Source organism: Schistocerca cancellata, chromosome 8 (assembly GCF_023864275.1).
Source record: "Schistocerca cancellata isolate TAMUIC-IGC-003103 chromosome 8, iqSchCanc2.1, whole genome shotgun sequence".
NCBI classification, from domain to species: domain Eukaryota; kingdom Metazoa; phylum Arthropoda; class Insecta; order Orthoptera; family Acrididae; genus Schistocerca; species Schistocerca cancellata.
Genome location: NC_064633.1, coordinates 330,412,212 through 330,473,159, shown reverse-complemented (window position 1 = coordinate 330,473,159; position 60,948 = coordinate 330,412,212). Strand labels below are relative to the sequence as shown.

Here is a 60,948-nt window from a genome sequence, read left to right as displayed (position 1 = left end):
GGTATGCAACTTTCAGAAGTGGTAGTACCGACGAAGTCAAGAAAAAATGGGGCTCCAAAATGCATACATTAAGAGCTAGGAACACTTGTTCAACAGTGGAGATGCTCATAACTCGTCAGCTATGCGTTTTAGAGTGTATGTTCAATAAACATTTTTCCCTTGTCTTGGTTCATACCACCAGCTCTAAAAGTTGCGTATCCTACATGCTTAGCAACAACTGTACTGGTAGATGCATTCCACTGTCTGAGATACTAGAATGATTTTCGCTTGTAACGTTCAACTCGTTCGTTTCCGGACCAAGGAAACTTACCTCAAATTGATACATTTAATCTCTATCATCTTTGAAAGTTTGTAACGTCGTCACGGAATCACCCTATATGTACATACATTTACAGGGTCTGGTGCCTATAACTTTGATTCTTCTTAGCTTCGGTGAATGACATTTGCAGACATGGGTTTTTATGTAAAACTTCTACTAAGTGCCTCTACAACCTCTAGAAGTGTGTAACATCAATTGTGAAACACCCTGTGCAGTATAATAACGTGATGTTGTTACAAAATTTGAAGGATGACGAAGTACGATATATGTATCAATTTGAGGTAAGGGACCCTGGCCCGGAAACAAACGAGTCATAAGATATAACGAAAACCGTTCTGATGCCTCTTACAGTGGAATACATGTACTCCTGCAGCTAAGACTGTGGGGTAGGAAATTTTCAGTAGCGGTAGAATGGACTAAAATAAGAAAAAAGGCCAGTAAACATGGACTCTAAAATGAATATCTGTATCAGTCCCGTGTGTGACTAATATTGCATGTGTTACGAGGTACACAGCTTTATCATATTTTGCAGCGCGATCCTTTACTGGCGATAAGATATAGACATTATTTATGATGCAATGTGTTTCTTTGAACCAGTCGAGGGATACTTGAACTGTAGTTAATTATCGCCTTTCTTTCATTACAGATCAAATGATAAATACCTCCGCTCCGATCTGTGGGTATATATATTGCCGGGACGGCTGCTGCCGCTCAGAGCCTAACATGCATTCTGCTGCATTGCTGGTAGTCGCTGCTGCCTTCTACACGAAGGTAGTGGCTGTCCCACGCCTTCCCATCGTTCAGGAGGTACGGTAATCGACATCGAAGGAAGCAAAGTTAAAATTGCAGGTAGCTAATTGATAAGAGACATAGCTGCAGTTCAGACTGTTACCTTACTCTCCGAATGCGAAGAGCACTAAATATTTTCCAGATATTACGCAGCTTTTGTAGAATTATCCAATGATGAAATCAGTCTTCTGGTTTACAGACTCGCATAGATTTGATATGTATGGGACTCTAGATTTGTCTGCAATCGCAAATGGTGTTGTCATTGTAATTCCGTTTCACCATGGTGTTCCTGCAGTCCTCAACCTATTGAGGTGTACTTCCACCCCTTCAGCTGAGTTGTCACCACGTCTGACAGCCGCGCAGCGGACTCGGCTTCTATTCTTGGCTAGGTCGGAGATGTTCTTCACACGAGGACTGGGTATTGTGTTGTCATCATATCATTTCATCATCACCGACGCGCAAGTCGCCCAATATGGCATCAAAAGAGAAAATTTAAGGCAGAACTTCCCTATGAAGGGACTCTCGGTCAGTGATGCCAGACGATTATTTCATTTCGTTTCACCAAGTGTATGGTAAATGGCGAAAGTCGCCCGTTATTTTTTTTTTCCTTAGGTGACAAAATCTATATTCCAGCAACATCGAATATGTGTCAGGATTGAATATCGTGGGTGTGATTCTACACGTGAAACTCTTCCTTACATAGGGAGCTTTGAAGTGGTGGCTGTGTGTGAGTTCAGTAGGATTGGACATCTGGCTCTTCCACCCTTCCCAGAGGGAGCTTTTCAACATTTAATGGAAAAATGTCAGTAATGTGATAGTGTCATTGAAGTAAGTTTCAAACAGATTGTCACAGTTCTTTCAGTTTCACTGAATGCGACACTGACATGCTTTTCGTGGGCTTATGCTTTCGAAAATAGTTTTTCATGTTCGTTCAACAGCAGCAAAACTTAGGTTCACTGCAGTTATCTGCAAATGAACTGAATTGACTACCCACATAGCAGTTCCAAAGACAACAACGCCTTATTAAATCACTAAGTAAACCGTTCTAGGTGTCTCTTGACGTAGTTGGGAGAAACCTAAAATTATTTTACGTCAGGCATGAAGTCTGCTCCGCTCTAAATGCAGGATGCACTTAATCTACGCTCTATCCATACTCAGCCATTACTCCCTTCCCTGAACAGTTAGTTCCCTAAATTTCATTAAAATAACATAACGTTCCCTTTCTGAGGGATAACGTTCCATTTCTCAGAGAATTTTCTATTTTTTGTAGATGGTGTACAGAATCATATAAGCGTCTCGTGAATTTCCTTTCTTCCCTCCCCAGGAGATTTAATAATGATAGTGCTAGAAACCGTCACCGACAGTGGGATATGAAATGATGCCGATTAATTTCTGGGATTAATTTTTAACCTCTCCCCACACCAGATGCTGATTACTCCCTTAATATTATTTAGCCACAGTTGGTGCTACATGTGACTCTCGTCGATGCTTTCTTCAAATGCGTAATGTCTGTGTGTGTGTGTGTGTATGTGTAGATGGTAATTTGAGAACTTGTTTTAGGGAGATGACGTATTCGTGACTGTAGAAAACGGTGCCTTGAGGGGTGTGGTGGCCACATCACTGAATGGCGCTCTCTACAACCAGTTCCGGGGCATACCCTATGCCACGCCGCCTCTGGGAGATCTTCGATTCCGTGTGAGTACCACAAATGAAACCCTTGAAACGTGTTATCATCCTATACTTGTAATCATTTTATTTAAGTAATAACGTAACCTGTTCCAAACCCATATGACACATAGCGAGGTCATACTGCCTTATAAGAATAATTTATCTTAGGCTTGAAACTGAGAATGTAAATAGTCGTAGCGGGGATATCAATGCTACTTGTTATAACTATTTTTAACAATGTGTTACCACTGTTTAAAAACTTTAAATCGGTCATCTTATTTCTATATTTACGTATGAATGTGTAACAAAAATGTAAACTGGCTTGTTCCAAATCATTGCGATTAGTTGTACAAATTATCCATGAATCATAAAACCAACAAACACATTTCTTTCCTTAATTTGATAGGTTTCTGTCGTTTGAGGTTATTTTCGTAGATACGAGGGTAGTCCCAAAAGTAAGGTCTCCTGTTTTTTAATAAGTACAGAAGTCTGTTTGTGTGGCTGTTGGTCACACTTTTATGAAGTGTACTTCACGCGCTGTGTGTAAACACGTGCACGCCGCGCTGAGGCGCCGAGTCTTGTCTTGGCAGCCGTTGAGAATGGATCTCCCGTTGGATGTTACCACCAAGTGCGGATTGAGCGCAGTTATTCGGTTTTTGAACGCAAAGGGCACTGTGCCGATTGAAATCCATCGCCAGATGACGGAAATGTATGGTGAGTCGTGCATGGATGTCAAAAATGTTCGTAAGTGATGTAGAGAGTTTGCAGCTGGTCGGACCGAAATTCACGACGAACAAAGGAGCGGGAGACCGTTAATTTCTGAGGAGATAGTGTTGAAGGTTGATCAAAGCATGAGTGAAGATCGGTGGATCACACTGGATGATCTCTGCACGTTGGTTCCTGAGGTTTCCCGAAGTACCACTCACAGAATTTTAACGGAAACATTGAACTACCGGAAGGTGTTTGATGGGTGCCGTGCGAGCTGACTGAGGACGACATGCGGCAACGAGTTGATGCTTCCCTCGCATTTCTTCACCGCCTTGCAGCCGAACAGGACAACTTTCTGGACTCAATTGTCGCGTGTGACGAAACCTGGGCATACCACTTTATATCTGCTCGCGAGCGTTATACTGTGTATTTAAAGCAAACCTGATATGTGTCCTCATAGTGGCACTATTGGCACCACTCTTATGCGACTGGCGCGAAATTTGAATAGTGCAACCGATCGTGTTGTACGGGTATCTGCATGTGGTGTGGACGACGAAATAAAATACAATCTCTCTCATCAACCCGCCGAAAATCAAAGTTCTAAATGGTTCACAAGTGCTAGATCAGCTCGGAGACCCCACGTGCTGCTGCACGAAAAGGGTTACCCATACATTACATAGCACAATCACTTCAATGGGCCCCCTTGAATGTGGGTGGACTACAAGTTTGGCTACGTTTCGTCTATGGCGCGCCAATCGCATTCCTCGCAATGTACCCAATGTTCCACAAAAGTATTTAATATAAATTCAGGCAGGATTTGCTACGCAAAAATCATGTGCAAACCCCCGTATTTTTTAAAGTTTCATAAATTTGAATTTGTTTCCAATAAGAACATAGAATAATTGAAAGTCACACTTCACAATAAATTAATTTGAGAGCCTGACTCAATCTCTTAAGATCTTGGAGGCGGTTTAACAAACTACTATTAATTGCTGGTGTTATCTTTAGAAAACTATTAAATTTCCGCCGTATCTCAACCATAAATTCCACAACGGCTACATACTGAAGCCCTACAAGCGCGGCTTGTTCACACGCAACCCGAAAAACACCAAGCCCATCAAATGCGAAAAAATTTCTATGTCTGAAAGTAGGAACTCTGAATAATTCACACACGCGAACCAGCAGCTATTTCACAGCTTATCTGATAAAACGTCCTCCTAACACAGTCTGACCGCCTGCAGAGGCGACCGATCCTGGACTCCTAAAACGGCGCTGTTCACCCAGGAACATGGGGTGAGGCGCCACTGAAGTCAGTTAAAACACTAAATATGAAAGTTGCTGAAACTCTTAACTTAACCTTTTATACACATATGATACATCAAATCACAGGGAAATTTTCCGAGATACATTATCAGTTTTCTGTTATCTGTCATAGTTTATTTATCAACAACAATTTCTATAGTTTTCTTCTATTTCCGGTTTTATAAGTGTAAGTATTCAGAAACAATTTAAATTAAACATTAATTAATCTGGTATATATGTCAAGTTTACGGCATCACCACTAGTTTTAATGTTTCTCTGTTTATTTAGTAAGAAAAGCTGTTTTCAATTGCGCGAAATCCACTTTTCAGTCTTTCACTTAAATGTGTTAATAATTTCAGTGAATCGACTATCACAGTCCAATACAGTTCTACGTGATGTAACCATAGACTCCTCGTTTGTCGCAATTGCATAATGCGTTGCCGAGACATTCACTTTTACATTTCAGGAATTATTTATAACATTTAACTTGCCATATCTTATAAACTAATGCGGCTATCGATGGAGGATTCTCACACGCGTAATTTTCCACTTCAAATGAGGCTATTGGCACATCAGTGATAGATATGGCTCAGCCTTTATTAATTCTGGGGTAAGCTTTAATTCTGCACTCGACGCGAAACACAGTCATGAGAAACGAGGAGCCATTGTGGTGCACTTCGGACGGCTGTTCCGATTCACGTGGTCGCCCTAGCGGCCAGTGGAAATGCTGAGATAACCCCAACCGTGCAGCATAGTGTGAAACTGACCCTCCACGTGCTCCTGATGAGCTAATTCCAGTTGTCAACACGGATTTGACCCGATCCCAACCGCCGCCTGTGCGTCTGCGGTCGCGTGTTTGTGACTGAATAAAGTCTCTCTTCCCTTTAAAATACACTGTCGTGTTAAAATACACACCAACTTTCAGATGTAGAAACACGTCTACCAACTTTCGTCTATGTCGCATAACTTCTTCTTGGTGTTATTTTTTTCTGTCAGTGTTCTAGCAGGTGGTCGTACCGTTTTGGCTCATCGGTATGTCTTACTTCGCCACTATCGCTTGAAAATAAATATATCTTTACCGTAATATGTAAGCTGTGTGATCTGATTTAAGCGACGGCCTGGAGTCCACGATTCAAAGCTTGAAAAAAATCAAGTGAATAAACCTTGAAATTTTTCTTGCTTTTCGATATTTTAGTCAATTAATACTGCAATTTTTGCAAAAACACATCTTCCATTAAACAGACACTGGTAATTTGAGCCACTCCTTGCCTCTGTGTTGACGTCCGCAGGCGCCGCAGCCTGCGACCTCCTGGTCCGGAGTTCGAGACGCGCTGTCCTTCGCGAAGAAGTGTGCCCAGCCATCGGCTCTCGGCTTGCGACCAGCTGCCGGCTCCGAAGACTGCCTCTACCTCAATGTGTACGCGCCGGCTACGGGGAGCGGCCCTTTCCCCGTCATGGTTTACATCCATGGCGGTGCCTTCATTACTGGGTCGTCTTCCAGCGGCACTCCAGACTATTTTGTGGAGAAGGGCGTTGTATTGGTGACAACCACCTATCGTCTCGGTGCTCTTGGTGAGTTAATCCTTTCGTTTACGCTTTTAAGGAGTGAAGTCACGATTTAGGCGTTAAATTTTGATGGTATTAACATAAATCATTTAGCAATTTATTGCCTGGTTTGATCCCGAATCAAATCATATCGCTATCAAAATTTAAATATTAGAATCTATTTGTAAAAAAAAAGCTATTACTGTTTGGAAGAACGGAATTATTGGAATATTGCCGAACCATCAGTTTGATAATCCATGGCGGTAAAACACTGACACAAACGTTTTTAGAGAAGAATGGAGTTATTGTAAATATCTGCCCTCATGGAAGATCAGTTTGGATTCTGGAAAAAATGTAAGGAAACGCGAAGCAGTACTGTCGGACTTACCTAGAACACAAGTGAAAGGCAAACCTACGCTTACAGCATAGATTTGGCTAAAGATTCGGGAACTGTTGACTGGAACGCATCCTTTGAAACTGCGAAGGCAGCAGCGATAGAATACAGGGAGGGAAATGATGCCTACAATTTATATAGAAGTAAAACTGCAGTTATCAGAGTAGGAGGACATGAAAGAGAATCAATCGTTGATAATGCAGGGGGCCAGGGTTTTGGCCAATTCTAGTTGTTATGCAGTCTGTACATTGAATAAGAGGTAAAATAATTCGAGGACGGATTCGGAAAGGAATTTCACCCTAGACAGAAGAAATTACAACTTTTGGATTTACCGACTGCATTGTGGTTCTATCAGAAACGGCAAAAGACTTTAAGAATAGTTGAGAGGAAGGGAATCTTGAAAAGAGATTGTAAGATGAATACCAACAAAGGTAAAAAAAAAAGGGATTGAATGTACTCGTATTAAATCAGGCGACGGGGAAGGACTTAGATTTAACGAGTTTTGCCCTTTGGGCAGCAAAATAATTGACTCAGGCCAAGGTAGCGACTGCATAAAATGCAGACTGGCAGTATTTAGAGACTCGTACGGAAAAGAGAAATTTGTTAACAGCAAATGTAAGTTTAAGTATTTGGAACAATTTTATGAAGGTATTTAGATGTATTGTTGTCTCCTGCAACGTGAAACGTGGACGGCGACAGTTCACACAAGAAGAGAACGTAAGTTTTTAACATTTGGTTCTAATAAAAAATGCTGAATATTAGATGGTTCAAAATGGCTCTGAGCACTATGGGACTTAACATCTGAGGTCATCAGTCACCTAGAACTTAGAACTACTTAAACCTAACTAACCTAAGGACATCACACACATCCGTGCCTGAGGAAGGATTCGAACCTGCGACCGTAGTGGTCGCGCGGTTCCAGACTGAAGCGCCTAGAACCGCTCGGCCACACCGGCGGGCGAATATTAGATGTGTGATCGAATAACTAGTAAGGAGTTAGAGGATAGAATTGGGAACAAAAGCCTTCACTGACTATGAGCGCGGTTGATACGGTGCATCCTGGGGCTGATGCCGAATTATCAATTTAGTAATGAAAGGCAGCACGAGAGGTAAAGATTATAGAAGGAACCTAAGACTTTACTGCAGTAACCAGGTTGGAATAGATGTAGGTTGCACTTGTTATGTAGGGACAAAGAAAGTTCCACACCGTTAACTAGTTGGTTCAAAAGGCTCTGAGCACTATGGGACTTAACATCTGTGGTCATCAGTCCCCTAGAACTTAGAACTACTTAAACCTAACTAACCTAAGGAAATCACACACATCCATGCCCGAGGCAGGATTCGAACCTACGACCGTAGCGGTCACGTGGTTCCAGACTAAAGCGCCTAGAACCGCACGGCCACACCGGCCGGCTTATAAACTGGTGTCGAGAGCTACGTCAACCCGGTATTTGGACTGAAGACCACAACGAAACAAAACCATTGACACTGGAGATTGCATTGTGCTATCACCGTTTGGTAAGAAAACCATTTCTCCATATATTTCGCATGTACTTGTACCCTGACATATAACACGCATTCGTACCTAGACTTTGGGGTTCACCAGTCTACACCGGAACTTATCAGTCAAAGCAACATTTCCTAATTTTCGACAGTCCAGTGGCGGTGTCTGCTCTAATGGCGAACTCTGTGCTCCGTGGCTTGTGTGCCGGGCATTGAAGGCCAGGTCCCGAAAAGAAAGGCGATGTCACTCGTCTATCCTACGCGACACGCGTCAGTCACGGTGACTACCGCTTAAATTGTGAAGCACATACAGAACTATTATATTTCCTGTGCAGAATTCTCACTGTCTCTCTCTGTCTCTCACTCTCGTTCACTCACTCACTCCAACAATACAGCTATGTCTAATTCAGTTGCTCATGAGTGCGTGCTATTGAATTACACTTCTATAGCTTACATGTACGACATAAAAATCAAGTGACATGAGATAATCGCAGCGTACGCCTATTTATAAGAGAGATAATATATGAACGCATCTGTAAAGTTGAACATTATCGTTAACGTTCTTCTTTAGTAGGATATATTCTGAGTTCCAGTAGACTGCTGCGCCAACATGAAAGCCAGTTCATAACAATAAATCAAACACTTATAGGATCATTTAAGGTTGGTTCACTATAGCGCCATTTTCGGATTTGCGTGAGACAACGGCTTAAATACAAAAACTGAAAACAATGGTGGATTAAAACAAAGAACTTAGTATCATTCATTAATTAGCTAATTAGGAGATATCATTCATGTGAAACATCTAACAAGTAATGCCTTACAAAGCATGCCTATGCCTCACATGCATAGCGGTCACTTGCGGTGATGTCCTGAAGTCTCCACACCAGAAACTGCTAAATTGTCAGCCTCTGTATCAGCAAATTTCTTTGTTAAGATTGGCTATAATTTTATTAGGATTTATTAATATTATACGTAAGAATGCGTATCGACGTCTACTTACCGTGATACAAATCTTTCGAAATACCGAGCCTCACTAATGTGGCTAATATGTACTGCATATTATATTGCGTTGCAATGGCACACATTTTCTCAGAGTCGCTCTAAAGATATGTTTACTGTGTTATTAACTATCTACACTTAAGTGTAACAGGGACTGAACGTAATTGTAATGCATTTGTGAAGAACAAGAAACGAAATAATAACCACAGAGCACAAACGCTGGCAAAGTCAGGTTACATAACCGTATTTCGCACAGTAGCGTAACGTCATATCCGGCAGAATGCAGCAAACAAGATACAAAAAAAAAAAAATCGTTTGCTCATGAGCGTCAAAAACATACAGGCTTCATGTACACTTTCATAGCCACTTAAATCTAATTACTAAGCACAGTAATAGGAATGAAGAATGCAGACTACGCGAAAGCAATGCAGATGCACAACACAGTTTTTCAGATTCAAGTAAAAGCTGCTAGGAGCGATACTCTGTGCGAAATAGTATGCGGATATGACTATGTTACTACACTCTTCAGTTCAACAGTTTCAGTTCTTAGAATAGCCCATATACCTCATTATGAGGGTCCTTCAATAAGTATTGCCCCACTTTTTTTCCTCAGAACATATTTATTGTTAAGAGTCAGAATTTGATCACAATATACATGAACATTTCTGGTCCATGTACTAACTGCCTACGTAGTCTCCATCACGTTCTATGGCCGTAAGCCAACGTTGTGGAAGAACATGTATTCCCTGCTGGAAAAAGCTCTTGTCCTGTACGCGTAGCCATGTTTTCACTGCACGACTGACACTCTCGTCATCTTCAAAGCATGTTCCCCGTAGAGAATGTTTAAGCGGCGGTCGGCACGAGTAATGGCATGCGCACGGCTCAGCATGTCTGGAGCAGTGGCTGTGACAGGACGTCCCGAGCGGGGCTGATCGTGGAGCTTTGTTTCTGCATTTCCTGAGGCTGTAACTTTCCTTACCCATCACCCAACTGTACTATCAACTGCAGCATCGCCATACACTGCACACAAATGTTTAAGCATGTTCACGACTATTTCTTTTTCTGCACACTAGAATTCAATAACAACATGTTGCTTGTAAAATGAGTCTTATGTAGACCTCATTTTTTTGACGCTGTACTACGGCTCTGACATCTGCCAGAACGGTTCGAAACTTCACCGGCACCCAGAACAAACATCAAATGTGAAGCACCAACAAGGACATTTGTCTATGTATATTAATGGCTTCTTTTTTAAAAAAAAAGTGGGGTATTGCTTATTGAACGACCCTTGTATTATCCTGCACAGAGGAACTGGCTGCAGGCATAGTTAAAACAGCGTGCACTGAATTGCAACGTTAATTTTGAAAGTTTGTTATGTTCTTGGATTATCTATATTTGAAATCCTGTGCTGAGAGTAGCCCTAGTCGTAGCTTTAGCTCACCGTCGACCTATGCTCTCCTCATTCGTGTATTGCACCCATTGTTTCTCTCGTATACAATTAGTATTTCGAAACTTCGACAATGCCTATTTGAATCTTAGACAAAATTTAAGATGTTCACAATATTTTTAGATAGAAAATATTTCGTCCAAGATAGTTTGTTCAGCAAACACTCTTCAACTGGCCCCTTACTCACAGTGAACATTGCCAAATTAACCAAAAACAAATGCGAAACAAATATGATAACAATTTATCCGCGGGACCCTCAGCGGTAGTGACCAAATGGAAACGAAGCCTGATATTGTGGAATGTGATAAAATTGAAAACGCAAATACAAATGCAAAAGGATTATTTTGCGTATCCTTTGTTCACTGCAAATGCTCACTGTTTTCCTTTTTCTTCATTCCGTGGAAATACAAGCCTACAAAATCCACCTTGACTTCTACGAGTATCTGCACAAGTAAAAGCAGAACAGCATGACATTCTGCAGAACGAATGACAAATGTCAAAACACATCCATACCAATGTTACCGTGTTTACTTCAGAACGGTACTGGCTTCGCGCAGAATACTTCCTTACATGGACTTCGATGACATCGTTCTCAGAAGGAGACATCACGGACTGTTCTGTCCTCCTACATTTTCTTCATAATGTTGTAATCGTGCATTTACTGGTTTAGTTCTAGTTAGTAGCAACATTTTTACTTTCATTTTTATGCCGGCCGGAATGGCCGTGCGGTTCTGGGCGCTACAGTCTGGAACCGAGTGACCGCTACGGTCGTAGGTTCGAATCCTGCCTCGGGCATGGATGTGTGTGATGTCGTTAGGTTAGTTAGGTTTAATTAGTTCTAAGTTCTAGGCGACTGATGACCTCAGAAGTTAAGTCGCATAGTGCTCAGAGCCATTTGAACCATTTCATTTACATTCCATGTTTATTAGAAATGGAAGTGTTAGTCAACATACACTTAATCACAATTTTTTTCATGAAAATAGCAGCTTTTATTTTTAATTACTGGTCATATGAGAATGTGAATTTTCAGGTCAGATTAAAGCTTGATGCTAGAGTGCGAAACGTCAAATACAAGAAAAGAACTACAGTTTTTTATTTCTTAAGATTGTTTAGTATTATTGATGTACATTTTTTGTTTTTCTTTTAATTTATAACAAAGTATTAATAAGATATTTCTTTTGTCTGTATCAGATTTTAATTTATTCTATTAGGAGCAGTAATGAAAAAGATATAGCTATTTTTAAAAGAAAGTATTTGCTTATTATCGTTTCTATTTGATAATGTATATAGAATTGTATTAAAAGTGAAAAACGAGAACTGAACCAGATACTTCCGTCACATGACGTTGACACTAAGCATTCAACTACCGATGTTATGATCGTATTTTTTTTAAATATTTTAAGTATCAAAGGCGGTTTTTAGGCTTTTTAGAGTTGCGGCGTTCTGCGTTTGGAAACTCACCACCGGGCACTAACTTTCAAACGTTTCGATAGCCGTAGCCCATATATGCTAGACACTTTTTCTCATAACAAAAAAATTAGAAACTGAATGTTAAGGCGTTTGTATGTACGATAAACGAGGCGATTACGTCTAACAGTCCACATGTTTCAAGAAATGGTGTTTGGTAATTTTGTGTCGGCGTGTGGCAGGTTTCCTGAGCCTGCAGAACACCGACATCCCAGGCAACGCGGGGCTCAAAGACCAGGTGCTGTCGTTGCAATGGGTGCAGAGGAACATCGCGGCCTTCGGCGGGGACCCCAGCAAGGTCGTCATCTTCGGGGAGAGCGCGGGTGGCGGTTCCACCTCACACCTCTTCCTCTCGCCGGCGACTGGGGGTGAGCACTCTTAAGCTGCCAAGTGCTAAAACTACGTGTATTCATTTAGGAATTAGAAGACCGGTAATCGGATATATTTGCATGTTTGAGAAATTAATGAACATCTTTCAGGTTCTTGCAACCCCTTTGGAGCATTACATTAAAACCTTCTAGACGTACTGACGTCACCTCTTATGAAATACATAAAACAATGAAATACTAAATTGGCTGACCTTCGGTCATTTTGCAGCAGCCTTCTTTAGGTATAGACGAGCTATGAATGGATGCTTCAATATATCGCATTTTTGAACGTTTCATAACACCACTGACGTCACATTTCTTAAAAATTTATTGGGCCTGAAATACTGCTGGTCTGTGTTAGGAGAGAGTGACGGGATACATGCTAGACTATTCATAGATAACACAATTTGCTACTAATTGGTAGCCAACTAGGAATCAGCGTCGAGCTTCCGTGGGTGGGGGGACCATGCGGTGTTCTTCCCCAAGAATTAGTTACGAAGAAAAGAATTGTAAGCAGTGTGTCCCTTTTCCGTTAGGACTGCTTGTGTGAAATTCCAGACTTCAATGCTACCTAGTGGAGAGTTGTGGCATTACGATCCTTGAAGTTTCAACAACAGCCGTGTAGAACTTCTTCTAGCTTCATTGCAGCCGGACTACTGCCACGAATCTAATAGCACGTGTCCGACATCTGTCGGAAAACGGCAATGGAGCAGTGAGCCAGCATCAAGTTTTTTGGGTCCTCCATCCTTTTTGGGGAAGGATTCAACGAATTTGACCCTAATACTGAGATTCAGCTTCCTGGTTGCACCTCCACGACAACGCTGTGGACCGCGAAGTGAACCACTGGGAGCTGTTCTATTATTTCATTTTCTGTACCTGGCTTCCCTTGAACCTTGTTGATCTTATTGTTTTACTGTCGTATCCGTTGCCTTTTTCAGTTCTTGTTTGTTACTATTTTTCTCACTGATCCGGTGGGTTCTGGGGTTGGCGTGTGTAAAATATCAGTCGGATGATGGTGGGATTTAGCGTACAAGTACTGCTTGCTAGGTGGTTTTCCGGCAGGCGTTTGGTCCCTATTTGCCGTTACGAATTCTATGGATTTCCATGGGCCGAGTAGCACCGTTACTTTCTTGTTCTAGCTTGAACTGCACTGTTTTTATGCAGTCTGTTAATATGCTCATGGAACTCCGATTCTCCATGGCCAACCGACGAATGCGTCCAGGTATGTCGGTTATTTTAATGTTACAGATTTCCTAGTTTTATAACATGGCATGGTAGTACAGTGTGTTTATTTTAACTGAATACTTTGAAATATCTCGAAAACTCTGCATCGGATCAAAAATAAGTTTTAATTCCAATTTGTTTGTCTCGGAGAAGGACATCCAATGATACTATACTCGAACCCCCACCCCATACCATGCGTTGGTGGCGGGGGGCAACTTTGAGTATTTTAGTGGGAGCTCCCGATTTTTAATGCAGATTACGATTCCACGGCGAAATCTACAACCGTTTTGTTTGAAGCATTTTCTCCGTTTCGTCACAGATGGCGCCATGATCGGAGTAATAGATATGGGTATGTTGTTGTTGTGGTCTTCGGTCCTGAGACTGGTTTGATGCAGCTCTCCATGCTACTCTTTCCTGTGCAAGCTTCTTCATCTCCCAGTATCTACTGCAACCTACATCCTTCTGAATCTGCTTAGTGTATTCATCTCTTGGTCTCCCTCTACGACTTTTACCCTCCACACTGCCCTCCAATGCTAAATTTGTGATCCCTTGATGCCTCAAAACATGTCCTACCAACCGATCCCTTCTTCTAGTCAAGTTGTGCCACAAACTTCTCTTCTCCCCAATCCTATTCAATACCTCCTCATTAGTTACGTGATCTACCCATCTTATCTTCAGCATTCTTCTGTAGCACCACATTTCGAAAGATTCTATTCTCTTCTTGTCCAAACTAGTTATCGTCCATGTTTCACTTCCATACATGGCTACACTCCATACAAATACTTTCAGAAACGACTTCCTGACATTTAAATCTATACTCGATGTTAACAAATTCCTCTTCTTGAGAAACGCTTTCCTTGCCTCTCTACTTCGACCATCGTCGGTTATTTTACTCCCTAAATAGCAAAACTCCTTTACTACTTTAAGTGTCTCATTTCCTAATCTAATTCCCTCAGCATCATCCGACTTAATTTGACTACATTCCATTATCCTCGTTTTACTTTTGTTGATGTTCATCTTATATCCTCCTTTCAAGACACTGTCCATTCCGTTCAACTGCTCTTCCAAGTCCTTTGCTGTCTCTGACAGAATTACAATGTCATCGGCGAACCTCAACGTTTTTATTTCTGCTCCATGAATTTTAATACCTACACCGAATTTTTCTTTTGTTTCCTTTACTGCTTGCTCAATATACAGATTGAATAACATCGGGGAGAGGCTACAACCCTGTCTTACTCCTTTCCCAACCACTGCTTCCCTTTCATGCCCCTCGACTCTTATAACTGCCATCTGCTTTCTGTACAAACTGTAAATAGCCTTTCGCTCCCTGTATTTTACCCCTGCCACCTTCAGAATTTGAAAGAGAGTATTCCAGTTAACATTGTCAAAAGCTTTCTCTAAGTCTACAAATGCTAGAAACGTAGGTTTGCCTTTTCTTAATCTTTCTTCTAAGATAAGTCGTAAGGTCAGTATTGCCTCACGTATTCCAACATTTCTACGGAATCCAAACTGATCTTCCCCGAGGTCGGCTTCTACCAGTTTTTCCATTCGTCTGTAAAGAATTCGCGTTAGTATTTTGCAGCTGTGACTTATTAAACTGATAGTTCGGTAATTTTCACATCTGTCAACACCTGCTTTCTTTGGGATTGGAATTATTATATTCTTCTTGAAGTCTGAGGGTATTTCGCCTGTCTCATACATCGTGCTCACCAGATGGTAAAGTTTTGTCATGACTGGCTCTCCCGAGGCCATCAGTAGTTCAAATGGAATGTTGTCTACTCCCGGGGCCTTGTTTCGACTCAGGTCTTTCAGTGCTCTGTCAAACTCTTCACGCAGTATCTTATCTCCCATTTCGTCTTCATCTACATCCTCTTCCATTTCCATAACATTGTCCTCAAGTACATCGCCCTTGTATAAACCCTCTATATACTCCTTCCACCTTTCTGCCTTCCCTTCTTTGCTTAGAACTGGGTTGCCATCTGAGCTCTTGATATTCATACAAGTGGTTCTCTTCTCTCCAAAGGTCTCTTTAATTTTCCTGTAGGCAGTATCTATCTTACTCCTAGTGAGATAAGCCTCTACATCCTTACATTTGTCCTCTAGCCATCCCTGCTTAGCCATTTTGCACTCCCTGTCGATCTCATTTTTGAGACGTTTGTATTCCTTTTTGCCTGCTTCATTTACTGCATTTTTATATTTTCTCCTTTCATCAATTAAATTCAATATTTCTTCTGTTACCCAAGGATTTCTATTAGCCCTCGTCTTTTTACCTGCTTGATCCTCTGCTGCCTTCACTACTTCATCCCTCAGAGCTACCCATTCTTCTTCTACTGTATTTCTTTCCCCCATTCCTGTCAATTGTTCCCTTATGCTCTCCCTGAAACTCTCTACAACCTCTGGTTCTTTCAGTTTATCCAGGTCCCATCTCCTTAAATTCCCACCTTTTTGCAGTTTCTTCAGTTTCAATCTGCAGTTCATAACCAATAGATTGTGGTCAGAATCCACATCTGCCCCAGGAAATGTCTTACAATTTAAAACCTGGTTCCTAAATCTCTGTCTTACCATTATATAATCTATCTGATACCTTTTAGTATCTCCAGGATTCTTCCAGGTATACAACCTTCTTTTGTGATTCTTGAACCAAGTGTTGGCTATGATTAAGTTATGCTCTGTGCAAAATTCTACAAGGCGGCTTCCTCTTTCATTCCTTCCCCCCAATCCATATTCACCTACTATGTTTCCTTCTCTCCCTTTTCCTACTGACGAATTCCAGTCACCCATGACTATTAAATTTTCGTCTCCCTTCACTACCTGAATAATTTCTTTTATCTCGTCATACATTTCATCTATTTCTTCATCATCTGCAGAGGTAGTTGGCATATAAACTTGTACTACTGTAGTAGGCATGGGCTTTGTGTCTATCTTGGCCACAATAATGCGTTCACTATGTTGTTTGTAGTAGCTAACCCGCACTCCTATTTTTTTATTCATTATTAAACCTACTCCTGCATTACCCCTATTTGATTTTGTATTTATAACCCTGTAATCACCTGACCAAAAGTCTTGTTCCTCCTGCCACCGAACTTCACTAATTCCCACTATATCTAACTTTAACCTATCCATTTCCCTTTTTAAATTTTCTAACCTACCTGCCCGATTAAGGGATCTGACATTCCACGCTCCGATCCGTAGAACGCCAGTTTTCTTTCTCCTGATAACGACGTGCTCCTGAGTAGTCCCCGCCCGGAGATCCGAATGGGGGACTATTTTACCTCCGGAATATTTTACCCAAGAGGACGCCATCATCATTTAATCATACAGTAGAGCTGCATGTCCTCGGGAAAAATTACGGCTGTAGTTTCCCCTTGCTTTCAGCCGTTCGCAGTACCAGCATAGCAAGGCCGTTTTGGTTAATGTTACAAGGCCAGATCAATCAATCATCCAGACTGTTGCCCCTGCAACTACTGAAAAGGCTGCTGCCCCTCTTCAGGAACCACATGTTTGTCTGGCCTCTCAACAGATACCCCTCCGTTGTTGTTGCACCTACGGTACGGCCATCTGTATCGCTGAGGCACGCAAGCCTCCCCACCAACGGCAAGGTCCATGGTTCATGGGGGGAGATATGGGTACACAATCGTAATTTATGACATGCTACTCAATGGCCCTTCAATACTCAATGATACGTGGGACCCCACCTCCTTGTTGCAAGGTTATGACAGGCCAGAATTTCATAACTACTACTAATTGCCAGCCCCATTAGCAACGTTGTATTCCTCCGACGTATCGAACAGGGAACTAATCAACTCTCCACTGTGATCGTGGCTCGAGGCGAACGCTATTTCACTTTTCCAGTTAGAGTAAGTGTACAAACGTAGTATCGCCAACTTCAATACACTTAGTGATCCGCTTTTCAAATGACAGTACACAGGACTGAAGCATATCTGCGGGAATGTCAGCACAGGCGTTTCTGATGTTCTCCACCATGTCTTCACGGCCCGTTGGCACTTGTTGGTAGGCCATACCTTTTAAACATCCGCACAGAAAGAAATAAAACCCGGCCACCCTTTGGGATATCTAATAGGGCTACACCTGCCGATCCATTGACCAACGTAAACACGGTCTAATACCTAACGTTCTTCAGTTGCGTAATGCGCCGGGAAATCGTCAAGCTGAAATCATATACGCTGTCGAACGTCCAGGGTGATATCCTTCCGTAGTGCCGATAGTTCCTGCTACAAAAAAAAAATTTCGATATTTTTGTGCAGTCAACAGGTTATGGTTCCGTGAGTTTGTTCCCCATGGTGTCACGATACGTTAACCGACCAAGGCTGTTGCTGGCCAACTTGCCGTAACCACTGGGAATCGTTTACATTCCAGTTATGCCGGTTAACGCTACCATGGTTTGTGAATGTAGACTCATCGGAAACTAGTACCCCAACAAAGAAAGCGGGAGTCGTTTGCATTTGTTGACATGCCCGTTCGCAAAACACTACCCGGTTATGGAAATCGTCGCCGTGAAGATATTGACGCAGTGACACGGAGTGTTCTGGCGTAACCAAAAACGCCGGAACGAAGATGCGAAACGAAAGACCAGGGAAGGCAGTGAAGAGTCGGCGCCAGGCGAGCCTCCTACAACAGCTGCATATAAACGCAGCTACTGTTAGCCTCGGCCGCACAAGATCAGCACGAGTCTGCAACGTGATTAGTGCTACGCTGTCAGTATCGAGTGTTTCTTTAGTCTCTGTGTGTAGCAAGAAATGTTCTGTTTTCACGTCACCTCTCGCTAGCAACATTTGCTGTAAAGAAAGATAAATATTGTCAGTTCGCTTTCTGGAAATAAAACTACTAATGTTATTTGTTTGAAATTGTTGAATAGCATTCCGAGAACGCAGCGTCCCGTCGGCAATCCTATTAGCGACGAGTGGGAAAGACCCCACTCTGGGTATAGATGGTTCCTACCTACGGACATACCGGAATCGCGGTGTAATTTCCGGGCTCTTGTCTGACAGTTGTGAAGCACTGCAGTTATTTCATTAGCTTCTCCTGTAACACGTTTCCTTCGTTTCCTTCTGCTGGTCTGTACGCTGCCATCAGACACAAAGGCGTTCAAAAAATGGTTCAAATGGCTCTGAGCACTATGGGACTCAACTTCTGTGGTCATCAGTCCCCTAGAACTTGAACTACTAAAACCTAACTAACCTAAGGACATCACACGCACCCATGCCCGAGGCAGGATTCGAACCTGCGACCGTAGCAGTCCCGCGGTTCCGGACTGCGCGCCTAGAGCCGCGAGACCACCGCGGCCGGCAAAAGGCGTTCACAACCTTGTAAGAGAACTAACGAGAGACTGCTTTCTCTGGAAAACGTTCGGCCTGATTTCCATAAATCAGAATCATTGCTATTTTTTCTTGTTTGGTTGCAACATTCATAGTCCACTTGCTCCACTGTTCTGCAAATGATAGGTAGGTGTGCAGGTACTAAACAATGTGGAAGTATTATAATGTTTAGAACCGCGCTCTGCTCCAGTCTGCATGACACGCGAGCTCCGGTCCCAGTGTACTGCCGTAGTTCGCTGCACGACCACGGTGGAGCGCCGAGTAATCACGTGTTCGATATCTGGAAGGAATACAATGTTGGAATGCGGTTTTCAATTAAAAGCTGTGAAATACTGGCCTGTCCTACTCTCGCTGCATGGAGGTAGTGTCCCACGTGACACTGGATACTCAAGGCCCATTGAGTAGCATGTCGTAAATTATAAATTATCTCTTTTATCCACAATTATTGGTTGATGATTGTAGTTTTATCTTCTCGTACTCGCCAGTCCTTGGTTTCCCCTTTGAAGGTGCATCTGAAAGCTCACTCCTTGGACAGATTAACCTTAAGCTTATGAAAACTTCTGAAGTAAACTATGCAAACTCCGGTGCCTTTCACAGTTTCTTACTCTTTTCTGTCGTAGAGCGTCCAAGTTGTTTTCACTGTAACCAGTCTCGAGCGCGTCACACTTAACAAATGCGATGTTAATTCACCACTACCATACATCACTTTCATAACATCACTCTGTAATCTTCACAGTATTACTTTTGCTTGTATCGTGCCAAGGCCATTGAAAAGAAATCAGTAACTTTAAGACTTTCCTAGCCAGGTACTACAATGTTGAATATCTTCATTGTGTTGTTGTGCTTCGGCTCTCTTGGACGCCTCCTGCCACAAAGCACACCACCTTCCAGGCTCGAGCTGTACCACGCCATTCGTAACCTATCCAAACCACCTCTTGGTGGTACAATCTGAGGACATTATCTCTCGAAATGAAACGAGCTGTTATACTGAGTGAAACAGGCATCATATGTTCTCGTATGCGCGTGTATTGGGACCACGGAATCATTTCACGTCTAGTTACTCTAGTTTACGATTTGCATAATTGCCCTAGATCATTTATAGTGAATGCTGAGGGGAGGGGTTTAAGGTACATCCTTATTTTAGTTGATGTGGAAGCTTACTACTCGCAAAATGTAGGTATTGCTGCCTCGATACTAATTTCATTTTAAAGCGTTATCTCATGTAGTCAGTCTGGAACATGTTATATAAATCGAAGAGGGAGGAGGCTGAAAGGAAAGGAAATGGAAGGAAATAATGTGGTCAGGGCTTTGTGCGGAATCAGCGGCAACGAGTAAAAGCACATGTTAGACCAGGACTCGAACCCTGGATCTCCTACTTACTAGGCAGCCGCGTTAAGCACTGCGCTACACAGACACAGTATTTGTCACAAATGCTCCGACTACCTCGGCACGCTCCCCGGCCGAATCTCACTCCCAACCTGCCCCACCTACCGCAGTCCCCGTATATGTCCTCCATGCTCGCTAGTTTGAGATCTCGCAGGAGGTTTAACGTAACTGTGCATCCGCACTGCAGGTGGAAGATTCCTGCCCATCGAGGCGAATCATTTATATGAATGCGTGGTGTCAGTTCTTTTGGACGTGTTCGAAAGAACAGACACCACCACCCATTCTTACAATCTGGAAGAGTGTCGTTCACGAAATGTCGGAATGTGTGTGAAAATAATGGCTTGAAACTTTATTTTCTTTTTACGAATGTGCTCACAATCAGTATATCACTGTAGATAAATAATTATATTCGGAATTCGGACATTGTGGGAGCTGTTTAGCTATAATGTTAAAGGTTAACTTTCTCGGCAGGTCTCTTCAGCGGGGTGATCATGGAGAGTGGGGTGGCGACGACCCCCTGGGCACTGACAGAGAAACCCCGCGAGAGGGCGTACCGGATGGCGGAGGCGCTCGGCTTCCAGGCGCAGAGCGGTAACCACACTGACGACGACGACGCGCGGCTGGCTGCCTTCCTTCGCGCCGCCAACTACTCAGACCTCGCCGGTGACTCCAATATCGCTCTCTCTGATTTCGTAAGTGCTCCAGTTATTAGTGCATAACATATTTTCTGTGTAATTTCATCACCTAATTAGACCTGAAATATCGATTCAGGTAAAAACAAATTCCTGACATCCACAATATCGGAAACAATGCCATAATCGTCGCATAAATTCGGAAGAAAGTAGTACCTGCAGCGTAGAGATATCAGGTGTATGAAGTTTTAACCATGCCCTTCGCTGAATTTCCCAGAAGTAGGCAGTCGTGCAATGATCAGTCCTAACAGTAACTGCGAGCATAGTATTCAGAGTGACGTGTGTCTGCTGCGTTGCCCGTGTTTGGTAACATGGTGACTATTTCTCGAGTCGTCCGTCGAGGACGGGGCTATTGGCGTTGACGTCATTATTCGGCAACTACACCAGCATGCTGCGCTATCTCCATACTTCCTACGTTGAAATCGATTTCTACAGCTACGGAAACCACAAATCAGAATAGCTGAACCCGCACCTCATACGGCTCTGTTTTAGCTGACAAAGTGTTTGAAGATGTTCTGCCTGGATTCTCATTGACAGGAGTAGAATTGTCATCGGCGATCAGTCCCGCATCGAACTAAGCTCCGATGACCATCGTAGACGATCTAACACGCCAGTTGGAAAGAATGTGGCACGATATCCCTCAGGAGGACATCCAACAAGTCAGTCAATCAATGCCAGACCGAGTATCTACCAACGCTTTATTGACTTCCTCAGTTCGTGAAGCCTCTTCTGTTGAATGTATCATCCAATTTTTTTCTGAAATTATAACAATTTGTTCATCTGTGCATGTACCTCAGTACTTGTACATCACATATACCTATCTACGTCCCATCAGTATAATTCCTTTGTTGTGTGTCGTTAGCGTGTATATGACATTCGATAGTGTTAAAGGATAAGCAGATGCTCAAAATTATACAGTTATTTTCCTCTTTGGTCCTGTCTTAGTCAGAAATTTTTTTATAGCATCTCATATTTTGTATGTAATATGCCTAACCTACCTAACTAAAACGTATAAATGAAATGAAAGTGTAAATGGAATTATTGGTATACTCTCAAGGATATATTTTAGCCATTTGTGAGCAATAAAAGTGATAACCAAGAGGAAGCTTATTCTGTAAAGACTCTAATAGGAAAGTCCTGTGGTCTATGGAACACAAGGTGTAATTACATTTGAAGTGTATTTATGTGTTCATTGCTATTTACGCTTGACGATCCTGCTAAGAATTGATTGGTTTTAATTACATTTGTTAACTATAAAAATTACATATGAATAAAATATTTGAAATCAGTATCAAATAACAGGATTAAATGTATCAGTTAAACGTTTTAATTATAGTAAATCTAAATCTTAATTGTTTTAATTCCCACAAAACGTTAATTAATTGCGAAACTGATTTAGTAGCTCTTTAGAAAAACTATTCTTAGACAGTTAACCTCTTTCTATAAAGAATCTAAGCTTGATCAAGAAACATATTAAAATCATTGTAGTAATAACAGCCTCAGGTCGTGGGTTGCAGTTATTACTTTGAACCGGATATAACGGTTCCAGGTAGATATTTATGCGAACGCTTTGGTGAATCTCATTAACAGGTGCTGTGCAGGTCGTGTGTTGTCAGAATCAACTGTTGGGCAACATTCATACTGCTCGTGGAGAAACGCAGTCCCTGTAACTGTTGGCTGCATGCATGTCAGTGACCAGGTCAGACTACACAAAGCGTCTACCAGCAATGACTCCACCTATCATAACCGTTTTTTCTAGCTTGGGAAACTGCAGCTCCTTACAAAAACACTTCATGAAAAATTTAACCTCTTTCATTCTATTGAGGCCGATTTCAGATATATACGTTCATATGCGTCACATCACGTATAGTAGCAAAATGTCCTCCAGCAGAAGACTTTCTCTCTTAATTCTCTGCCTTATATGTTATTGGATTTATCGACCTGCCGCTGAGGTCATTTTCTCATACCAAAACTGATCATTTCTAAAAGTCTCCATTTCATGCACCCTGTAACTAATATGACTGAAAAGACCGCGAGCAGAATCGCTGTCTGGGAAGGGGCCGGTGGGGGGGGGGAGGGGGAGGTAGGGAATGATTTGTTGTTCGGTTCGTATTTGAGATAGGTTCGTGGATTGATTTAGCCCGGACCAGTGGCTGTTTGTACAGCCATTCGAACATTTGTCTTACTGTAGCTGTGTTCAGTATATTAAGCAAGGTTGGAACGGCGATCAGGAACTGACGCTCAAGCAAATTGTGCAAATTAGTTAATTCAATTTGTAAAAGATTTTAGTTGTTCTGAAATTAGTGCTCAGCTAATGGCCCCATTTGTATGTGTACCGTGTGGATTTTCCGTGCAGAAGCATTCAAAAAACATGTTTTTATGAGATGTTTTTTAAGGCCGTCGTCTTTACACATCAAACTTACACGAATCGGTTCAAATTTTGCACGAAGGTAGATAAATGGATCAAGTCAAACGAATTTTTATCATCCAACAATCGTTAACCGTTGTCGAGAAACGATGATTAAATGTCGAGCTAAATGTAGCCCACTTTTCAGTAGCTTTTTAAGTGCGCCACTTATCTATTTTAAACATATACGAATTGCATCAAACTTGACACAAAGGTAGATAAATGAAGAAAGCCAAAACGAAATTTTTTCTCCAGTAATCTTTATCCGTTCTCGACATACAATGGTTTCAATTCGAGCTAAACATATCACGTAAGATTAGTTCTAACGTGAATTGAACGTGCGGAAACGGTTAAAAGTGAATCAAATATATAAAAACACGTTGTTGTTGTTGTGTTCTTCAGTCCTGAGACTGATTTGATGCAGCTCTCCATGCTACTCTAACCTGTGCAAGCTTCTTCATCTCCCAGTACATACTGCAACCTACATCCTTCTGAATCTGCTTAGTGTATTCATCTCTTGGCCTCCCTCTATGATTTTTCTCTCCACGCTGCCCTCCAATACTAAATTGGTGATCCTTTGATGCCTCAGAACATGTCCTACCAACCGATCCCTTCTTCTAGTCAAGTTGTGCCACAAGCTCATCTTCTTGTCAATTCTATTCAATACCTCCTCATTAGTTATATGATCTACCCATCTAATCTTCAGCATTCTTCAGTAGCACCACATTTCGAAAGCTTCTATTCTCTTCTTGTCCAAACTATTTATCGTCCACGTTTGACTTCCGTACATGGCTACACTCCATACAAATACTTTCAGAAACGACTTCCATAGACTTAAATCTATACTCGATGTTAACAAATTTCTCTTCTTCAGAAATGCTTTCCTTACCATTGCCAGTCTACATTTTATATCCTCTCTACTTCGACCATCATCAGTTACTTTGCTCCGCAAATAGCAAAACTCCTTTACTACTTTAACTGTCTCTTTCCTAATATAATTCCCTCAGCATCACCCGACTTAATTCGACTACATCCCATTATCCTCGTTTTGCTTTTGTTGAAAAAAATGGTTCAAATGGCTCTGTGAACTATGGGACTCAACATCTTAGGTCATAAGTCCCCTAGAACATAGAACTACTTAAACCTAACTAAGCTAAGGACATCACACACACCCATGCCCGAGGCAGGATTCGAATCTGCGACCGTAGTAGTCCCGCGGTTCCGGACTGCAGCGCCAGAACCGCTAGACCACCGCGGCCGGCTGCTTTTGTTGATGTTCATCTTATATCCTCCTTTCAATACACTGGCCATTCCGTTCAACTGCTCTTCCAAGTCCTTTGCTGTCTCTGACATAATTACAATGTCATCGGCAAACCTCAAAGTTTTTATTTCTTCTCCATGGATTTTAATACTTACTCCGAATTTTTCTTTTGTTTCCTTTACAGCTTTCTCAATATACAGATTGAATAATAAATGCGATAAAATTGAAAAGTCAATTTCAAAATTCTAGCTTCAATCGGATTTTAAGTGTAAAAAATACATTTTTTGTGATTTTTTACGCGAGCCAACACGTTTTTCTGCAAGGTTTTTGAAGCACGTCACTTCAACATTCAAATTCGTGTGAATCGGTTCAAATTCTGTAAGAAGGTAGACAAATACTTGTAATCAACGGTCGTCCAATTGTTTTCTGAAAGCTTTAACCGTTGGCACAAGATTGAAAGACAATAGAAAACCTATAACGAATCAGTCATCGCCAGGGTCAACAAAAATCTACATCGGTTGCAAGGTATGGCGGGCTAATGTCAAAATTATGACAGAGCGACAGTTGGGAACCAGAATGAAAAACATTGACATATTCGCGCATTTTTACGAGTTTAACATCTCTTAGCTGCAAGGTTTTTGCACCCCTCAATCTTGCAATTTATAGGCTAAAGAGTCTGATAATGTGCCCAGAAATCCACAACATTGGCCAGCCATAGTAATCAATACATAATATCGAATGGCTGAAGAGCATAAAAGTGATAGCTTAAAAAGTTTTTCTGGGGGAATATAATTTCTGGGCGTGGATTTGTTCTATTTTATGATTTATGTGTGGGGGGTGTTAATTTTTTTCCCCAAAGGAACAATTTCTCCCCCATAGAAACCCCCTATTACATATATGATGAGCAGTGTAAAAACAAAAAGACACGAATTTGTGTGCTGCTAGAAAGTGCGATACACTTATAACAGGAAGTATGTGGGAGTGGGTGTGCTTCTGTAATAGGAAGTATCCCAGTGTGGGGATGCATGCATCCTTAGATTGAAGACACCATGTGCCCTATTGCATGACATGACAAATGCTATGATGGATGACGTGATGGCATGTGCCATGTCAGATGATATAACATCATTTGTACTCGACATGATGCTTTGTGTTACATGTCAAGGGTGTTAATACTAACAAGGAACAAAGTGCGTATATGTCAAGATGTTTTGATTTAAATGTCTCCAAAACTGCCAGATATGTCCAAAAGCTAGTGTAATATTAGTAATTTTCGCCTAATACACATTAATATACGCTCAATAGTACACGCCTGATGGCCTAAAGTTATGACACAATTGTAAAGTAAAAGAAATGAACGATCGCATGTTATTATAATAGTATAATCAATCCCTGATTCTGTTGCCAAGTGGCTCACCAAAATATTCACTTTTTCGACATTTTTCAAAAAAAAAATAAAAATAAAATAACAATTCTTTTTCTTTTTGCCCCCCAAGAGCAACGCTACACTAGTTCGCTTCTTTTACATTCCTAACCCTTCCCACGAATTATTCACCTTTTTTGTCCTATGATAGAGGCATTTTTCATTCTGTGCTTAGTTATTCCAGTATCTGACAACTCTATGTCATGTTGCGGCCTATAATGTCCTCACGCTGTATATTGCCACTGACCCTGCAGATCAACAATACGCTACTACGCTGCCCTTTCCATCATACAATGGCGCTAATAGGGGTAGGGGAGCGTCCGGAACATCACAGTCTACCGAGCAGCTTTCTCTCTTTTTCAAGCTTGCCTCGCGCACACAGAGCTGTAATCTAGTTCTCGTAGTACTGTAACATCATGTATAACCTTTCGTCTTTCCATTTTAATTTAGGAAATTTGTGTCCAATTGATAATTTGTGTATATTTACGATGAATATTATTTAGAGACACAAATCTCTAACATATGTTGTACTATCATTAACTTTGATTTCACTGTGCAGGAGAAGCGCTGCCCAGGGCAGATAGCTTTCGCGCCAGTCGTGGAGCCAGCATCAGACTCTGCAGTGATCACCGAGCCTCCAGTTGACATCATCAGGGCCGACAGCTACAACCAGGTCCCCATCATACTGGGCGTCACTTCCGGAGAAGGAATTGTCGGACTCTTCAGTACGTAACAAAATCTGGCTCCACTTCCATTACTTTCAGTCATGTGACTCACTTGCAACTTTTGTTGTAGGTTCAATTTGAACATCGTTCTATTTGTCATTTTTGGTACGCAGGTAAATTCAACGTCATGTGGGTCAGGTTCTCTATGCTTTAGAATGTGTGAATACAGCACATTCTAGTACAAACCTTAGACACTCGTTCATATTACGTCAAGCGTATTAGTCGTTGAAGTTTGAAACTGCTCTTTAGCTCGAATATAAATAAACCTGGTTCGTCAGATGACAGTGGACGTGGGCGATGCGGCTGGCTGGGATGCCACGTACTCACGCAATAATACTATGGTTGATCGCGGCCTGCAGTTGAAACGAAACATACATTTCCAAAACTGTTGTCAGAATCTCCTTCAGCATTGGGTCGTGGCAGTAAGACCATTAGATTTAGTCATCGTGATGAGTACGTCAATACCGTCTTGGCAGTAAGACAAGTGGATTTAGTCATCGTCCACTAACGGATGCCCTACAGTAGTATAGTGATTGATTTTCACTGACGTCTGTTGGGTCGCTAGAACTGTTATAGAATTTAACGAAATAATAAAGTACTCGGTGTATTTTTCTCAAAACGTTCATTTCCCAACATATTTTCCATCACTTGCTTTGCGCACTAGCATCGTCATTCCGCTCTTGTGGTGTATTTCGGTTTACAACATCCCCTTTTAGTGGCAGTACATCTACCAGAAATCACATTTTATTTTTCTTTGTGACATGCCACTAACTTGAATTTTATGGGTTTAGAAAAGTGACATTGCTTCCTGTGTTTTGAAGGCAACTTTAGGCGTCTTGTCAAGTAAAATCGAATCTTAAACGTGATTGACTGCTTCCATGAAGAAAGGTGGGTTAAAATGTCCAAACTATAGCCCACACGCAACTATTGAAACGCATCGCCGTTCATATTATTGAAGTCATCGGTTTATGAACTATCAAATAACATTTCAAAAAGTACGTATATCGTTAAGAGAAGCTTCACTGTCTCCGTAGGTAAAAACGAAATTTCGGGTATTAACCTACAGCAAAATATGCGCGCATTTGCGGGCTGTATTTAAACCATTCTTTTATCTCAAACCGAACACGAAACGCTGTGAGTGCTGTGGCTTCTACTGTGGCTGAAAGTGATGTGATAAATAGTGTATGGATTTGACATAGTGGGCGAGGACCAATTTAAGCGCGACACACCGTAGTGTGGCCTTTACAATAGCACCACTGCAGTAAAGCGATCAACAAACGTCTATTTTACCTGCTTTGATGTTTAAATGATTAACATTCCAGTAGGCAGGAGTAACGCCATCGACATTTTGCTATAAGAATAAATTACGCAGCAAATTTCTGTATCCACTCTGCAATTCACACTTAAGTGCATGGCAGAAGATATATCGAACCACTTTCACAGTGTTTCTCTACCGTCTCACTCTCGAACAACACACAAGATAAACCAAGATTTAAATCATATAGAGTAAGCTCTGATTTATTTTATTTTGTTACGATAGTTATTTCTCCCTATGAGGTGTGCGTGAACAAAATATTTTCGCATTCGGAGAAGAAAAGAGGCGACTTTTGCGGAAAGATCTCACCGCAACGAAAAACGACGTTTGTTTAAATGACTGCTATTGGAACTCGAGTATCATACCCGTGGCATCCTTACCTCTATCTCGCGAGCCGCCCTTCTTTGAAGTTATTCGATGTTCTCCGTCAATCCTACCTGGTAAGGACATTATACCGCACAGCAATACTCGAGCAGAGGACGGACAATAGTACTGCAGGCAGTCTCTTTAGCTGATTTGTTGCATGTTCTAAGTGCAATAAAGTAATAAAACGTGATCTTTGGTCCGCTTTTCCCACAAAATTATCTGTGTGGATGTTCGAATTTACGCTGCTCGTATTTATTATCTCCAGTTATTTAGTTGTATTGACAGCCTTTAGATTTGTGTTATTTGTCTTACAACTGAAATTTAACGAATTCATTTCAACACTCATGTGAATGACCTCATACTTATCATTATTTAGTGTCCATTACCACTATTCGCACCACATAGATAACCTGTCGAAATCTTTTTCCAGTTACTTTTTATTTTGTGATGACTTTATAAGTCTGTAAATGACAGATTCACCAGCAAATAATCTAATAGGGCTGCTCAGATTGTCTCTTAAACTATTTATGTAGATTACGAACAGCAGAGGCCCTGTAACTCTTCTTTGGGGAAAGCCAGAAATCACTTTTGTTTTACTCGATGGCTTGCCGTCAGTTACTTCTAACTGTGACCTTTTCGACAGAAAACGACTCCAATCGTACATCTGACTCGATACTCCATAGGCACGCAATTTGATTACAAGTCGCTTTTGAGGAAAGGTATCAAACGCCTTCTGGAAATCTAGAAATATGGAATGAATTTGAGATTCGTTGTCGATAGCACTCATTACTTAATGGGAATAAAGAGCTAGTTGCGTTGCGTAAGAACGATATTTTCTGAATCCGTGCCGACTGTGTAATAGATCTTTTTTCGATTTGTGTTCCAAACACCTACTGCAAATAAGCGTCTCATTCGGAAAAGGAATTTGAAGGTTGGTGTTTGTGAGACATTCGTGTTATGCGTTGTGTAAGAAACAGAAACGTCTGTTAGCATTTGCGTGCTGCCCTGCCGAGGCGTCCGATTATTATTCTGCCACACTGCTGCTGTCACTACGGGTTCCAACATTTGCTGTGATCGTCGCAGTACACAAATTCAGATCCACCGATAAATAAATTGGAGCTACATCTGAGATGCAGGAACCACCTCAGCTCACTCGTGCCCATGTTTCACAATTATACTGACGTTACTGGAAGTCCCATGAATCATCAAATAATCGATTGCGAAAATTACTGTTTTGTCAGTAATCGATGTGATTAGACTTTTGCTAAGTATTACTGAAAGCTTTCTGTCAAAATTACGTACGATAATTATTTCCAAAAGCCACTCACAAGGGAAACATGCAATGTGTAATAGCAACAAACAGACTTGACCATTTAGGGAGTACACATTGATCACAAGGCAATTGTATTAGAAGTGCTCAATGAAGTACAAAGGACAACTATAACAAATACTAAGATTTATATGTTCAGTTACCAAAATAAAGTGACAATAGTGTCTTATCTGAAGGAAGAACTCAAAATATTCAATTCTGGGATGGAGAATGTAGAAGAACCGCGCCCAAAGCATAGAAAAATAGTTGACCAAGAAGTGGATGAATATGTACCTAGTTGAACAGTTCGCCATGGACCTTTATGTCACAGTATCTGCGCAGATGAAGTGACTGCAACACCACAGGTGTGAAGCAAAGCATGAGTTAATTCTTATTTTCAAACCTTTGGCTGTAAAATGGTCGGTATGTGAACCTTTCAAAGGCTACCGTGGCAGAATGTTACCGAAACACCTCTCACAAATCTTGGCAAATTCAGATTATATTGAAGGCTGTTACTGACACCAGAGAAAGTGTTCAGATAGTCATACATGACACGGGAACAGAAACTGAATGTAGCAAACCAAAACAGAAACCCTGAACCCAGTTTTGTAATGCCAATTCACAAGAATGATCCAGGAGCAAGATTTCCAAAGATGAGTGATATGGAAATTTGTATCAGTGGCGCAGAAAAACGGCTAAAATAGCTGAAACTGAAGAAGACCCCGAGGTCCAGTGGAATCCTTGTTTTATTTCGTACAGAACTTTCATCTGAGTAAACTCCACTTTTAAGCACAATATGCAGTAGACCTCTCCAACAAAAACTGTGCTTTTGGTTGCAAGTCATTACAGGTCACACGCCTTTACATGATGGGCAATAGAAGTCATCGAAAAAGCTATCCTCCAAAGTCCTTGACAAACATTTTTTGCCGGCCGCTGGGGCCGAGCGGTTCTAGGCGCGTCAGTCCGGAACCGCGCTGCTGCTACGGTTGCAGGTTCGAATCCTGCCTGGGGCATGGATGTGTGTGATGTCCTTGGTTATTTAGGTTTATGTAGTTAAGTCTAGAGGACAGATGACCTCAGATGTTAAGACCCATAGTGATAAGAGCTATTTGAACCATTTTTGAGCACCTGGGTGTCTTCGCCTCAAGCAACGAGTCTAAACATAGTACCCGTCAGTCCCCATTTCGCCACAGCACCAGTCAGCAACCTTACCTTAGATTCAGTTGCGGTGAAATGTTTTCCATTTGCGTACCCAAGCAGCTAATATACAACTTGCCAGTTTGACATTCGTTGCATGCCATCATCACGGTGTTGCCATTTTAATGGCTAGAAGTGTAATTAATTACCAAGAAACATGGACCTAAAAGTTTGACCATTGAAATTTTTCAGTCATCATAACATTAAACGGTGTAAGTATAGGCGTATCCTACCATAAGAACTTTAAAGAACAAGTCTGCTTCTCCCTGTACGCAGATGAGAGATTTGTTGCGAACGTCAGCTGATGATAAGTACTACATACTAGCGTGTCCTAAAACAAAATCGTGGTGTACGTTTCATTAGCCAGCAGAACGCCCTAGGTGCACCTTACCTGGATTTGTAGCGGTGTCATTCTCGCAGAAGCTGGCAGTTACTGGAGAGCTCTTTGTGTGTTCCAGTGTCTCCATTGCTGACAGAAGCTGGGGAAGCCGATATGAAGGAGAACTTCACGGCGCTGATCGGCTCCCAGCTGCCGCTGCCCACGGAGGAACAGCGGACCCGTGCGGCGGAACAGCTGGAACGCTTCTACTTCGGGGACGAGGGCTTCTCCATGGATCAGATGCAGGCAGTGATTGATGTAATTATAACACATTCTCTTATGGCCGAGGATAGTTGCCATATCGTGCCGAGTTGGTTGCAGTCTGGGTCTCCTATATAAGGGGGGAACAAAAAGTTTCCATTTGAGGGCATTGCTGCATCCTGTACGCAACATATCGCGACTCCAATGCGGTTGTATAAGCACCGATATGTAGGCAAGGCATTATTGAGGCATTCTTGTCATTCCGACGTCCGTGCGGCAATTGCAGAAACTTGAGCTATGGAAACGTTGTTACTAAATGCGTCCAAACAAAACCAACATGCTGTTATTCTTGCCTTGGTTGTCTGAAGCACAAACACTGGCAGACATCCATCGGAGAATGAAGAGTCAGGGTTATTAAGCCTCTCCCAGAGGCTTGGAGACATCCTCTATGACCTCAATCCGCGAGGAGATCATTGTAACTAGGCTGCTGATTGGACACTGCCTATTCAGCCATCGCCATTTGTTAAGTGGTGCTTTCCCGCAACTTCGTACACATTGCGCTCAACTTTAGACGGTCCGCCATTTCCTGACGGAATGCTCTTTTCTTGGCCGCTTACGTTCTTGTTTGTGTTTGACGTGTAAGTTATCGGCCGTTTCAGCGAACGACGGATAGGCTGTCAACCGCGTTTTACTTTTTATGCGTCGTAGCACCATGACGAAAGCAATTTAAATTTTAGTTCTGTGCCTCCGTTTCTATATGGCGTACTTTATAGACCCTTCTCCAGGTCTCTGTTTTCAGCTGTCTTTGTCTTCCGTCGATTGGGATAGACGTGTAGTCGTTTTTAACTTATCTCTCTGTTTTCGAGTTCTACAGTTTTGACATGGGCGCCTATGACGCTAGTCGTTTTTGTGCACTAAAACAAAACAACAACAACAGCACGTGTGTCGAAAACCACCGTTGTGGAATGGTGCGCCAGGTTCTGTGCTACATCTACGTCTACATCGATATTGCGCAATCCGCCATACGTCTCGTGGCGAAGGTACCCCTTACCACCTTTCCTGTTCCACACGAAAATGGAATATAAGAAAAACGACTGTCTATGTGCCTCCGTATGACCCCTAACTTCTCGTGTCTTATCTTCGTGGTCATTACGCCCAATGTTCGTCTGAGGCAACAGAATCGTTCTACAGCCAGTTAAAAATGGCCGTTCTCTATATTTTCTCAATATTGTTTCTCGAAAAGAATGTCGCCTTCACTCCAGGGATTCCCATTTGAGTTCCCGAAGTAGCTCCATAACACTTGCGGGTCGTTCGATTCTACCTGTAACAAATCTAGCAGCCTGCCTCTGAATTGCTTCTATGTCCTTCTTTAATCCGACGTGGCACAGGTCCCAAACACTCGATCAGGGCTCTTTTCTAATATATATATATATTATATATATATTCTGACTGGTTTGATGCGGCCCGCCTCTGGTTCCTCTCCTGTGCTAACCTCTTCATCTCATGGTAGCACTTACTACCTACGTCTTCTCTTATTTGCTGGATGTATTCAAATCTCTGTCTTCCTCTACACTTTTTTGACCTCTACAGCTCCATCTAGTAGTCATTCCCTCATGTCTCAACAATGTCCTATCGTTCTGCCCCTTCTCCATATCAGTGTTTTCCACATATTCCTTTCCTCTCCGATTCTGCGCAGAACCTCCTCATTCCTTACCTTATCAGTCGACCTAATTTTCAACATTTGTCTGTAGCACCATATTTCAAATGCTTCGATTCTCTTCTGTTCCGGTTTTCCCACAGTCCATGGTGTATTCCAGATGTACATTCTCAAAAATTTCTTCCTCAAATTAAGGCTGATATTTGATATTAGTAGACTTCTCTTGGCCCGGAATGCCCTTTTTGCTATTGCTAGCTGCTTTTGATCTCCTTCTCGCTCCGTCCGTCATTGGTTATTTTACTGCCTAGGTAGCAGAGTTCCTTAATTTCATCTACTTCGTGACCATCAATCATGATATTAAGTTTCTCGCTGTTCTCATTTCTACTACTTCTCATTACCTTCGTCTTTCTTCGATTTACTCCCAATCCATACTCTGCACTCATCAAACTGTTCATTCCGTTCAGCAGATCATGTAATTCTTCTTCATTTTCACTCAGGATAGCAACGTCATCAGCGATTCGTATCACTGATTTCCTTTCACCTTGAATTTTAATTCCACTCCTGAACCTTGTTTTATTTCCATCATTGCTTACTCGATTACAGATTGAATAGTATGGGCGAAAGACTACATCCTTGTCTTACACCCTTTTTAATAAGAGCACTTCGTTCTTGATCGTCCACTCTTGGCTGTTGTACATATTGTATATGACCCGTCCCTCCCTATAGCTTACCCCTACTTTTCTCATAATATCGAACATCTTGCACCATTTTACATAGCCGAACACTTTTTCCAGGTCGACAAATCCTATGACAGTGTCTTGATTTTTCTTTAGTCTTGCTTCCATTATTAACCGCAACGTTAATTGCCTTTCTCGTGCCTTTATCTTTCCTAAAGCCAAATTGATCGTCATCTAGCGCAACTTCAATTTTCTTTTCCATTCTTTTGTATATTATTCTCGTTAGCAACTTGGATGTATGAGCTGTTAAGCTGATTGTGTGGTAATTCTCGCACTTGTCGGCTCTACCTGTCTTCGGAATTGTGTGGATGATGCTTTTCCGAAAGTCAGATGGTATGTCGCCAGAGTCATACGTTCCACACACCAACGTGAATAGTCGTTTTGTTGCCACTTCCCCCAATGATTTTAGAAATTCTGATGGAATGTTATCTATCCCTACTGCTTTATTTCATATTAAGTTCTCCAAAGCTCTGTTAAATTCTGATTCTAGTACTCGATCCCCTATCTCTTCTAGATCGACTCCTGCTTCTTCTTCTATCACATCAGACAAATCTCCCCCTCACAGAGGCTTTCAATGTATTCTTTCCAACTGTCTTCTCTCTCCTCTGCATTTAATAGTGGAATTCCCGTTGCACTCTTAATGTTATCCCCCTTGATTTTAATGTCATCAAAGGTTGTTTTGACGTTCCTGTATGCTGAGTCTGTTCTTCCGACAATCATATCTTTTTCGATGTCTTCACATTTTTCATACAGCCATTTCACCTTAGCTTCTCTACACTTCCTATTTATTTCATGCCTCAACGACTTGAATCTCTCTATTCCTGAGTTTCCCGGAACATTTTTCTACATCCTCCTGTCATCGATCAATTGAAGTATTTCTTCTGTTACCCATGGTTTCTTCGCATTTACATCCCTTGTACGTTTTCCTTCCCAGCTTCTGTGATGGCCCTATTTAGGGATATCCATTCCTCTTCGACTGTACTGGCTACTGAACTATTCCTCATTGCTGTAACTGTAGCCTTAGAGAACTTCAAATATATCTCGTCATTCCTTAGTACTTCCGTATGCCACTTCTTTGAGTATTGATTCTTCCTGACTCTTGTCTTAAACTTCAGCCTAGTCTTCATCACTACTATATTGTGGTATGAGTCTATGTCTGCTCCTAGGTACGCCTTATAATCCAGTATCTGATTTCGGAATCTCTGTCTGACATGATGTAATGTAACTGAAATGTTCCCGTATCACCCGACCTTTTCCAAGTATACGTCCTCCTCTTGTGATTCTTGAACGGAGTATTCGCTATTACTAGCCGAAACTTGTTACAGAACTCAATTAGTCTTTCTCCTCTCACATTCCTTTTCCCAAGCCCACATTCTCCTGTAACCTTTTCTTCTACTCCTTCCCCTACAACTTCATTCCAGTCTCCCATGACTATTAGATTTTCATATCCCTTTACATACTGTATTACCCTTTCAATATCCTCATACAGTTTCTCTATCTCTTCAGCTTGCGACGTTGGCATGTATACCCGAGCTATCGTTGTCGGTGTTGGTTTGCTGTCGATTCTGATAAGAACAACCCTATCACTGAACTGTTCAGAGTAGCACACTCTCTGCCCTTCCTTCCTATTTGTAACGAATCCTACTCCCTTTATACCATTTTCTGCTGCTGTTGATATTACCATATACTCACCTGACCAGAAGTCCTTGTCTTCTTTCCACTTCAATTCACTGACACCTATTATATCTAAACTGGGCGTTTGTAATTCCCTCTTCAGATGTTCTAGTTTCCCTACTACGTTCAAGCTTCCGACATTCCACGCCCCGACTCGTAGATCGTTATCTTTCCGTTGATTATTCAAATCTTTTTCTCATGAGAACCTCCCCGTTCGCAGTCCCCTCGTGAAGATCTGAATGGGGGACTATTTCGGAATCTTTTTCCAATGGAGAGATCATCATGACAGTTCTTCAATTACAGGCCACATGTCCTGTGGATACATGATACGTGTCTTTAATGCAGTGGTTTCCATTGCCTTCTGCATCTTCATGCCGTTGATCATTGCTGATTCTTTCGCCTTTTAGGGTCAGTTTCCCACCCCAAGGACAAGAGAGTGCCCTGAACCTCCGTCCGCTCCTCCGCCCTCTTAGACAAGGCCGTTGGCAGAATGAGGGGTGACTTCTTATGCAGGAAGTCTTTGGCCACCAATGTTGATTATTAATCAAATTTTAAGCAGCGGCGGGATTTGAACCCGGGACCGTAGACGTTTAGCTTATGAACCAAAGACGCTACGCCCCTTTTTTTTGTTCGTTAATGTTCGTTGCATTTGTTCGGGGCGGACGTCCCATGACGCTAGTTCAAGATCACCGTTGATCCATTAACTTGGTTTTTTTTTTATTACAGAGGGCAGCTAACCCTCTGTCCGGGCACGCAGAGCTACCATGCTAGTCTTTTTTTTTTTTTTTTTCGTTGTGTTTGGTCGTTGCGGGAGCTCTCTGACCGAACACATTCAGCTACTTTGCCATCTGTCCTAGATCATAGGTGCCTCCGTGTGACTCCCAATTTTTTGTGTCTTATCTTCGCGGTCGTTACGGGCAATGTATGTTAGAGGCAACAGAATCGCTCTGCTGTCAGTTTCAGATGCCGGTTCTCTATATTTTCTCAATAGTGTTTCTCGAAAAAAATGCCACCTTCCCTCCAGGGATTCCCATTTAAGTTCCCGAAGCAGCTCCATCACACTTGCGTGTTGTTCCAAGCTACCAGTAACAATTCTAGCAACCCGCCTCTGTCTTGCCTCTATGTCTTCCTTTAATCCGACCTGATACGGATCTCAAACACTCTGTGGTCAAGAATAGGTAGCATTAGCGTCCTATAATGGATCTCCTTTACAGATTAACCACACTTTCCTAGGATTCTCACAATAACCCGAAGTCTACCATTTACCTTTCCTACAGCAGACCTGACATTCACGCTCCATTTCATATCGCTTTGCTGGTCGCGTTCCCCATAACTCGCGTCCCGATGCCACAAATGCTGCAACGTAGAAGTTACATCAACTCAAGTGGGAGACACTACAGCATCCGCCCTGTAGTCGTGATGTCTCCTCATGCAATCATCACACCTTCGAGCCCTTAAAAGAGCCCTTGAAGGGTCGATCATTCCTGTCGGACGCGGATGTGCAGCAGACAGTTACGGACTTCTTCACACCGCAGGACACTGTGTTTTAGCAAACGGGTCTCTCCAGCCTGGTGCGTCAGTGGGATAATTGCCTCATTGCCCACCGTGATTTTGCCTGATTAGCATACCGATTCTGTGCTGTACTGTCTTCGAATGGAAGCGTTTTGATCGCTCCTTATAATTCTCCAAAGCTGAATTGGATGGCACGATCGGTTCGCCAATTAGCATTACGCATAATCCAGTAGCACGGTTTTGACACAAATGATAATTGCTCCGTTGTGATCTTAGGAGTCTGGGAAACAAGTCATTGTAGTTTCATGATGATAATTTATTCATTCATTTGCAGTGAAGTGTGACAGGACAGGGAGCGGTTCATCTACATCTACATCTACATCCATACTCCGCAAGCCACCTGACGGTGTGTGGCGGAGGGTACCGTGAGTACCTCTATCGGTTCTCCCTTCTATTCCAGTCTCGTATTGTTCGTGGAAAGAAGGATTGTCGGTATGCTTCTGTGTGGGCTATAATCTCTCTAATTTTATCCTCATGGTCTCTTCGCCAGATATACGTAGGAGGGAGCAATATACTGCTTGACTCTTCGGTGAAGGTATGTTCTCGAAACTTTAACAAAAGCCCGTACCGAGCTACTGAGCGTCTCTCCTGCAGAGTCTTCCACTGGAGTTTATCTATCATCTCCGTAACGCCTTCGCGATTACTAAATGATGCTGTAACGAAGTGCGCTGCTCTCCGTTGGATCTTCCCTATCTCTTCTATCAACCCTATCTGGTACGGATCCCACACTGCTGAGCAGTATTCAAGCAGTAGGCGAACAAGTGTACTGTAACCTACTTCCTTTGTTTTCGGATTGCATTTCCTTAGGATTCTTCCAATGAATCTCAGTCTGGCATCTGCTTTACCAACGGTCAACTTTATATGATTATTCCATTTTAAATCACGCCTAATGCGTACTCCCAGATAATTTATGGAATTAACTGCTTCCAGTTGCTGACCTGCTATTTTGTAGCTAAATGATAAGGGATCTATCTTTCTATGAATTCGCAGCACGTTACACTTGTCTACATTGAGATTCAATTGCCATTCCCTGCACCATGCGTCAATTCGCTGCAGATCCTCATGCATTTCAGTACAATTTTCCATTGTTACACCACAGCATCATCTGCAAAAAGCCTCAGTGAACTTCAGATGTCATCGACAAGGTCATTTATGTATATTGTGAATAGCAACGGTCCTATGACACTCCCCTGCGGCACACCCGAAATCACTCTTACTTCGGAAGACCTCTCTCCATTGAGAATGACGTGCTGCGTTCGGTTATCTAGGAACTCTTCAATCCAATCACACAATTGGTCTGATAGTCCATATGCTCTTACTTTGTTCATTAAACGACTCTGGGGAACTGTATCGAACGCCTTGCGGAAGTCAAGAAACACGTCATCTACCTGTGAACCCGTGTCTATGGCTCTCTGAGTCTCGTGGACGAATAGCGCGAGCTGGGTTTCACACGACAGTCTTTTTCGAAATCCATGCTGATTCCTACAGAGTAGATTTCTAGTCTCCAGAAAAGTCATTATACTCGAACATAATACGTGATCCAAAATTCTACAACTGATCGACGTTAGAGATATAGGTCTATAGTTCTGCACATCTGTTCGAAGTCCCTTCTTGAAAACGGGGATGACCTGTGACCGTTTCCAATCCTTTGGAACGCTACGCTCTTCTAGAGACCTACGGTACACCGCTGCAAGAAGGAGGGCAAGTTCCTTCGCGTACTCTGTGTCGCGGTTGGCGACTCATGTGTCGTAATCTTCCTCTTTAATTCTGTTATAGTGAAGGAGTATCGTAGTAGGAGTGTAGAACAATATTCCTGTGTAGAACAACGTTCCTGCTTTCTTTAATCCATACTTTTTAATGTTAGGTATTACAGAAAAGGCGGTGTGTGAGAGAAACTTCCTACACGAGTTACTGTTACTTAGGTGTCTAAAAGTCTTTTGTTACTAGACGCTTAAAATACTCGTGACTGCCTAACACCCAATGTTTTGTGAACTTTCAGAGTTTTCGTGTTTGAGGTTTTTAGGAAAATAAATAATGCTGCGTCCTGCTAAAGTCATCAGTCATAACCAGTCACGTTTTATACCAGAACATTAACTTCCTGGGAAGTTAGAACTTTGAAAGCGTCTGATTGTGTAGTCTTTAACGCTTTTCTCGATGGAACAAAAGTTTTCTTGCGAATGATATTTTCATACGCTGAAGAGTCGTTGATACACACAGGTGATCGGTATTTCAATACATATATCGTTTACCGAACTCCGGCAGCACAGCAATGTGCTACCAGGACTTTCTTCTCAATGTTCTCATTACCTATGCAATCGTAACACAACAAACAGCAGTACAGGATTTTGGTGAAGAATGATTGCATCTCTCAAAACCCGCCACCATTTCAGTAGTTATTAGCCTACGTTATGGATTTTGGTGGTCCATTTATTAGACAAAGAAGTTGCCTATCATCGTAGCACACGTTTGAGGATTCGCCATATTTCGCGTCGAGTAACCGGGGGAACGTCCCTCACAGTCATCACAAACTTCAGAATCGCATCACTTCCGTCGCGACTACCATCATGCAGATCACACAATTGCATTCGGAAAACCGTTGTTTCTGTAATCCTGCTATCACAAATGAAAACACATACCAAAATTTTATGAATTAGTTGGGAGACACGACAAGGTTAGCCCTCTGAAGCGCTGTTCTGTATGATAAACTTGACTAATTCCCTATATATTTCTGCAGGTTAAATGTCTATTCTTACAAATTAACTATTTGCAGCTGTTATCCGACATGTACTTCATTCATCCAGCGGACTCGTTCGCTAGGGCGGTGGCGAACTCCAGCAGTATTCCTGTTCACTTCTATTACTTCGACTACAATGGCACCGGTTCCACGGATTACGGTAAGCGTTCGCCATTAAGCATTGCTTTTGTCTAAAAATAAATGTCCCTGGAAAGAGTGATCGTAAATTTAAATATAATGTTAATAACGTTCATGAAATTATCTAATAATTCTTAGTGTATCCACTAAACTTTTATTTCACAGAGTGTAGTCTTGTATGCCCTCTTAATTTCTTTGTTGACTAAAATTCAATAACAGAAGATGTTGTTTGTTTATTTGTTAACACCACTACGTTAATAAATTTCTCGTACATTTCTAGTAATATGGTTTATTACATGGTATATATATATATATATATATATATATATATATATATATATATATATATATATATATATATATATCAATTTTGTTTCTTCATCACTCATAAATGAAGGCAGCTCAGATTTAACCTACATCAGTCAGCCAATAACCACATGATACAGGTGTTATAATTTATATGTGTAAGCTTCGCGTAAGTCAGTAGAATGGTGTAGCTTACGAGCTGTGGTTACGAAGGAAGAACATCTTCCTTTCTTTAATCGACAACAGGCAGCAGAAAGTCAGGAAAATGATAAAATTCACTACCCAAACTGTAACAGCACAATGGTCAGTAATATTTCGTATAAAGATGATTGCTTCACAATACGTTCGCCCAAAATTCAAAGAAATAAATTGTTCACGTATGATAATATCTATATAACGTCAGTGTGAAAATATGCTATTAGTGTGTCCTTTATCAATCTGAATACAGTTAAGAAAATACGTTACTAGTGCTTGCGTTATCACATCTGAACCCAGTGAGACAAGTGATTTATCTCAAATGTATTATCTAAGTAAAAGCATGAAACTTTCTGACAGAATAAACACATACTAATCTCAGATTCGCTGACTTCCCCTAGTACTCTGCTAAAAGTTCACTAAAATGCAAACGTCCTAGCTTCCTACTCCGGGTAACCTTTCATCAATTCTCTGTGAGTTAGATAACAATAAGGGTTTTTGATTTGAAGGATGCTGAATGAAATGGCTGCGAATAGTTCGTAGTTTTTGTAAGAAGAAACAACAAAGCAATACTTTTCACTTCGGCTGTTTCTAAGACCTCAGGAAAAGGTAATCAGGTATATATATATGTTCATCATTACATAAACAAAGTACTCCTCTCACCTTTACGCGGAAGAAAGTGTTTTGTAAACCAGTTTTACAATAATTCTGCGTTTACGCAGGCTAGTTTTGAGAAATGATAATATCTGAACCAGGAGAAAGTGAGCTATAATTGGACAGGTTTAAGGCAGTTTGTACAGTTTAAGTCGAGAAGGTGTGAGTCTAATTTAAGGAGTAACAAGTTAAAGTAGCCATCTAAGAGTACCACTATAAAACCTCCGTCAGAGTATACATTCTTCTCATCTACTTTTATATTCAGCAAGCCACCTTACAGTGTGTGGCGTAGGGAATTTTATGTCTCGGTGTCTCTCCCTCCTTTCTCTGCTCCAGTCGCGTATTGTTTGCGGGAAGAACTGTTGCTTATAAGCTTCCACGTGGGCTCAAATCTCTCTAATTTTATCTTTTCAGGCAATATATTGGCCAACTGTTCTAGAAACGAACGCTCTCGGGACTTCAACCGTAGACCACACTCTGGTACAAAACGCCTTTGTTGCAGCGTCTGCCATATCTGTTTTACTTTCGTACTTACAAAATGAAATTGTAAAGAAACGTGATGCTCTTCTTTGGGTCTTCCCTATTTCCTGAATCAGTCCTATCCCAGACAGATGAGCAATATTCAAATACTGGTCGGACGAGTGTTTCGTAAGCTATTTTCTATGTTGATGGACTACAATTCCTGAGGATTCTTCCAATGACTCTGTCTGTCATCTGCCTTCGTAGCGAATAATGTTATATGGCCGTCACATTACAAATCACTCTGTACGCATACTCAACGGTATTTTATGGGAGTAACTGGTTCCAGTGATTGTTCTTCAATCGTCTGATCATACAACGAAGGATGTTTCTGTCTATGCATTCGCAATGTGCTATATTTGCTTACACTGTAAGACAGTTGCCACTTCAACAAGCATCGATTCTTTGCAGGTCTTCCGGCGTTTCGCCACAATTTTCTAGCGTTGAGAAATCTCCATATATATGAACATCGTCCACACACAAAAAGCCTCAAGGGCAGCACACACACACACACACACACACACACACACACACACACACACACACACACATGTAATAAAAGTAACACAGAATAGTGAATAGTAATATGTAACACAACTTTGGTCACGATGGTTACAGCAACTGTATAATGCAGGTTTAGCTTATCTGTCCAACGTTGACTACAGTTCCATGAACACAAACGAAATAATGCCCTATGAACTGAAGTCAAAGAAAACTAATCTTCTGTCTTGATTTACAGTCTCTCCATACACGACAACTCTATTCACCGTTCTGTTTCGCAAACTCTTCTTGTGCGGTATATCAGTACATCACACTTCTCTCCGTTTACAATGAGTTACTGCGTTCTGTTTTCTAGAAGTTCTCCAGTCCAGCCACACTATTGGTGTATTATTTAGTACAGTAGTATTTTGTTCATTTGGTGGCTGTGCGGAACTGTATCGAACGCCTTCTGGAAATCAAGCAACACGGCATCTACCGGGGTCTCTATATACCCCTTTCTGGGTCTCGTGTATGAAAAGAGCGAACTGAGTTTCCAACGATCATTGTTTTCGGAACCCATGTTCATGGCATCAGAGGAGATTTCCGGTCTCCAGAAATGTCATAATAAGAGACGTAAAAGATATTTCAAGATTTTACTACAGATGAACGTCAGAGATATAGGACTGTCTTTCGACGATCTTTCTTGAAAACGAGAATGACCTGTTTTCTTTCTTTCTTTCTTTCTTTCTTTTTTTTCTTTTTTTCAAACATTAAGAAAGCTTCGCTCCTGTAAACATCTGCGGTACACAGATTCTAGCAGAGAGGCAAGTTCTTTCGCAGTCTCTGTGTAGAATCGAACTCTGTTGATACGATTACAGTTGCATTTCTATCCCTGTGTCATCTATTTCGATATCAGTCATTTTTTGTTCATCCGACAGCTTAAAGGAGGAATTACAGTGCGATCCTCCCCTGTGAAACCTTTTTCGAGAAAGACATATCTCGGCTTTTTCTGTCGTCCTCTGTTTCAGAGCCATTATGGCCAGAATGTCTGGACAGATGGCGTCGGTCCGTCATCCGAGATTACACAGCATTCTGATTCTGTATGTTTCTCATTAAAGATTGCTGAATCTTTTCATGACGATAAATGCGCCGTTGCCACTTGTATCCATCCTACCTTATCAGTAGGCGTTCCAATCTAAATGTAATATTTTGCTGTTATTTACTTCTAGTTTCAGGAGCTATTGAGCTGAGAGTGTGATAATTCTCGTACTTGTTGGCTCTCGCTAACTTCGGAACTATGTGGATGATGTTTTTCCGAAAGTTTGATGTTATATCGCCGATCTCATACATTCTACACAGCAACGTGAATAGTCGTTTTGTTGTCACTTCTCCAATCATTTTACAGATTCTGATGGAATGTTATCTTACTTGATCTTAAGTCTTCCAAATTTCTTTTAAATTCTGCTTCTACTAGTGGATCCCCTATCTCTTCTACATCGGCTCCCATTTCTTCTTTTATCACGTCATCAGACATCTCCACCCCATAATGGTCTTCAGTATACTCTTTCAACTAATCCGCTCTCTCCACTGTATTTAGCTGTGGAATTCCCATCGCATTCTTAATGTTACCGCCCTCCCAGGTAGATTGAGAAATTAGTCTTGATGCTTCTACAATATGTAAATAGTTCGTACTCACGCTTCTATGTTACACTGAATGGACTACCTAGCGTAGTTACAAAGAAGTTTGTGAAACTTATAAAAGTTGCGTTCAGTATTCCTTTTTCAAACAATTAGAGCTGCATACTATTTTTGCCCTTGAAATGTCGGTCGACTATCAAATCGTCCCCACTTTTCCTTGCAATGCCAAAGAAAAAGAAAAAAAGTAATAGAACAAATCAATAGCATATTTCCTAGCGCCTCAACTACTTTAATCTATTTACAGGTATGGTACACGCTGGTGAAATAATCTACTTGTTTGCGCAATCAGACGCGGACCCTAATTCCAACGATGGGAAAGTGTCAAATCAGTTGACAACACTGTGGACCAATCTCCCCAAGTACGGGTAAGTATGTCATTAAAACTTGTCCTTGCTTGCATTCAGAAGCCAATTACTGCTTGAAAAGAGTGTTAATGAGGCACACTTGAAATTTATCACCAACAAATGGATATAAACCGCATGAAACAAAAGCACCCAGAATACAAGGTCAGATTGCGAGGTGCCAGGATGAAGAAGAGTTTGTACCTCTTTAATTCTGGCAAATTTTGCATGAGAACTAGACATGCACACGACCCCCTCCTTACCTACCACCTAATTAATTATGTGCACAACGGTAACGAAAGGAATTGATAGTGGACCCTGCTAGTTGGTAAAATTAGGAGTGCACACTCACAAAAATTTAATAAAAACATCAACCTATTCAGTAAAAAAAGGGAATTTTATCATAATAAACGACAGGAAATGGGATTCTGCATCTATTACGATATGATATGCGGATTAAATATTACAATGAGATTTATTGTAAATCAGAACATAAAGGTACTTGTTGTCGATACAAACAATAGGCTAAACGATAGTGTACACTGAACTGTTATGAGAATAAGACTTGGCTCGAGAACAAGGGGCTCCTACTCTCTGTGATGCAATAGACTGACGATAAAGACTGGAGATCCTAATGAATCAAATATTACTCCCCGGATCTCAAATGGGAACACATGGAAAACAAAAGGGTGGAACTGTAGCAATGCGAGCGCGCATGCTGCTGAGGACTTCAGTATAAAAATGATAGGTCCTACAATGCCGGAGTCGCAAAATACTTTACCAGTCCTGAAACCTGCACCACGTCGTCGGCAGGCAGCGTTCTGATGATGTAGGCGCCCAATCCTGCTGTGCAGCAATTCTGATTCAACCCGTGGCTTCGAATGCTGTCTACGTTCTGCTCGCGTGGCCGAAGCAGAGAAATTCATTGATACGCGAGGATGTATCTCCAGGATGAGATACAGCAAAACCGCTTAAACTTGCCCTGTCGGTACAAGTGCGAAAACTCAGAGTAAGAATCTAGATCTTAATTCGCAGAATGAAACTGGAGTATGACCGAAGTCATGCTCCACAACGATTACGAAAAAGTGCGACTAAGTCGCAAGATAGTCCGATTCCGACGAAGATCAGATCCCGAGGGCCTTGCACCCGTACAACGCTAGAGCGAAGCCAACGTTACTCAATTCCCCAGCACCCACGAAAAGCCGCGAATCAGCATTCAACGCTGATTCCAAAATTCCACCACACTATCTCAGAACATTATACGCGCCAATAGCGACCGTTCCCTCCAATTTCGTGCAAGGCTTTACGACATCAAAAAATGTTCAAATGTGTGTGAAAACTTATGGCACTTAACTGCTGAGGTTATCAGTCCCTAAGCTTACACACTACTTAACCTAAATTATCCTAAGGACAAACACACACACCCATGCCCGAGGGAGGACTCGAAGCTCCGCCGGGACCAGCCGCACAGTCCATGACTGCAACGCCTAAGACCGCTCAGTAGGTCTCAGTTTAAGTTGACCAATCATATCTCTGTTATTTAGCTGGGGGCACTGAACGTGCCGTTTGACTGGCTACGAAAACAGCGTGCCAAGGCCACCGGCCATTCGGTGCCAGACAGTCGCATTTGGCAGGGCACCGTCCACAAGAATTCTCAGAATCATGAAAACAATACATCCAGACGCACTGGAACGGTAAATACATAAACTGTGGCGACACTCAGATGGCTCACGGGTTGTTTCGTCCTCCACATAACAGTGGAAATTCGACTGAGGTCAGTCGCCCCGCCAGGCGCTCAAGCCCAATGAGTACGACCCTCTCCATATTCGCGGAAGTGCAGACTCCCCACGAAATGCAGTGTGCCGCGTCCTCTAGCGCTCGCCTCGCAACAAGCCACACGGGGAAGTAACAGAGAAAGCTAAAAGCAAGACCACATACAGTTCCCAACATGTGTAGCAATCAAGTGAAAAGTAATTTGAGCTCTCAGTACAAATATTCTCATCAGAATAACCTTATTCGGACCGTTTCCACGGTGAAATGGTATAAAAAATTAAAAAATTTATAAAGTGAGAGGCGACATGGAACCTCTCAAAATGTCAACGTAACTTAGTATACCTGCATACCTATGACGGGCGGATAAATGATCACAGCGACAGTTCTCTGTGACAGATAGAACTGCCACCAGAGAGCATTATCATTGACCATGTTTAGTGCTGTTATCAGACCTGGTAAGGCATATAAGTGGCGTGAATGGTGTCGGTTGTTAAATAGTCACTGCGAGGGAAACAGAGATACCGTGTACTGGTACGAGACAGCGTTATCAGCATCTGAGAGAGTTTAAAAGAAGCCTCATGATGGATCTTCATATTGTGGCTGGTCATTTCAAGCATTATCCGAATTTGTGCGCCATTCGGATGTGGCAGTGGGCACATCTGGCCATGAAATCCGAGAATAAATAATTGAATCTCTGAAATATTCTGTAACATTCTGAATCATTGGTCAGAGACAAGCTCCAGGATATAAACGAGCAGTTAAGACAATTGTGGGCGAGGTTTCCTCAGAAGAGGATATGACGGTATTATGACTTCCTTCTCGGCTCAATCAGTGCATACGTCTGCACCATGGAGGGAGCATCGTTATGCCCATACAGTCTACATCTACATGTATAATCCGCTAGCCACCAAGCGGTGTGTGGCGGAGGGCACAATTCGCGCCAAAGCCATATTTCCCCCCCCCCTCCCCCCACCCCTCTGTTCCTCTCGCGGATCGTACGAGGGAAAAACGACTGTCTGAACGCCTGTGTACGAGCTCTTATTTCCCTTATCTTTGACTGATGATCATTAAGCGATTTGAAAGTTGGTGGTAGTAATATATGCTCTACATCCTCGGTGAAGATAGGATTTCGGAATTTAGTGAGCAGCCCCTTCTGTTTAGCGCGTCGTCTATCTGCAAGTCTGTCCCACTTCAAACTTTCTATGAGATTTGTAACGCTCTCGCGATGGCTAAATGTACCATTCACGAATTTTGCCGCTCTTCTTTGGACCTTCTCAATTTTTTGAATCAGACCCAACTGGTAAGCGTCCCATACAGGAGAACAACACTCTAAGACTGGACGAACTAACGTATTGTAAGCTACTTCCTTTGTTGAAGGACTGCATCGCTTCAGGATTCTACCAATAAACCGCAAACTAGAGTTCGCCTTACCCGTTACTTGTGTAATCTGATCATTCCATTTGAGATCATTTCGTGTAGTCACACCCAAACACTTGACTGATGTTACCGATTCCAAAGACTGATCATTTATTTTGTACTCCTACATTAATGGGGATTTTCGCCTTGTTATACGCAGTAGGTTACACTTACTAATATTGAGAGATAACTGCCAGTCATTACACCACACATTTATTTTCTGCAGATTCTCATTGATTTGTTCACAACTTTCTGTGATACTACTTTCCTGCAGACTACAGCATCATCGGCAAACAGTCTAAGGCCGCTGTCAATACCATCAACCAGATCGTTTATGTAAATCGTAAAAAGCAAAGGACCTATTACGCTGCCCTGGGGCACACCTGAAGTTACTCTTGTTTCTGTTGAAGTTACCCCGTTCAGGACGACATACTGCTCCCTTTGCAAAAACAGACATAATGTCTGATGGGATAACAGCAACCAGTGATTTTATAATGTTACTTATAATCCGTCTTGATTGCAATTTTTTTATTCATTTGACCGGTTTCGGTTAATTCAGAACCATCTTCAGATCTGATATTTCAGTTATAGGAGTAACCCGTCCAAATCCAGCAACTTTCACATGCTGCGTCACGGTGTTGGACGGGTTACTCCTGTAACTGAAATATCAGATCTGAAGATGGTTCTGAATGAATAAAAAATTTGCCATCAAGACGGATTATAAGTAACATACTGCTCCCTGCCTGTTCTGTTCTTTTTAAATGTGGCTCGATATTGTAATCGCCGCAATAACACCAAAGACCCTTTCAATATCTAAGGATTGAGGATGTTCTCTGCATAATCGGCGAAAAAAGGAACGTATGAAAATCAGTGAGAAGAAGAGGGGACAGGATGATAGAACATGTGTTACGAGATCAGGGAATAACCACCATTGCTAGAGGGAGCTGTAGACAGTAAACGCAGTTTAGGAAGACAGATATTGGTGGCCTCAGTAGAATCTCCTGAACGTGGAACTGGTAGTCTAAAACTGTTTATAAAGAACAGGAAGTCAAACATTTAACCATCGAATGACTTCTGACAAACTGTTCATCCGATGAATATGACACTTTACTATGTGTCTGACCAAGTTTTCTCCTCTCAATACCGTAACACTACCACCGCCCTCCTCTCAGGCATCACTTAGCTGCCACGTGTAGACGACGCTTACCGATCGCATGGCCGTTGGCCGGCATGTAGCATGAGCGAGACAACCATGTATCATCTTTGGTGTGAACGTTTTTACATTCTTGCGAGCTTTGAAATATTTTGTCATTTCTTCCATATCTGTGAAAAAACTGATTTTTTTATTTAATTTTCTCACACTCCAAGCAAATCGAGTCATTTCTCATATGCATAAAAATTAATTTTTACGTTACAGTTCACTAATATAAGCGTTACAGTAGTTTCTATTGAGACGGATACGCATATTGTATCACAAGACTGTCAATTTATTTTCCAGGGATCCTGCGCCTTCTGGAAATCCAATGGTCTGGGAAGAGTTGACGGCCAGTGCTACCAACTATCTTGATATGAAACTGGAATTTGTGACACGTCAAGACATGCTCAAGGAACGGATGGACTTCTGGAGAGAAATATTAACTTCACAATGAGTGACATGCTGTGATACATTATGTTATGTACTGTTCAACGCAAAATAAAAGAAGCTTCTATTTAATATGTCATGAAAGCATCGGTAGCCTACTAAACGCAGCATACCGCGTCTGCTCACCACACTTCCGCCAAGTAGTCGGCGGAATGATTGTGATCATTATTTCTGGATTTGGTCTTTAACATTGCATTCGACAACAGTACCATTTACATCATGACTTCGGCACAACTCGGCAAGCTGAAGATGTTCTATGAACAAAACCAGCCGTAACACAATAAATGTGTTGTACTACAGCTGCAGCTATTGTCATTAACCATAAAAATTAGTATTAGTTCAGCTGAGGTGCTCAACTTCACAAAATCTATTGCATTTCATATTCGGTAACACAATTTCTGTAAAGAACTTTTAAAATGTGGCTGCTACCGTCAGTAATTTGTTACTCGTAATCCTACACTATGTGATAAGTACATTGTGTCCTCAGAGACTTTCACAGTGGTATGCAACAACAAAATCTTCTCGGTTTACAAGCCATGTCATGTCGAATAAAACACTCGAGCTTTCGATATCTGTCTCCGCCATCGTCATCAGAACTTAAAATCACTGGCGGCCGGTGCTGGCACCGTTTTCTGCTCAAGTAGGTGGAATAGCAGCACCTGGAACTTTTCAGAGGGGACAGAAGTGACTCATGCGCGTGACGTGTGTCGGGCAGCTAATAACTGTTTCGTCCCACTGCGGCATCGAGTAAGGTCAGGTGGCGTCAAGGGTCGACGTCACGTTTGAAACTGCCACTCCCGCTTCCCCCTACCCTTCAAAGCCTCCGTCTTTGCTTTCGGTGGATAAACAAAGCCTGGCCACAAGCCTTATTAACTCTGTACTCCTTGTCTCTATTACTCGTAAAATTGTTGCTGTTTATTCTAATTTCAGCCGCTCCTTTCCTGAGAGAATCGCAAGATGATGATGTTTGAGATAAATCTCTGCTCTTTTCCAAGTTGCATTTTAATTCTGTTTTCTAGACAATGTTCAGCTATGGGCTATTTCATATGTTCCTTTTGTTTAACATATCGTGAGTGCTCTGCACAACGCTTAGTGACAGTGCGGAGTGTTCGTGATGTGTAAATGCTGCGACCTTCACAATCCTGGAGTTGAGGCGGAACACTGGTCTCAGTCCATGCCTCTTCAGCACGCATTCTATTTTCCTTGTCGTTGCTCCACAGTAGGGACGAAATGTAGCTGGCTTGGCCTCTTCCGCCTAATCAGGAGGCCTTTCGTCAATAGCACCTGAAATCTTTTGCAATTTCTCCCTTGCTGTAGCTGTTTTCCCTGCACATGTGATTAAATGCTTACTTCAGGCTGTATATGGTAATATTCAGAAATATTCTCTGCTTGTATACTAAAGTGTTCAGGACCGGTTTCTGGAGTATAGCCTGGTGACAATAATGTTGGAGTTGAAGTCCCAGTCTGTGTGCGTAGATTTCACGTGCACTGAATGACCAAGCCAGCCTCCTGCCTACCGCTCAACTGCCGGCCGGAGTGGCCTAGCGGTTCTAGGCGTTACAGTCTGGATCCGTTCGACCGCTACGGTCGCAGGTTCAAATCCTGCCTCGGGCATGTATGTGTGTGATGTCCTTTGGTTAGTTGGGTTTAACTAATTCTAAGTTCTAGGGGACTGATGACTCAGAAGTTAAGTCCCATAGTGCTCAGAGCCATTTCAATCATTTTTTTGCCGCTCAACTAAAACATCCAAGAATGGAGCCATACCTCTCCATCTCGACAGTAAATTTAATATTTTTGTGAACACCGTTCAAGTGGTCGACGAACTGCTGTATTTTCACCTTGAAGCCATAAAAAGAAAGTGTCCTCAACGTACCGTAGCAACCAGGATGGACGCGACCTCACGGAGTTCAGAATGTGATCCTCAAAGTGCTGCATGAGAAAGTTCGTGACCGCTGGAGGCAATGGGGATCCCATGGCTGTGACATCCGTCATATCATAACATCCGTTGCGGTACAGGAAACACGTCGTCTTTAAGGCATGGTGGAACAACTTGACGATCCCAGGTGCAAACTGTTGGGCCAGAAGATCCAGAGTTTTTTTTTACCGGCATCCTCGTAAAAAGTGCTACAACGTCCAAACTAACAATTACATAGTTCTGGACTGTCTTTACTTTTCTCAGGGTCTCAACGAACGACTGTGAGTCAACACCGTGATGTTCGCAGTGGCGAAAGTGGACAAGAATGGTATCCCTCCAAACATTAAATTTACTGCCGAGGTGGAGAGTTATAGCAAACATCATTTCATAAATTTTGTAACTGAGAGGAAGACATTCGGTGTATGCGAAACCTACGCACACTGATCGCTACTTGAACGCCTACCACCCTGTACTCAAGAAAGTGGTCTTGATCAAAATGGTTCAAATGGCTCTGAGCACTACGGGACTCAACTTATGAGGTCATCAGTCCCCTAGAATTTAGAACTACTTAAACCTAACTAACCTAGGGACATCACACACATCCATGCACGAGGCAGGGTTCGAAACTGCGACCATAGCGGTCTCGTGGCTCCAGACTGTAGCGCCGCACGGCTCGTCTTGATCACCTTAGTACACAGGACTGAGATTATTTCTGATTAAGACCATCTAGTGCCTGAATTTCAGATTTTGAAGCGCATTTTCAGGGAAAATGGTTGTAGCAGTGAGACATTGCGAAATATCTTACAGGCCTCTTTGAACGGTGGAAAAGGCCAAGCCGGCTGCATGCATTCTATAATGTGGAGCAAGCGCCTAGCATGCTGAAGGAGACTGAGAGCAACAGGGATTCCAAGATCCGAGATATATTACTATCCGCTAAAGACAACAAAGGTCTTCGAGTTCCTGGCGTATATAGCGTTCCCTTTCAATATGGCGGCTTTTACGTACGACAAATTATTCACAATGCCGCTGAGTGTTGTGCGAAGCAATCAAAACACATTAAACAAAGTGAACTTGAGAAGTCGGCCGTGTCTGACCATTGCCTAGAAATAGGCAATTAAAAAAAAAGAAACTTGAAATACGAGACATTTTGGCTCTAAGACCATCATTATTGGATTCTGTCATAAAAGTATCAGTCTAAATTAGAGTAAACAAAAACAATTTATAAAAGACCAGGACCACAAAAATAATAGGTCTTGGGAGCGGGCTTTGGACATAGAGTGAAAGCAAACATGGAGGCCTGATACTTGTAGGGAGCTGGGAGCAGCAGTTTCACACGTGACCGACCCGCGGGGAGATGGAGCTGCTAAATACTGCCCAACTTGCCTTACACACATGCATCACTTCCAGACTCTGCTACTGCTTCTTCTTTTTTTGTGTCATCAGTCTTCTGTCTCGTTTGATGCACCCCGCCACGATTTCCTCTCCTGTGCCACCCTCTTCATCTTCGACTAGCACTTGCAACATACGTCCTTTGTCTTCCCCTACAGTTTTTGTCCTCTACAGCTCCCTCTAGTATCATGGAAGTCATTCCCTCATGTCTCAACAGATGTTCTACCATCCTGTCCCTTCTCCTTATCAGTGTTTTCCACATATTCCTTTCCTCTCCGATTCTGCGCAGAACCTCCTCATTCCTTACCTTTTCAGTCCAGCTAATGTTCAACATTCGCCTGTAGCACCAAATCTCAAATGCTTTCGTTCTCTTCTGTTCCGGTTTTCCCACAGTCCATGTTTCACTACCATACAGTGATGTATTCCAGAACTGCATTCTCAGAAATTTATTCCTCAAATTAAGGCTGATATTTGATATTAGTAGACTTCTCTTAGCCAGGAGTGCCGTTTTTGCCATTGCTAGCTGCTTTTGATGTCCTCCTTGCTCCGTCCGTCATTGGTTATTCTAGCAGAAATCCCCAGCTTCATGTGCTTCGTGATCATCCATCCTGATGTTAAGTTTCTCGTTTTTCTCAGTTCTTCTACTTCTCATAATTTTCCTCATTCTTCGATTTACTCTTCATCCATATTCTGTACTCATTAGACTGTTCATTCCGTTCAGCAGACCATGTAATTCTTCTTCATTCTTCGATTTACTCTCCATCCATATTCTGTACTCATTAGACTGTTTATTTCGTTCAGCAGATCATGGAATTCTTCTTCACTTAGGATAGCAATGTCATCAGCGAATATTCTTTCACCTTCAATTTTAACTCCACTCCCGAACCTTTCTTTTATTTCCATCATTGCTTCTTCGGTGTACAGATTGAACAGTAGGGGATTGACTACATTCCTGTCTTACATCAATTTCAATCCGAACTCTCCGTTCTTCGTGTCCACTCTTGTTATTCCCTGTTGGCTCTTGTATACATTGTGTATTACCCGTCTCTTCCGACAGCTTTACCCCTATTTTCCTCAGTATTTCGAACGTCTTGCACGATTTTACATTGTCGAACGCTTTCTCCAGTCAACAAATTATATGCTCTTGTCTTGAGTTTTCTTTAGTCTTGCTTCCACCGTCAGAATTGCCTCTCTGGTGCTTTTACCTTTTCTAAAGCCGAACTGATCATCATCAATTTTCGGAATTGTGTGGATGATATTTTTCCGAAAGTCGGACGGTATGTCGTCAGACTCATACATTCTACACACCAACGTGAACAAGTCGTTTTGTTGCCACTTCCTCCAATGATTTTAGAAATTCTGATGAAATGTTATCTATCCCTTCTGCCTTATTTGATCTTAAGTCCTCCGAAGTTCTTTTAAATTCTGATTCTTATACTAGATCCCCTACCTCGACTCCTATTTCTTCTTCCATTACATCAGACAAATTGTCCGCTTCGTACAGGCTTTCAATGTACTCTTTCCACCTATACGCTCTGTTCTCTACATTTAACAGTGGAATTCCCATTTCACTCTTAATGTCACCGAAGGTTGTTTTTCCTTTCCTGTATGTTGAGTCTGTCCTTCCAACAATCATTTCTTTTTCGATTTCTTCACTTTCTCATGCAGCCATTTCGTCTTAGCTTCCCTGCACTTCCTGTTTATTTCATTCCACAGCGACTTCTTATTTCTCTATTCCTTAACCGATGACCTCTGCAGTTTGGGCCGGCCGGGGTGGCCGAGCGGTTCTAGGCGCTACAGTCTGGAACCGCGCGACCGCTACGGTCGCAGCTTCGAATCCTGCCTCGGGCATGGATGTGTATGATGTCCTTAGGTTAGTTAGGTTTAAGTAGTTCTAACTTCTAGAGGACTGATGACCTCAGAAGTGAGGTCCGATAGTGCTCAGAGCCTTTTGGTCCCATAAGACCTTACCACAGATTTTCATTTTTTTTTCTATTCCTTAGTTTCCTGGAACATTTTTGTACTTTCTCCTTTCGTCGATCAACTGAAGTATTTCTTCTGTTACCCATGGTTTCTTCGCAGTTAGCCTCCTTGTACCTATGTTTTTCTTTCCAACTTCTGTAATTGGCCTTTTTAGAGATGTCCATTCCTCTTCAATTGTACTGGCTACTGAACTATTCCTTATTGCTGTATCTACAGCCTTAGAGAACTTCAACCATATCTCGTCATTCCTTAGTGTGCCACTTCTTTGTATATTGGTTCTTCCTGACTAATCTCTTAAACTTCAACCTACTCTTCATCACTACTACCTTGTGATCTGAGTCTATATCTGCTCCTGGGTATGTCTTGCAATCCAGTATCTGATTTCGGAACCTCTGTCTGACCATGATGTAATCTGAAGTCTTCGCTCGGACTTTTCCTCCTCTTCTTGTGATTCTTGAACAGAGTATTCGCTATTACTAGCTGAAATTTGTTACAGAACGTAATTAGTCTTTCTCCTCTCTCATTCCTTTTCCCAAGCCCATATTCTCCTGTTACCTTTTCTTCTATTCTTTCCCCTACAACTGCATTCTAGTCGCCCATGACTATTAGATCTTAATCTCCTTTTGCGTACTATATTACCCTTTCATTATCATATAGTTTCTCTACCTCTTCAGCTTGAGACGTCGGCATGTATACCGGAAATATCGTTGTCCGTGTTGGATTGCTGTCGATTCTGATAAGAACAACCCTATCACTGAACTGTTCACAGGAACACACTCTTTGCCTTACTTTCCTATTCGTAATGAATTCTACTCCCGTTATACCATTTTCTGCTGCTGTTCTTATTAGCCTGTACTCATCTGACCAGAAATCCTTGTCTTCTATCGAATTCAGTTAACTGATCCCTACTATATCTAGACTGAGCTTTCGCATTTCCTTTTTCAGATAAATGGTTCAAATGGCTCTGAGCACTATGGGACTTAACATCTGTGGTCATCAGTCCCCTAGAACTTAGAACTACTTAAACCTAACTAACCTAAGGACATCACACACATCCATGCCCGAGGCAGGATTCGAACCTGCGACCGTCGCAGTCGCGCGGTTCCGGACTGCGCGCCTAGACTTTTTCAGATATTCTAGTTTCCCTACAACGTTCAAGCTTCTAACATTCCACACCCTGAGTCGTAGAACGTTATCCTTTCGTTAAGTATTCAACCTTTTTCTCATTTCACCTCCCTCATGGCAATCCCCTCCCGGAGATCCAAAAGGGGGACTATTCCGGAATCTTTTGCCAATGGAGAGATCATCGTAACATCCTGTGGATGCACGCTACGTGTCTTTAATGCAGTAGTTTCCATTGCCTTCTGCATCCTCATTCCCTTGATCATTGTTGATTCTTCCGTCTTTAGAGGCAGTTTCCCACCCCTAGGACAAGAAAGTGCCCTGAATCTCTGCCCGCTCCTCCGCCCTCTTTGACAAGGTCGTTGGCAGAGTGAGGATGACTTCTTATGCCGGAAGTGTTCGGCCGCCAGTGCTGATTATTAATCCAAATTTAAGCATTGCGGGTGTAGAACCTGGGAGTGAGGACGTTTTGGTTACAAATGAAAGACGCTACCGCTTATTTTTCTTCTCATTTTGTTCGTTCCATTTGTTCTGGGCGGACGTCATATGACGCCCAATCAAGTTCATTGTTGATCCATTTACTCAGGTGTTTTTTTTTTTATACGGAGGGCTACTAACCCTATCCCTATAACGAGGGGAAACTTCATTAACAGGACAGTTATAATTAAACATTCGTTACCTGAGAGGGCCCCCATGAGCAACGAGTGGTTGTAGGGAATGAAACTTTGTCGAAATATCTACATCTACAGCTTCATGGCTACTCTGCAAATTATACTCAAATGCCTGGTCGAGGGTTCATCGATCCACCTTCATAATAATTCCATATTATTCCCCTCTCGAACAGCGGGGGAAAAAATGAACACCTATATCTTTCCGAGCGATCTCTGATTTCCCTTATTTTATTATGATGATCGTTATACCTAAGTAAGTTGGCCTTCGCGTTCGAAGGAGAAAGATGTAACTGAAATTTCGTGGGAAGTCCCTGCTGCTACGAGAAACGTCTTTGTTTTAATGATGTCCATCACAAATCCATTATCATGTCCGTGACACTCTCTCCCCTATTTCTCGATAGCACAAAACGCCCGTCTTTTAACTTTACTGCCTTTAAATATTATTGATTTATCATATAACAGAAGTTTAACGGATTCCTTTTAGCACTCATGTGGGTAACATCAGACTTTTCAATATTTGGGTTCTATGTTGTATCTAAATCGTTTTGTAACTTTTTTTATCTTCTAATGACTTTACTAGATGGTAAACGACATCGTCTTCTATATAATCTCAGACTGCTCAGACTGTTTTCTAAATCGTTTACGCAGATAAGGAACAGCAGAGGGGTAATAACACTACCTTGGGGAAAAACTAGAAACCGTTTCTTTTTTACTCGATGTTCTTCTGTCAATTACTACGAACTGTGACCTCACTGATAGGAAATCACGAATCTAGTCGCATAACTGAGACGATATTCCGTAAGCATACATTTTGATTACTAGCCGCTTAATGGGGTACGGTGTCAAAAGCCTTCTGGATATCTAAAAACATGGAATCAAGTAGAAATCATCTGTGGATAACACTGAACAGTTCGTGTGCGCAAAGCGCTACTTGTGTTTCACTAGGACGATATTTTCTAAATCCATGTTGACTAAGTGTCAATTGACAGTTTTCTGCGAGGTTATTCACAAGGTTCGAACACAATTTATGTTCCAGAATCCTGCTGCATATCGACGTTAATGAAATGTGCCTGTAATTTAGTGGGTTACTCATGTTACTTTTCGTGAATATTGATGTGATCTGTGCAACTTTCCAGTCTTTGGGTATGGATCAGTAGTCGATGAATCCGTCATGTATGATTGTCAAATATGGAGTTATTGCATCAGCATGCTCTGAAACGAACCTAATTAGTATCAAATCTGGAGCGGAAAACTTGCTTTTATTAAGTGATTTAAGCTACTTCACTACTCCAAGGATATCTACTTCCAAGTACTCAATGTTGACAGCTGTTCTTGATCCGAATTCTGGAATATTTACTTCGTCCCCTTTGGTGAACGAATTTTGGATGGCTATGTTTGGTAATTTTGCTATAGCAGCACTGTCGTCGATGGTATTTCCATTGCTGTCGCACAGAGAAGGCACAGATTGTCTATTACCGCTAGTATGTTTTATATACGACCAGAATCTCTCTGGATTTTCTGCCAGGTTTCGAGACAAAGTTTCGTTGAGGGAACTATTGTAAGCATCTCGCACTGAATTTCGAGCTAAATTTAGAGCTTCTGTAAAACAACCTCAACGTTGGGTATTTTGGGTTAGTTTGAATTTGGCATGCTCTCTTCGTTGTTTCTGCAACAGTGTTTTGACCTGTTTTGTCAACCATGAGGAACAGCTCCGTCGTTTGTTAATTTATTTGGTATACAACTCTTAATTGCTGTCGATATTATTTCTCTGAATTCAAGCCACAGCTGATCTATATTTACATGGTTAGTTTAAAAGGAGTGAAGATTGTTCTTAGGAATGCGTCAAGCGAATTTTTATCTGCTTTCCTGCATAGATGTATTTTCTGTTTATTTTTGGTGAATTTGGGAGTTATAGTATTCAGTCTCGGTACGACAATCCTGTGTTCACTAATCGCTGTAGCTGCTTTGATGCTCTTTATTAGCTGAGAATTGTTTGTAAGAAGAAGAGGAAAATAAATAACGAATAACCCATTGAAAGAAAGACAATTTAATTTCCTCGTCAAATGGTAATGGCTGTTTATTGTGGACCATTTTTACAATCTAAATTACAAACGTTGCTCAGTGTGACGATCACGTGCATCCACGACAGGATGGAATTGCACTGGAGACTGCTCCACTGCTCCACCGCGATCCCTTACCCAACGATTAGGATTATTTTTGTAGTGGGCTGACCCGACAGCCAATCCACTATGACTTGTAGCCGAATAGCACGCGTTTAAGCTCACGCAGACTGGCGTGAGGTCTGGAACAATTAAAGGAGTTGAGTCTAATAAATAAAGTACGAAGTTGAGGTAATACTTAACTTTAATCCATAATTGGTGTACATCGCTCTTGACGGTACATTAATAGCAATCTCAATATAAACTGGTAATGGCGCCTTGCTAGGTCGTAGCAAAAGACGTAGCTGAAGGCTATGCTAACTATCGTCTCGGCAAATGAGAGCGTATTTGTCAGTGAACCATTGCTCGCTAAGTCGGCTGTACAACTGGGGCGAGTGCTTGGACGTCTCACTAGACCTGCCGTGTGGCGGCGCTCGGTCTGCAATAACTGACAGTGGCGACACGCGGGTCCGACGTATACTAGCGGACCGCGGCCGATTTAAAGGCTACCACCTAGCAAGTGTGGTGTCTGGCGGTGACACCACAATTTTTCCCTCATAGAGGTCGATGGAAGGCAAAATCGATTGTCAAGAACCGCTAGCGCTAAGACAGTAAGACTATTAGACAGTCAAGTCTGGGACTCTGTCGAGTGTGAGCGAAGGCGTCAGCAACGCGTTGTGTCGTACCGGTTGAGGATGTCAGCGCAAACGTGGGTTGACCCTCACCAAACCGTTACCAATTCGTGACATGTGATACTGCTGACAGGTGTTGTGCAAAGGTTTTTCAGTGTGGCGCATATTCGCGTTCGCAACAACAGCGCCGACCACATGCTAGATTGCAGTGAGGATTGTGTGGGGTGACCATTGTCACAGCGTGTGATGCAATACTAGAAATTCCAATCTGTGATAATATTAACCGTAAATATACACTACTGGCCGTTATAATTGCTACACCACGAAGATAACGTGCTACATACGCGAAATTTAACCGACAGGAAGAAGATGCTGTGATATGCAAATGATTAGCTTTTCAGAGCATTCACAGAAAGATCGCGCCGGTGGCGGCACCTACAACGTGCTGAGATGAGGAAAATTTCCAACCGATTTCTCATACACAAACAGCAGTTGACCGGCGTTGCCTGGTGAAATGTTGTTGTGATGCTTCGTGTAAGGAGGGGAAAAGCGTACCATCACGTTTCCGACTTTGATAAAGGTCGGATTGTAGCCTATCGCGATTGCGGTTTATCGTCTCGCGACATTGCTGCTCTCGTTGGTCGAGATCCAATGACTGTTAGCAGAATATGGGTTCAGGATGGTAATACGGAACGCCGTGCTGGATCCCAACGGCCTCGTATCACTAGCAGCTGAGATGGCAGGAATCATATCCGCATGGCTGTGACGGATGATGCAGCCACGTCTCGATTCCTGAGCCAACAGATGGGGACGTTTGCAAGACAACAACCATCGGCACGAACAGTTCGTTGACGTTTGCAGCAGCATGGACTATGAGCTCGGAGACCATGGCTGCGGTTACTCTTGACGCTGCATCACAGACAGGAGCGCCTGCGATGGTGTACTCAACGACGAACCTGGATGCACGAATGGCAAAAGATCATTTTTTCAGCTGAATCCAGGTTCTGTTTACATCATCATGATGGACGCATCCGTGTTTGGCGACATCGCACTTTGGAAGCGTGTATTCGTCATCGCCATACTGGCATATCACCCGGCACCTGGTGGTATGGGCGGTATGGGTGCAATTGGTTACACGTCTCGGTCACCTCTTGTTCGCATTGACAGCACTTTGAACAGTGGACGTTACATTTCAGATGTTTTACGACTCGTGGCTCTACCCTTCATTCGATCCCTGCGAAACCCTACATTTCAGCAGGATAATGCACGACCGCATGTTGCAGTTCCTGTACGGGCCTTTCTGGGTACAGAAAAATGTTCAAATGTGTGTGAAATCTTATGGGACTTAACTGCTAAGGTCATCAGTCCCTAACCTTACACACTATTTAACCTAAATTATCCTAAGGACAAACACCCACACCCATGCTCGAGGGAGGACTCGAACCTCCGCAGGGACCAGCCGCACAGTCCATGACTGCAGCGCCTGAGACCGCTCGGCTAATCCCGTGCGGCTTTCTAGATACAGAAAATGTTCGACTGTTGCCCTGGCCAGCACATTCTTCAGATCTCTCACAAACTGTAAACGTCTGGTCAATGGTAGCCGAGCAACTGGCTCGTCACAATACGCCAGTCACTACTCTTGTTGAACTGTGGTATCGTGTTGAAGTTGCATGGCCAGCTGTAACTGTACACGCCATCCAAACTCTGTTTGACTCAATGCCCAGGCGTATCAAGGCCGTTATTACGGCCAGAGGTGGTTGTTCTGGGTACTGATTTCTCAGGATTTATGCACCTAAATTGCGTGAAAATGT

General features: G+C 42.2%; 1 protein-coding gene across 1 annotated transcript; it reads left to right on the top strand.

The window, feature by feature from the left end:
• Nucleotides 1-1,028: 1,028 nt before the first annotated feature.
• On the top strand, nucleotides 1,029-49,322 carry LOC126095013 (juvenile hormone esterase-like). Its single transcript, XM_049909672.1, has 10 exons — nucleotides 1,029-1,126; nucleotides 2,669-2,803; nucleotides 6,076-6,358; nucleotides 12,324-12,509; nucleotides 20,927-21,147; nucleotides 26,798-26,963; nucleotides 31,609-31,787; nucleotides 40,141-40,264; nucleotides 44,339-44,459; nucleotides 49,123-49,322. The coding sequence occupies exons 1-10, from the start codon at nucleotides 1,043-1,045 to the stop codon at nucleotides 49,271-49,273; spliced, it is 1,650 nt and encodes a 549-aa protein (XP_049765629.1). The 5' UTR covers nucleotides 1,029-1,042; the 3' UTR covers nucleotides 49,274-49,322.
• The last annotated feature ends 11,626 nt before the right edge of the window (nucleotides 49,323-60,948 follow it).

Excerpts from the sequence above, each read along its gene's own strand:
- LOC126095013 (XM_049909672.1), top strand. The coding sequence starts at position 1,043 with ATGCATTCTGCTGCATTGCTGGTAGTCGCTGCTGCCTTCTACACGAAG. Across the intron at positions 2,804-6,075 it reads TGGGAGATCTTCGATTCCGT|GCGCCGCAGCCTGCGACCTC; the intron begins GTGAGTACCACA and ends TGACGTCCGCAG. Across the intron at positions 21,148-26,797 it reads ATATCGCTCTCTCTGATTTC|GAGAAGCGCTGCCCAGGGCA; the intron begins GTAAGTGCTCCA and ends TTCACTGTGCAG.